At 37.1% G+C, this 72,089-nt stretch overlaps 5 protein-coding genes, 1 long non-coding RNA gene and 1 pseudogene across 6 annotated transcripts; 3 read left to right on the top strand and 4 right to left on the bottom strand.

The window, feature by feature from the left end:
* The first annotated feature begins 24,608 nt into the window (after nucleotides 1-24,608).
* On the top strand, nucleotides 24,609-30,331 carry LOC104100950 (uncharacterized). The gene is made up of 2 exons (XR_011413054.1): nucleotides 24,609-24,752; nucleotides 29,120-30,331. It is a non-coding gene; the product is annotated as an uncharacterized lncRNA (long non-coding RNA).
* A 587-nt stretch (nucleotides 30,332-30,918) lies between these two features.
* On the bottom strand, nucleotides 30,919-35,910 carry LOC104100944 (DAR GTPase 2, mitochondrial). The gene is made up of 9 exons (XM_009608315.4): nucleotides 35,619-35,910; nucleotides 35,159-35,328; nucleotides 34,119-34,223; nucleotides 33,494-33,571; nucleotides 32,491-32,641; nucleotides 32,290-32,360; nucleotides 31,958-32,054; nucleotides 31,672-31,844; nucleotides 30,919-31,414 (listed from the first exon to the last, which is right to left on the bottom strand). The coding sequence occupies exons 2-9, from the start codon at nucleotides 35,324-35,326 to the stop codon at nucleotides 31,172-31,174; spliced, it is 1,086 nt and encodes a 361-aa protein (XP_009606610.1). The 5' UTR covers nucleotides 35,327-35,328; nucleotides 35,619-35,910; the 3' UTR covers nucleotides 30,919-31,171.
* Nucleotides 35,911-36,641: 731 nt separating this feature from the next.
* On the bottom strand, nucleotides 36,642-36,809 carry LOC117277904 (U2 spliceosomal RNA; annotated as a pseudogene).
* A 516-nt stretch (nucleotides 36,810-37,325) lies between these two features.
* LOC104100946 (pentatricopeptide repeat-containing protein At5g27110-like) lies at nucleotides 37,326-40,711 on the top strand. Its single transcript, XM_009608317.4, has one exon. It carries the CDS (start codon nucleotides 37,360-37,362, stop codon nucleotides 39,841-39,843), a length of 2,484 nt encoding a protein of 827 aa, XP_009606612.1. The 5' UTR covers nucleotides 37,326-37,359; the 3' UTR covers nucleotides 39,844-40,711.
* Nucleotides 40,712-40,979: 268 nt separating this feature from the next.
* On the bottom strand, nucleotides 40,980-43,478 carry LOC104100945 (nicotine N-demethylase CYP82E4-like). The gene is made up of 2 exons (XM_009608316.4): nucleotides 42,416-43,478; nucleotides 40,980-41,736 (listed from the first exon to the last, which is right to left on the bottom strand). The coding sequence occupies exons 1-2, from the start codon at nucleotides 43,433-43,435 to the stop codon at nucleotides 41,110-41,112; spliced, it is 1,647 nt and encodes a 548-aa protein (XP_009606611.1). The 5' UTR covers nucleotides 43,436-43,478; the 3' UTR covers nucleotides 40,980-41,109.
* A 2,809-nt stretch (nucleotides 43,479-46,287) lies between these two features.
* On the bottom strand, nucleotides 46,288-48,924 carry LOC104100947 (uncharacterized). The gene has a single exon (XM_070192134.1). The coding sequence runs from the start codon at nucleotides 48,652-48,654 to the stop codon at nucleotides 46,876-46,878; it is 1,779 nt and encodes a 592-aa protein (XP_070048235.1). The 5' UTR covers nucleotides 48,655-48,924; the 3' UTR covers nucleotides 46,288-46,875.
* Nucleotides 48,925-51,138: 2,214 nt separating this feature from the next.
* Nucleotides 51,139-53,574, top strand: LOC138903438 (pentatricopeptide repeat-containing protein At5g12100, mitochondrial). Its single transcript, XM_070191410.1, has one exon. It carries the CDS (start codon nucleotides 51,139-51,141, stop codon nucleotides 53,572-53,574), a length of 2,436 nt encoding a protein of 811 aa, XP_070047511.1.
* Nucleotides 53,575-72,089: the final 18,515 nt, after the last annotated feature.

Genomic DNA, 72,089 nt, shown 5'->3' with positions numbered 1-72,089 from the left:
TTCGAGTCCGGAAGGAACTCGGAGTGAAATGAGACACTTAGTCTCATAATTAAAAATTTTAAGTTAGAAAAGTGGACCGGATATGGACCTATATATAAACGATCTCGGATTTGAATTTTGATGATTTCAATAGCTCCGTATGGTGATTTTGGGCTTAGGACGTATCCAAAATATTATTTGGAAGTCTGTAGAGGAATTATGCTTGAAATGCCGAAAGTTTTATTTTTGAGAAGTTTGACCGGGGGGTTGACTTTTTGATATCGGGGTCGGAATCCGATTCTGAAAATTAAAATACCTTTGTTATGTCATTTAGGACTTGTGTACAAAATTTGAGGTCAATCGGACGTGATTTGATAGGTTCTTGAGTTGTTTGTAGAAATTAGAAATTTCAAAATTCTTTAGGCTTGAATTGGGGCGTAATTCATGGTTTTAGCGTTGTTTGAGGTGATTTGAGGATTCGACTAAGTTTGTATGATGTTTTAGGACTTGTTGGTATATTTGGTTGAGGTCCCGAGGGCCTCGGGTGAGTTTCGGATGGTTAACGGATCAAAAATTAGACTACAACAGCTGCTGCAATTTCCTTCTGTTGGAAATTTCTTTTGCCAGATTCGAGCCCAGAAATATCTCAGAATCGAGCCCATATCGAGCCCAGAGTCGAGGGCCATGATCGAAGCCATGATCGAGCCCAAAGTCGAGGGCCACGATCGAAGCCCAGATCAAGCCCAGGGTCAAGGGCCACGATCGAAGCCATGATCGAGCCCAGGGTCGAGGGTCACGATCGAAGGCCGGGTCGAAGACATGATCGAAGGCCTAGGGTCGAGAACCAGGATCGAGGGCCAGGATCGAGCACCAGGATTGAGGACCTCGATCGAAGGCCAAGATCGAGGCAGAACCGAGGTTGTCTGGGCAGAATTATAAAAATAAGGACTTCGTCTCATTGGTCATTTTTGACAAATTGAAGCTTGAGGAGAGGTGATTTTTGATATATTTTTAAGGAAAACTTGAGGTAAGTCCCTTGTGATCATTTCTACTCCATAATATTGAATTATCATCGAATAATCCGACTAGATTACATGATTTTGAGGTGTAAATCGGATATTGGAACTTAGAAATTTGAAAATAAGATTTGTAGATTTAAGGGTCGAGTTGAGGTCGGATTTTGGTAAAATTAGTATGGGTAGACTCGTGGTTGAATGTGCTTTCGGATTTTATAACTTTCGTTGGGTTCCGAGACATGGGCCCCACGGGCGATTTTTTAGCAAAATTTTGGATTTTTATAAAAACAATTAGTATTTTCTTATGGAATTACTTCCAATAAATTTTATTGACTGAAACAAATTATTTGTGACTAGATTCGAGGCATTCGGAGGCCGATTTGCGAGGCAAAGTCATAGCAGAGTAAAAAGTTTCACGTTTTGAGGTAAGTAACGATTGTAAATCTAGTACTGAGGGTATGAAACCTCGAATTTCATATCATTCTACTATTTTGAAGTGACGCACATGCTAGGTGATGGGCGTATGGGCGTGCACTGTTGGGGTTTTGTGACTTGGTCCATCCCGTAGCAACTGTAAAGTTGCATACTTTGTTGAAACCATTTGATACTTATATGTTTTAGAAAGAATTTCTGTAAATTGGGTTGAATGCCATGTTTGGGCCTTGCGCCAATGCTGTTTCGACCCTTAGGGGTTGTTTCTTACCATCCTCTCATTGTTTTCGATTGAAAATCTATACTCAATCATGTTTATACTTGTTTACCACATAACTCAGTTTTATGACTCTATTTTGATGCATATAAATGTTTTGGGCCGAATGCCTTGTTTTACTAAAATGCCCGAGTAGCTTGAGAGGTTTATGACTGATTGAAGCCGAGGGCCTAATTTGTGAGGATGAGTGTGGATCGGGGCTGCCTGCCTGCAGCATGTTTATGACTGAGTGAGGCCGAGGTCCTGATTTATGAGGATGAGTGTGGATCGGGGATTCCCGCCTGCAGCATACTTTATTATTATAGCACGTGAGTTGTCCGTGCAGCACGTGAGTTGTCCGTGCAGATTATAGCGCTTGGGCTGAAGGAGCCCCTCCGGAGTCTGTCCACACCCCGGAGTCTGTACACACCCCAGTGAGCGCAGGTACCTACTGAGTGCGAGTGCCGAGTGCTGAGTGACTGGGAGGCATGAGCGATTGTGAGGTATGCCCGAGTGGCAAGAGTGATTCTGAGGTATGCCCGAGTGGCACGAGTGACTGTGAGGTTTGCCCGAGGGGCTGTATATGAGTGATATTTTGCCCGAGGGGCTGTTTATGATTTCATCATTTTTGCTCACCTTTGCATTGAGCCTTTGTTTGAAAAACTATTGGAAAAATATCTTTAAATGATTTTTACTGGAACTGGGTTTAAACTAGATAACTTGATTCAAATCCTAATTTTTAAAAGCATGTGGTATTTTACTGAGATTTTCTGATATGAACGTTATATGCTTTATTGCTCGTCACTACTACGCAGTCTTTATTTATTGTTGTTACTTACTGAATTGGCGTACTCACGTTACTCCCTGTACCTTATGTGCAGATTCAGGTGTAGGTGGACACGGTAGTGGTTATTGAGTGTTCTGGTTGCATATTTTCTTGGAGATAGCAAGGTAGTTGTTTGGCGATCGCAGCCCCTACGCTTCTCCCTCTTATCTTTCTCTAGTTGTATTTAGCTATTTTTCAGGCTGAGTTAGCCTTGATATTGTTAGACAGATTGTAGTATATGCTCATGACTAGTGACACCCTGATGTCAGGCTTTTATTTTCCGCACTTCTGTTTTTCTTTGATTTGAACTCTTTTAATGGAGGTTTTATGTCAAATAACCTTGAAATTATCTTTAAAATAAAAATATCGGTTTGTTTTGGAAATGAATCAGCTTGCCTAGTTCCATAGTAGGCGCCATCAGGACAGGGGTTAGTTTTGGGTCGAGACACATCAGCTGCTTTCCTTTTCTTCTTCCTAACCATACATTCATTTTCTTCCTCTAGAAACCCCATTAATGACCTCAAAAAATAAAAATAAAAATGAGTTGAAAATCTACAAAGAGCAACTGAAATTGGCCTCTCTCGTCGGCTTCACTGCCTCAAATTCCAGCTCCAAAAATAACAACAAAACCAGCTGCGAAAAAAGCCAAAAACGCACCCCAAAATAGCCTCGTCTCCAACCCAGGTCCACTGTTGTTTTAGATGCTAACCACCAGCAGAAACGCCCATCCAAAACCACCTTTTTCACCTTTAAACCCAGCCAAAAATTATCACAAAACCCACTTAGAAACACCTCAAAACAGTCTCGTTTTCACAAAAAAAAATAGCAGCATCAAAAGTTGAGATCGAAGGCGCCGTTCGCAAGCTCCGATCACAGTCCAAATTTCTGTCAAAGTTTCGTCGCCAACTTCTCGATCTTTATTCCATTTCTCAGCTGCCTTGTTAAAGATTTGGCTTGGAGATTCTTATTAAATACAAAAGATCCATCCCTTTTCTCCTTACAAAGTTACTCATGCATTTTGAAATGAATTTCCTGATTAGTTCTTATTTGATGTGCTTTATTTATTGATTGTGTTTGTATGCTTTGAGATCTGTTACTTCGCTTCTATTTGATATGGGTTTTCATTCCACTATTCTCATGAATTTGGAATAATTGTCTAATGCTAAAGTATGGGGTAATATGAATTTCTAATTGATTAGTAGCCTTGGACTTTAATAATTGATATGTGAAAATGGGCTGTTGGTTTAGGAATAGGAAGAAACGAAGTCATCAGTTGGTTCCAAATTTAAAGGTTTAGTTCTTTCATATACATATAGTTTTAGTGGCCTTTAGTATAATCTTGACAAGGCCCAAAATAACTCTTTAATAAGTATGTCTCCATAAAATGATCCAAATACGCTAGAATGCTTTAGGCGCACATTTAATTTACTATCGTGAATGTGTACACATTCGTGTGACATAATTATGATTCCCAAAAATAAATCATCAAAGTACGCGTTCGTGGGATTTTGGCCAAAAATAATCTTAAATAATAAAGTGTTATTAATTGTGTACACGTACGCGTGATATGATTTTTAGCATACTAAACAAAACGAATTTAGACACACGTAATCCGTTTCAAAGATTAAATCCATAGCGTCATAATTAAAAGCGGTTAGATAAAATATGGAAACCAATAAATCATAGTTTATTCAAAATTAATTCAAGCCAAGTTGTAGTCATTAAAGCGACCGGGCTAGAACCACGGAACTCGGGGAATGCCTCACACTTTCTCCCCGGTCAACAGAATTCCTTACTCGAACTTTATTTTTGCAGACCAATAATAATAGAGTCAAACCTTCCTTTGACTAGGGATTCAAATAAACGGTGACTTGGAACACCCAAAAACTCAATTCCAAGTGGCGACTTTGTAAATAAAATAATTCCTACTCGAATTTGTCACTTTAATTAGAAAAACTCTTAACCCGCAACAATCCATAACACATATCATTTGGGGATAGAAAAGGGGTATGACAACTCAGGCGACTCTGTGGAGAATCTCAAGAATTCGAGCTTGTACATTGACTTTATTTGGCTTTATTAATATTTGTATATATTTTGATTTATTTTGGCCTAATGTGCTATTTGTCCACTTTTTACCGCTTTGATATTGTTGAACTGTATATATAAATTGTATCCTCTCTCGCACCCCTCTGAGTCTTCTGATAGTTAGTTATGTTGTGTTTGCCTACCAGCATCATAAAATTTCTGTCTTGAGATAAAGCCAGTTAGCCTACCAGCTTCTAGTGAAGGATTTAGTCACACGTGTTTAGGCGAGAGAGCCGTTAGCTAGCCAGTGCTATTCTACTACTGTTGACGCTTGACGCTCCTCGGCTCGAGTTGTCCGCCCGGGTAAGCCAGGTCTAGATACCATCTCCTTTAGGATTTTTAAACCTAGAAGAACAAACTTCATGCTGGATATCCCTAGTAGGTTCGCTTTATTTGTATCACATGCATTTTACTTTGGGGATTCAACACACGGGTTGGGTCCGTCTAGGACAGGTGTAACCGAAATAAAAGACCATCCTGATGCATCTTACATGCTATTTGTGCATTTATTTATTTCGGCTTGCACGTTAATTTGCTAGGGAAAGAAAATCAAAAGAAAAATCAAGAGTGAGGTAGGAAAGAGAAATTTTCTCGGTTTTGAAAACCCCGGTATTTGAAAAAGTCCGAAAACTCTGCCGAAATTTTTGAAAAAAAAAAAAAAAGTCATTTCCAAATGAGTCAATATCTTCAAAGGCATGTTTTCCCGGTTGTGCCAAAACTTACCGAACTACGCGGGTCCGATTCTCATCGGATGTGAGATACGTAGGCAAACCCTATCGGTCCCGGCCCCAATTATTAAAAATCCTAAAATATTGTCCTTTAATTCCTTCTTTAGAAGTCTTTCCTTAGAAAATCCCAAATAAAAAAAAAATTAAAACAAAAAATATTTTCTTTCTTTTTATAAGTCTTTCATTCGAAAAGAAAATCAAATCAAAATCCAAAAATATGTTTTTTTTTCTTTAGAAGCGTTTCTCCAAAAAAAATCGAAATTCAAAAAAAAATCTCTTTTAAAAAATTCTCAAAAGAGAAAAATAAAATCGAAAACCAAAAATATTTTATTTCTTTTTTATAAGTCTTTCTTTCGAAAATTAAAAAATAAAAAAAATCCAAAAAAAATAGTTAGTTTATTTACTTTATTCCTAATCTTACCAAGCTACGCGGGTGTGATTCTCACCGGATGTGAGATACGTAGGCAAACCTCATCGGTTCCGACCCCAATTTTCAAAAAAACAAAATCAAAAAATATTTTCCCTTTCCTTAATTCATTCGTAGAATTCTTTCCTTAAAAAATTCAAAAAAAAAAATCAAATCCAAAAATATTTTTCTTCTTTTCCGAAGTATTTCATTAAAAAAAACAAAAAAAAATATTTTCTTTCTTCTTTAGAAGTCATTCTTTCGAAAATTCCAAAAAACAATATATAAAAAATCAAAATCCAAAAATAATTTTCTTGTTAGGAGCTTTTGTGGTCTGTTTGTATATGAAAAAAAATAAAAGAAAAAAAATTAGTTTATTTACTTTATTCCTGAACTATGTAATGATCTGATTCATGCGGCGTCATGATACGTATGCAATCCCCATCGGATTCGATCATAGCCAGAAACAAACTGAGTGAAAAAATAAACCGAAAAAAAATTGAGTAAAAAAGAAAGAAAAGAGTGACAAAAAAAATAACAGGGAAACACAAAGAGCGAAAAACAACAAAAAGAGAAAGAAAAAGAAATCAAGATATGAAAACAAAATTCAAAAAAAAAAAAGAAAGAAAGCCTCCCCAGAAAGAATCAGTTCACCCCTATTGGTGAATCATACTCGAGCTTGTTTCAAAAGCTAGTCAGGTTAGGTCTGCTGCAGCCAGTGGCCCGGAACTGGCCAAGCCCCGAGTCCCCCTCGCACCGGGCTAATGCTAGATGTGAATATCACTCTGGAGTAGTGGGACATGATACGAAAGACTGTTGAACTCTTAAGAGAGCAGTGGAAGACCTCATCGACGTTAGGACAATAGTGCTTAGGGATGAAGAGGCCCCGAATATGATGAACAATCCTCTGCCTTCTCACATCAATGGGCCAATAGTTGGAATGATTTGTGAAGATGAGGAATTTTATCCGGCACTGAAGGCCATTGCATCCATTGCCGAGACAAAAGAAAAGCCAAAAAACGGTCGCCAAGCCTGAAAGTCCCCCATCAGACGGGAGTTTCGGTATCCAGTCTTGCTATCATTTCTGCGTCTGGATTATTTCAGGGTTTAATCTGGATGTTTTACTTTATTGTCTTACTTTCCAATGTAAACCTTTCTATCTTTAAAAATTAAAAAAAATTAAATTCAAAAAATAAATCAAATTCAAAAAACATCAATTAAATGAAATTAATATTTCATTGTCCAGGAATGTCTATTTTCTTAATTTTATCATTTTTTCTTATTCTCTTTTCAGTTCTGTTAATGAAGATTTTAATAACATTACATGCTTGCGGACTTAATGCCCAGATCCTAAAACGTTGTCAGACCTCAAAATAATGAATCAAGAAGCAGAATGTTTTGAAGACAAGGCTTGTAAGAAAATAAATAGAAAATTGGAACGAAGTTGAGATTCCTTCTCTTCGGATCATTGTTGAAGCCGAGATTGAAGATAAAGATTGGGTCAAGAACCGATTTGAACAATTGACACTGATTGATGAAAAATGATTGGTCGCAGTTTGCCACGGACAGTTGTACCAACAAAGAATGGTTCGTGTCTACAGCAAGAAAGTGTGGCCGAAGAAATTTGAAAAAGGACAACTCATTCTGAGACGTATCCTCCCACCTCATGAAGAAGCTAAAGGAAAATTGGCTCCAAATTAGAAAGTTCCATACATTGTAACGAGAGTACTACAAAAGGGAGCATTGTACCTGGGAAGAATCGAAGGAAATGACCCCTAGATAACTGTCAATGCAGACACGGTCAAAAGGTATTATGTTTGACCCTTTTACACAACTTTAATGCTCTCTAATTGGAATGACAAAGGCTTTCATTCTTGATACCCAAACACTATAAACCCTTTGCAAACCCTTTGATTGGTTACCTTTTATTTGATTACAGAGAAAGAAAAGAAAACAAAAAAAAAGTTTATCGAACTACGTTCGTCTTGATTCCAAAAGGATACGTAGGCAGCCTCTCCCTGGGGTTCAGTCACACCAAAATAAAAATCCACGTTCCCCCAAAAGTTTAAACTGGGGCAGGTGTTACAATGGTTCAACGATGATTTTGCCTGAGAGGTTCCAAAGTTGTAATTAAATCCAAATCCTTTTTACCCAAAATTCTTTTCAAGTCCTTCCGATCAATAAGCAAAGAGGTTCAAAATGGGAGGATACAGTTACTTGTATCTGATGCAATCAAATGAGAAATAAAATGAGAGAGTCTTATTAGTGAAAATCTTCACGGGCACCGTAAAGCGATGGTAAGCAGGGAAATTAAAATGAGAGAGTCTTATTAGTGAAAACTCGCAAAGAGCACTATAAGGCGATGGTAAGAAGAGAGAGGTCAACTGGTAAACACCCACAAAGGGCGCCACTGATCAAAAAAATGGATCCTCACAACCATTGACATCGACACAATCCTGGGCAAGGTTTCTCGATTTCGAGACAAAAGTTGTGATGAATTTCTAAGAGTCGTACGGTTTACACAGATCAGGCATCTAGCCCAAAAGGCATGTCATGTTCATTGAAGTCCGCATGTACTTCAGATAAGTCCTTTCCTTTCCCTGAAAGGGATACCTCTTGTCTATATTCATTGTCCATTCCATTGTTTGTTGTTCTTTGAACGCCTTTTGGTCTAACTCTATTCCAAAAACTAAGGCAAAGAAGGGATGGCAAGACTGATTTACAGGGCTCTCGTTTGATATAAGCCAATATGCAAAAAAGGCACCCAGACTCGGCAGGGGCATCAAGTCGACCCCGACTGGACATGGCGGCCGATGCTTAGAAATCAAAAACTCTTGTAAGGAGAAAATCAAACAGAAAGTGCCTACAAGGCAAAATAAAGTTGAATAGGTTAAGTCCCAAGTGGCTAACCATTTTGGCAAAGTTTGAAAATCCAAAGATTCCCCAATGCTCTGAAATTGAAAGTTTTGGAGGAAAGAAGTCAAAAGTGAAATGCCACAAAGGCAAAAATAAAGTTGAAAAAGTTAAGTCCCACGCGACCAACTATCATGTAAAAGTTTGAAAAGTCAAAGGCTCTCTAATGCCAGAAATGCAAGTGGTATTCACGAAACATCTAGTGGCAGGTTGAAATTATCATCAAAAGAAGATGGGCACAAAGCCAAGCTGCCAAAGACATCAAGGCCACAAACCAACCACCACTTTTTAAAACTGTCACGACCCTAAATCTCACCTGTCGTGATGGCACCTATCTCAATACTAGGCAAGCCAAAAATCCCAATAAACCACCATTCTTTTAAATTTGAAAACAAAATAATTAGCATCTAATGTGAATACAATATTTGACTGATAAAAACCATTGTCTAAAAGTATAGAACAGTACAATAACTGAAGGAAAGAGAGACAAGGTCAGCGGGCGCCAAGCATCTACCTTGATAGTCTCCAACTGATAATACTCTGAAATCTAACAATTTCCGTGTTCGAAAGCACCTGAAACTGCACACGAGGTGCAGAGTGTAGTGTGAATACAACTAACTCAATAAGTAACAAGACTAACCTCTAGGCTGAAAGAAATGATGAGCTCTGCAGGTACAGTCCAGTAAAAATAATGGTATAGAAAGGTAGGCATACTTTCAAGTTCAACAGTTAAACTCAGTACAAGTGAAATAGATCAATATTGTACGATATGCGTAATATGACATCTCAGATGTAACACTGGTCACAAATCATTCGGTCACTCGGTACTGTTTATGGCCAATCCAGCCCAGGGTATTCCAGCTCGTATATAAATATACATCGACTGATAGTCAGTCACCAAGTACCGTATAAGGCCAATCCAGCCCTAGGATAATTTATCCGTAAATATAAATGATACGGACAAGATTTATGTCCAGATAAAGTCGTTATAATACAAATAAGTAAGGCAAGTACATGCCCTAGGAAAATCCGTCCCAAATATATATATAAGCAGTAAGTAAGGTAAGTACATGCCTTGGGAAGTCCATCCCGAATATGTATGGTCATCTACACTCGCTAGGGGTATGTACAGACTCCGTAGGGGCTCCTTTAGCCCAAGCGCTATAAGTCGACCGCGCTCACTGGGGTGTGTGCAGACTCTCGGAGGGGCTCCTTCAGCCCAAGTGTGATATAAAGCCTTTAAGGCCTACTGCAGGCGGGCAGTCCCGATTTGTATAATAATAAAGCCTACAAGGCTTGATGCAGGCGGGTAACCCCGATCCATAAAATAGTAAAGCCAATAAGATCTGCTGCAGGCGGGCAGCCCCGATCCAGAACAATAATAATGTATAAAGCTATTCTGTCCTGCTGCAGGCGAGCAGTCCCGATCCCATAAATATCCTCACAATGGACGTATATGACTAAGTGAGAAATATACATTTTTAAAACAATAAATTCAACAGCGACACGACCCCATGGGTCCCAAAATACCGGCACGTAGCCTACACATGATCTTTAATAAAAGGCTCAGCTCAATTTCTCTAACATGTTCAGATAATAACATGATTCATTAATTTTACAACTTCACAGGATTTATTCAAGCCACAATTTCTATGGTGCACGTCCACACGCTCGTCAATTATCGTGTGCGTCACCTCCAAACAGTTTGTATAACACAAATTCAGGGATTCATTCCCTCAGAACCAAGTTTAGAAATGTTACTTACCTCAACAAGATGAACCCAACGTCGAGCAAGCTAATTAATACTCAGGAAATTCCATTCCGCGTGTATCCACCTCTGAATGCCTTCTTGTCTACTCAATTCAATGCCAATGATCCAAAACTGAAATTCAACCCTTAATGATACTACAACGATCTACTATACTAAGCAACTGCAATCTACAATATCATCATCCAATGGGACCAACATTAGTAACCCATTCCATAGTTTAGGCCATTTAGACAATTTACCAAACACCTAGTGGGAATACATTTATACATTTCTTAACCATAGAATTAGTTTTTTCAACTACCATCATTTACCAACAATTCATCCCATAATCATTCTTTAACAACTTATAATCCTAACATCACATGTGTGACCAACCATTTTCACCTAACCAACAAAATTCCATCAAATAATCACTTTTCAATTTCTATAATGGGTATTGATTTAAATTGAGAATTAATGGCTTTCAATCACTATACCATGAGTTCTAATACTTGATTCATACTCATATTTCCATAATAAATCCATACATAATACTCTCACACCCAAGAATCATACTTCTTATGACCTACTTTTAATCCAAATCTCGAAATTAAAAACTAGGGTATGGAAACTTACCTCTTTGATGAAGATCTTGTGATTAGCTTCCTTGATTCTTGAAGATTGGTGCAAGATTGGATGATTAGAATGCTAGGTTTACTCCATCTCTCTCTAATTCTCTTACATCTCTCTAAAATATCAGGTTTTTACCTCAAAATGACCTAAATCATCTCTCTACCCGGTCTTGGGGTTATTTAATGGATTCCTACATGTGCGGCCGCACAACTGGGCAAGTGGACACGCATCCAACCGGGCACCTGAGGCAGAAAGTCTCAAATATGCGCGGTTGCGCATCTGGGCATGCATATGACACAGGTCCAGTAAAATAGCCATAACATTCTGTATACATATCCAAATGATGAACGGTTTGATGCGTTTGAAACTACACTCAAAGGGATTTAATTTGATATATTATACACCACATAACGCTTCCTATCATGAGAGTTATGCTCGTTTGAAGTTAGGTCTTGTACGAACTCACTTGAAACTTTAGTCTATTGTGAAATTTCCAACTTCTACATTCGATGTCGAAACCTATCGAATCAAGTCCAATTGACCTCAAATTTTTCACATAAGTCATAAATGACATAACGGATTTATTTTGAATTTTCTGAATCGGATTCTGACCCCGATATCAAAAAGTCAACCCCCTGGTCAAACTTTCCAAAAATTCAGCTTTCGCCATTTCAAGCCTAATTATACTACGGACCGACAAAAAAATTTTCGGACAGACTCCTAAGTCTAAAATAACCATACGGAGCTATTGGAATCATCATAATTTAATTTCGAGGTCGTTTTACACATAAGGTGAATATACAGTCAACTTTTTCAACTTAAGTTTCAATTATGAGACTAAGTGTCTCATTTCACTCTGAAATCCTTCCGGACCCGAACCAACTAACCCGATAAGTCATAAATCAACTGTAAGGCATAAATTGAGTAGTAAATGGGAGAACGGGCTTGTGATACTCAAAACGATCATTCGGGTCGGTACATTCTCCCCACTTAAACATATGTTCGTCCTCGAACGTGCCAAGAGTTGTTCTTAACCTTCAAATCTCTATTCCACCTTACCACGCACATACCCGGGAGTGATCTCACGTTACCCTATTCTATATAGGCATGACAACTAGGGGTGGACATCAGTCGGTTTGGTCGTTTATTATGAAAGTATGGTTCGATTTATCGATTTTCGGTTTTGTAATATTAATAACCAAATCAAACCAAAGTATTTACGGTTCGGTGCAGGTTTTTTTCAAAGTTCGGTTCAGTTATTTCCGGTTTAGTTTTTCGGTTATTAACGGTTCAAGATTTTTATATCTTGGATTTACTTCCGGTGGTCTAAACTTCCAGTGGTTTTTGCATAATATAAAAACTGGGCAGTGGTCATAAACTTCTAGTGATTTTTGCATAATATAAAAACTGGGCAGTGGGCAGTGGGCATAACGTTGAGATAATCTTCCAGTGGTTTTTGCATCTTGAGCCACTGGGCAGTGGGCAGTGGGCATAACATTGTAGCATCTAAACATGAACAAAATAACTATTAACCTTTCAAGTCCACTAGCAACATGAACAAAATAACAATTAACTTCTGGTAGCCCACTAGCAGGATTTCACAATATAACAATTAACCTTTCAAATCCAAACAAGCTAGCAATATACGAATTACTGGATTTCACAAACAAGCTAACCTTTCAAGTCCAAATAGAACACAGCAGCTACCGAAGTAGCAAAATACCGCATAGTTCAGCAGTGGCAACTGGCAAAATAGTCCAAAACAGTTTAACACAGCTGGACTCATTCCATTAACACTTCAGAAAAGAAATAGAAAATTGCTCAGAGATTAGTGAAACCCGTCAAGTCCATGTTCCTATTTAACAAAATAACGTAGCATAGAAAGGGATCAATAGAAGAAAGTTACATGCTAACTTTAACTTAGCGAAATAATCAACAGAAGAAATTTTCACCAAAATCGAGTGAGCTGAGGAACAGAGGAAGAAAATTGAAAAGGAACTCAGAACTCAGAAGAAGTCGCACTAACCTGAGGAAGAAGGATGAGCGACGAGCTGAGGAAGAAGGCATCACAATCGAGCTAAGGAAGAAAGGCAGCAGTCGCACAGAGGTGAGAGGACTAGAGGAATCCTAAATCTAATTTTTTATTCAAGTTTGGGAACGTATTAGTAAGACTAAGTCTTAGGTTTGGGTAAATTGGATGGGCTTCAAATGGATATTGGACTATTGGGCTTCAGCCTTCAGATGAGTAATAAGTTTTGGACTCTCAAAAGAACCCATATGTTCAAACCTATTTTTCTCAACTAATACCCAAAATTTCGGTTTTTCGGTTTAACCGAATACCGAAATATCAAAATCGTAAACCGCACCGAAAAATCGAAATTTAATAATTTAAAAATTGTGCACCGACCGAATAACCGATTAAATCGAAACCAAAAAACCAAAATTCACGATTCGGCCGATTTTTTCGGTTCGGCCGGTATTATGCCCACCCCTAATGACAACACAATAAAACTGAAAATCCTTAATTTAACCTTAGCCCAAAAACTTTGGAATTCAATTCCCAACCTCCATAATTTCTTTTCAAGACATGAATATTACGTTTACACGTTGTACGAGTCTGAACAAACTACATCGAGCTATAACTATAATCACGGATATAATTAACCCAGAATATTAGACAACTCGCCTTCTTGTAGCACCATTCCTGATCACAATAACTACTTCAAACCAACCAAGTACTAGCATTAAACCCCATATTGAATAAAACATCATCCCAACACCTTCGTACACTATTAATAATGAAAGAAACACATGAAAATCCCATGACCCCTTATAAGATTAACAAGTCATGGAGCTCTCTCGCCCCAACCAAAACCATAACCCTCTTGAATATACCATAATCAAGCCTGATAGTAACCATTCTAGGTCCAATGACCTTATATTATTCAACACAACTATCCTACAGACACGCCACATCAATATATCTCCAGCGACAATTGCGCAATCTGTGTACTCAAATATGGAGGATGTCTCAAGGAAGAGAACCATGTTGCAAGTTCAACAAGCACCACTACAATTGTAATGCTATAAGCTCATTATATATAGTAGAACCAAGACACACAAATTTAATAATAGTAACCAGCTCTTCTAGAGCTTACATTAACATCACTCGGACAACTCATGTGCTATAATATCAATATCTGGAACCGCACGGACAACTCACGTGCCAATAATATAAATATCTGAACCCGTACGGACAACTCACGTGCCAAAAATATCAGTACATGGATCCGCACAGACGACTCACGTGCCAATAACATAATCTGCCTGGCATGGTCACAGGCCTCTAATCCAAGCATATCATACATGAGCAATCAAATAAGTACACATGAACCATTCAACTTAAATCTCAGATTTTAGCCATAAACAAATCCGCCAAAATTCTCAATTGTTATATATTAATCTCGAATCCATTAGAATTTTCTCGAGAGTCATCCACTCTGCTCAAATCTAATTTATACCGCCCCAAACGGGCCGACAGACATGTGCTCCTTTAGCACAATCAACACTCAAAGAAGTAACCCTGCCTTAACACGACCAATCGAATTCATACTTTGTGTGCACTACATCCTTCAAAATAACAACTTAATCATTCCATAATTTTCATATTTTCATCAAGTTCAATGTAACCCGTATCCAGGAATTTACTTACCCGAGTCACCCTCGATCTCCACCTCTATAAGTCATAACTAACCTACCAGTATGCCTCAAACCAAAACTAAAATTTAACATATATCCATGAAAATGAATTGTCAATATCAGACTCCCCCACTTGGCTCAAAGCCATAGAACAAAACACTCGATAACTCATAATACCCATATTTCATTACTGTCATAATACTGCAGTCAGTTCAACGAAAATTCTTCTCAAGCTTATGCAACACCCACCATAAAATACCTCAATCATCTGCTAAGTTAGCATTTATTCTCGCGACAATCAAGTCAAATTTTCTCAACCCGATTCAAATTCAAATCTCAAAACATACGCCTCGTTGGTAGAAAAGAAACTCTCTATTCACATCATAAGGAACATACCTACATAGATTACTGCGCAGGAGATAACACACCTGCTTAGTCTCAAATTGGCATCTTGTTATACCCTTTAGCAGCCACAATTACTATGAAATCACTTAATCTTTCTGAGTCGAAACTCATTAACCAGACACGAGAATTTAATTTGCCCCAAAATTTAACAACGTGAAAGATCTTTCAAAACATTCACACTCGAGATTGTACGTCACATCAAAATGAAAATAAAGCACCCAATGGCCTTCCTTTACATTTCAAGGAAACATTTCTCGTCATATTCAAATTGTCTTAACACATCCCGCAGTTACATCATACTCATCACGAAGCCATTCCACCACTCATCGAGCCACAAATTCCACTCGTAGGGACATTACCGGACATATGAGTCCAAATATACAGGTTACAACTGAAGCTACCGAGCCTAAGTTGTAGTCTAAGCTTGGCCTCAAGTCCTCCAGACTAGCCCATCACCAAAACACAGAATACACATATTGAACCTCGTTCATAGAATCACAAGCCGGCGATGCACCGTTGATACCGAGCGTTCATGTGCGCATACGAATGCGTGGAAGGAATTCAAAGAGTTATGTTTCAAGCTGAATCAATTCCGCACGATTAAATACAAGAAAGTGAAATTTTCCTAAGGGTTCGGCAACCTCTCGAAGATAAGTACAAACGTCTCCGTACTGATCTGCAAGACTCTACTAAACCTACTCATGACTCGTGAGACCTATGTCACCTAAAGCTCTGATAACAACTTGTCACGACCCTAAATCTCACATGTCGTGATGGAGCCTATCTCAATACTAGGCAAGCCAAAATCCCAATAAACCACCATTCTTTTAAATTTGAAAACAAAATAATTAAATTCAGCGGAAGAAATCTCAAAATTTCAAATATATCACTCCCAAGGAAAGAGAGACCTTGATAGTCTCCAACTGAAGGAAAGAGAGACAAGGTCAGCGGGCGCCAAGCATCTACCTTGATAGTCTCCAACTGATAGTACTCTGAAATCTAACAATCTTCGTGTCCGAAAGTACCTGGATCTGCACACGAGGTGCAAAGTATAATATGAGCACAACTAACTCAATAAGTAACAAGACTAACCTTTAGGCTAAAATAAATGATGAGCTCCATAAGTACAGTCCAGTAACAATAATGGTACATAAAGGTAGGCATGCTTTCAAGTTCAACAGTTAAACTCAGTACAAGTGAAATAGATCAATACTACACGATATGCGGAATATGACATCTCAGAGGAAAGACCTCATGTAATACTGGTCACAAATCATTCGGTCACTCGGTACTGTTTATGGTCAATCCAGCTCAGGGTGTTCCAACCCGTATATAAATATACATCGACTGACAGTCAGTCACCCAGTACCGTATAAGGCCAATCCAGCCCTAGGATAATTTATCCCTAAATATAAATGATACGGAAAAGATTTATGTCCAGATAAAGTCGTTATAATACAAATAAGTAAGGCAAGTACATGCCCTGGGAAATCCGTCCCATATATATATATATATATATATATATATATATATATATATATATATATATATATATATATATATATAGCAGTAAGTAAGGCAAGTCCATGCCCTGGGAAGTCCATCCCAAATATGTATGATCATCTACGCTTACTAGGGGTGTGTACAGACTCCGTATGGGCTCCTTCAGCCCAAGCGCTATAAGTCGACCGCGCTCACTGGGGTGTGTGCAGACTCTCGGAGGGGCTCTTTCAGCCCAAGCGTGATATAAAGCCTTTAAGGCCTACTGCAGGCGGGCAGTCCCGATCCGTATAATAATAAAGCCTACAAGGCTTGATGCAGGCGGGTAACCCCGATCCATAAAATAGTAAAGCCAATAAGATCTGCTGCAGGCGGGCAGCCCCGATCCAGAACAATAATAATGTATAAAGCTATTCTGTCCTGCTGCAGGCGAGCAGTCCCGATCCCATAAATATCCTCACAATGGACGTATATGACTAAGTGAGAAATATACATTTTTAAAACAATAAATTCAACAGCGACACGACCCCATGGGTCCCAAAATACCGGCACGTAGCCTACACATGATCTTTAATAAAAGCCTCAGCTCAATTTCTCTAACATGTTCAGATAATAACATGATTCATTAATTTTACAACTTCACAGGATTTATTCAAGTCACAATTTCTATGGTGCACGTCCACACGCTCGTCAATTATCGTGTGCGTCACCTCCAAATAGTTTGTATAACACAAATTCAGGGATTCATTCCCTCAGAACCAAGTTTAGAAATGTTACTTACCTCAACAAGATAAACCCAACGTCGAGCAAGCTAATCAACACCTAGGAAATTCCATTCCGCGTGTATCCACCTCTGAATGCCTTCTTGTCTCCTAATCCGAAACTGAAATTCACCCCTTAATGATACTACAACGATCTACTATACTAAGCAACTGCAATCTACAATATCATCATCCAATGGGACCAACATTAGTAACTCATTCCATAGTTTAGGCCATTTAGGCAATTTACCAAACACCTAGTAGGCATATATTTATACATTTCTTAACCATAGAATTAGTTCTTCCAACTACCATCATTTACCAACAATTCATCCCACATTCATTCTTTAACAACTTATAATCCTAACATCACATGTGTGATCAACCATTCTCACCCAACCAACAAAATTCCATCAAATAATCACTTTTCAATTTGTACAATGGGTATTCATTTAAACTGAGAATTTATGGCTTTCAATCACTATACCATGAGTTCTAATACTTGATTCATACTCATATTTTCATAATAAATCCATACATGTATACATAATACTCTCATACCCAAGAATCATACTTCTTATGACCTACTTTAAATCCAAATCCTGAAATTAAAAACTAGGGTATGGAATCTTACCTCTTTGATGAAGATCTTGTGACTAGCTTCCTTGATTCTTGAAGATTGGTGTAAGATTGGATGATTAGAATGTTAGGTTGACTCCATTTCTCTCTAAAATGCTCTTACATCTCTCTAAAATATCAGGTTTTTACCTCAAAATAACTTAACCCCTCTCTCTACCCGGTCTTGAGAATATTTAATGGATTCTACATGTGCGGCCGCACACCTGGGCAAGTGGCCGCGTATCTAGCCGCGCACCTGAGGCAGAAAGTCTCAAATATGCGCGGTCGCGTATCTGGGCGCGCATATGACACAGATCCAGCAAAATGGCCATAACTTTCTGTATACATATCCAAATGACAAATGGTTTGATGCGTTGGAAATTACATTCAAAGGGCTTTAATTTGATAGGTGATACACCACATAACTCTTCTTATTTGAGAGTTATGCGCGTTTGAAGTTAGGTCTTGTGCGAACTCACTTGAAACTTTAGTCTATTATGAAATTTCCAACTTCTACATTCGATGCCGAAACCTATCGAATCAAGTGTGATTGACCTCAAACTATTCACACAAGTCATAAATGACATAACGGCCCTATTCTAATTTTCGGAATCGGATTCCGACCTCGATATCAAAAAGTCAACCCCCCCGGTCAAACTTTCCAAAAATTCAACTTTCGCCATTTCAAGCCTAATTCTACTACGGACTTCCAAAATATTTTCCGGACACGCTTATAATCCAAAATAAATATACGGAGCTATTGGAATTATCATAATTCAATTCCGAGGTCATTTACACATAAGTGAATATACGGTCAACTTTTCCAACTTAAGTTTTCCATAATGAGACTAAGTGTCTCATTTCACTCCGAAATTCTTTCTGACCCGAACCAACTAACCCGATAAGTCATAAATCAAGTGTAAGACATAAATTGAGCAGTAAATGGGGAAATGAGGTTGTGATACTCAAAACGACCAGTCGGGTCGTTACAAAAACTCACAATTTTTCTTTATTTGCAGCAGGAACAAAGCTGTGTAGAATGGCGATTCCTAAAGAACAAATGTCACCAAAGGTGAGTTTCGTAAAATGTCTATTTTCTTTTATTTTCAGCATGCATCACTATTAGAGATTATTTTTGTAGCTTAACCCAGGTAGAACCTTTTTGCCTAGGAGGATTCAACTCATAGTTCCGGGTAGAAGTACTCTTCACCCAGGATGTTTTTCGTCGCTTAACCCAGGTAGAACCTTTTCGCCTAGGGGGTCCAGCTCATAGTTTTTGGATAGAAGTACTCTTCGCTCAGGTTGTTTTACGTAGCTTAACCAAGGTAGAACCTTTTCGCCTAGGGGGTCCAGCTCACAGTTCCGAGTAGAAGTATTCTTCGCTCAGGTTGTTTTGTAGCTTAACCCAGGTAGAACCTTTTCGCCTAGGGGGATCTAGCTCATAGTTTCCGGGTAGAAGTACTCTTCGCTCAGGTTGTTTCGTAGCTTAACCCAAGTAGAACCTTTTCACCTAGGGGGATCCAGCTCATAGTTCCGGGTAGAAGTACTCTTCGCCCAGGCTATTTTTCGTAGCTTAACCCAGGTAGAACCTTTTCGCCTAGGGGATCCAGCTCATAGTTTCGGGTAGAAGTACTCTTCACTCAGGTTATTTTACGTAGCTTAACCCAGGTAGAACCTTTTCGCCTAGGGGGATCCAACTCATAGTTCTGGGTAGAAGTACTATTCGCTTAGGTTGTTTTACCTAGCTTAACCCAGGTAGAACCTTTTCGCCAAGGGGATTCAGTATTTTTTTAGTAATACAGGGTGCCATTCCCTGGTTACATTTCCTTTTCAGTAATAAAGGGCACCAACCCCTGGTTACATTTCCTTTTCAATAATATAGGGCACCAACCCCTGGTTACATTTCCTTTTCAGTAATACAGGACACCATCCCCTAGTTACATTTTCTTTTCAGTAATACAGGGCGCCAACCCCTGGTTACATTTCCTTTTCAGTAATACAGGGCACCAATCCCTGGTTACATTTCCCTTTCAGTAATACAGAACGCCAACCCCTGGTTACATTTCCTTTTCAGTAATACAGGGCACCAACCCCTGGTTACATTTTCTTTTCAGTAATACAGGGGACCAACCCCTGGTTGCATTTCCTTTTCAGTAATACAAGGCACCAACCCCTGATTACATTTCCTTTTCAGTAATACAGGGCACCATCCCCTGGTAACATTTTCTCTTTAGTAATACAGGGCACCATCCCCTGCTTACATTTCCTCTTCAGTAATATAGGGCACCTACCCCTGGTTACATTTCCTTTTCAGTAATATAGGGCACTAACCCCTGGTTACATTTTCTTTTCAGTAATATAGGGCGTCAACCCCTGGTTACATTTCTTTTTCAGTAATACAGGGCGCCAACACCTGGTTACATTTCCTTTTCAGTAATACAGGGCGCCAACCCCGGTTACATTTTCTTTTCAATAATACAGGGCACCAACCCCTGGTTACATTTTCCTTTTCAGTAATATAGGGAACCAACCCTTTATTACATTTCCTTACCAGTATAGGGTACCAACCCCTGATTACATTTCCTTACCAATATAGGCTATACCAATCTCTGATCTCCTTACCAGTATATGGTACACCAATTCCTAGCTGTGTTCTCCAACATAGGGTACACCACTCCCTAGTTGATTTGATCTTAAATGCAAGGTACACCACTCCTTGATATCATTGCCAATATAGGTTATTCTATTCCCTAGCCACATTTTCCCAACATAAGGTACACAAATCCTTAGTTGAGACATTCTTTTGGGCAATAAAGGAACACCATTAAAAAAAACAAAAAAATCATCATGATCTTTTAAGGGTATACCATTCCCGATCTTTTATTGCTTTCAATAAAGAAGTAGTTTAGAATTTTGTTACAATAACTCACGAAATTTTTCTAGTGAAAACTGGGGCAGAAAAATTTCGTTCATTTGTTTGTTTTGGTGTCTGAGCAGGTTTTACCTCGAGGCACAGGGTTCGAGATGAACAAAAGAAGAAGTCTCAATCCAAAATAAATGCACAAAAAGAGGGAGAAGTGAATCCAAATGCAGAAGCAAATGGAAAGGATATGGACTGCTCAAGACGACTGAAGTTACGAGCTTTACATTTCTCAATTTGGTCAGAAAAAGCCATAGAAGAATGAACTAGCACCTGCAGCTAGATAGCATCAAGGTTCATATCAGAGTCTACGTAAAGAATCAGTCAAGACTCAAGATCAAGTTTTAGAAGACTTAATAAATCTTGTAACTCATAGTTGATAGGCTTGTTTAGATTCTTTTGATTTTGATGTAATAACAGGACCACAGACCGGAGCCTCGACGGAACCTCACTCGACTCTCCAACTCATCACTCCATCACTCTTCTTAAGCTACCTACGACCTGATTCCCTTATAACCCTGGATATGTAGGTTATCCAAACCAAGACTTGATTGCACCCTTTTCTTTTATCTCTTCCCCTTTGAATAATAGTATGACCAAAAATTAGTCATATCGCTCATCTTTTATTTGCCTGAAAACTCTTCATGTTTCCAAGCAAAGAGGGGCATGCTGTGAGCACCTAATTTTTTACTATGCTTGAATGTTTTCCCACTCATCCCACCAATACCTCACTTCTCACTCCATCTTTCTCGTTCCCATCTTCCCACGCGTGTCCCCACTCCACTTTCTTTTGCTCCCCACTCTTTGTCCCTCCACTCTTTATACTCCACTTTCCCTTGTCCTCCACTCCTTGTCCCTCATACTTGTCCCCCACTCACAAACCCCATACCCCATTTCAGCCATTAAAACACACAAAACTTCCTCCATAAAACGGAACTCTCTTCGACACCAAAAAGCAGCTGCTGCTTTCCTCTTCTTCTTCCTAACCATACACTCATTTTCTTCCTCTAGAAACTCCATTAACGACCTCAAAAAAATAAAAATAAAAATGAGCTAAAAATATGCAAAGAGCAGCTGAAATTGGCCTCTCTCGTCGGCTTCACTGCCTCAAATTCCAGCTCCAAACATAGCAGCAAAACCATCTGCGAAAATAGCCAAAATTGCACCCCAAAACAGCCTCGTCTCCAACCCAGGTCCGCCGTTGTTTTAGATGCTAACCACCAGCAGAAACGCCCATCCAAAACCACCTTTTTTCACCCTTAAACCAAGCCAAAAATCATCACAAACCCCACTAAGAAATACCTCAAAACAGTCCCGTTTTCACACAAAAAATAGCAGCGTCAAAAGTTGAGATCGAAGGCACCGTTTGCAAGCTCCGGTCGCAGTCCAAATTTCTATCAAAGTTTTGTCACCAACTTCTCGATCTTTATTCCATTTCTCAGCTGCCTTGTTAAAGATTTGGCTTGGAGATTCTTATTAAATACAGAAGGTCCACCCCTTTTCTCCTTACAAAGTTACTTATGCATTTTGAAATGAATTTCCTGATTAGTTCTTATTTGATGTCCTTTATTTATTGATTGTGTTTGTATGCTTTGAGATCTGTTACTTCGCTTCTATTTGATGTGGGTTTTCATTCCACTATTCTCATAAATTTGGAATAATTGTCTAATGCTAAAGTATGGGATCATATGAATTTCTAACTGATTAGTAGCGTAGGGCTGTTGGTTTAGGAATAGGAAGAAACGAAGTCATCAATTGGTTCCAAATTTAAAGGTTTAGTTCTTTCATGTACATATAGTTTTAGTGGCCTTTAGTATAATTTTGACAAGGCCCAAAATAACTCTTTAATAAGTATGTCTCCATAAAATGATCCAAATACGCTAGATGCTTTAGGCGCACATTTAATTTACTATCATGACTGGGTACACGTTCGCGTGACATAATTATGATTCTCAAAAATAAATCAAAGTACGCGTTCGTGCGACTTTGGCTAAAAATAATCTTAAAATAATAAAGTGTTATTATTAATTGTGTACATGTATGCGTGACATGATTTTTAGCATACTAAACAAAACGGATTTAGACACACATAATCCGTTTCAAAGATTAAATCCATAGCGTCATAATTAAAAGCGGTTAGATAAAATATGAAAACTAATAAATCATAATTTATATAAATTAATTCAAGCCAAGTTGTAGTCAATAAAGCGACCGTGCTAGAATCACGGGACTCGGGGAATGCCTCACACCTTCTTCACGGTCAACGGAATTCCTTACCCGAACTTTGTTTTCGCAGACCAATAATAATAGAGTCAAACCTTCATTTGACTAAGGATTCAAATAAACGGTGACTTGGAACACCCAAAAACTCAATTCCAAGTGGCGACTTTATAAATAAAATAATCCCTACTCAAGTTTGTCACTTTAATTGGAAAAACTCTTTAACCCGCAACAATCCATAACACATATCTTTTTGGGGTGGAAAAGGGGTGTGACAGTGATTCACAATATCTTGTTCTTCCAAGTCCTTGTATATCATGTATTTTATAATAATTGTTTTGAATTTCCTTTAGAGCATAGTTTATGAAGATTAATTTATTGCTCTGATCATAATGCTTCTAATATTGTTTCCTAATAAAATATATTTTTTAATTGTGGGTGTTTGCTGTAAAAGATTAAGAATTACTCATTCTTAAAGTTAATATTTGCCCTTTAAAAATAATATTTTTAATTGTGGGTATTTTGCAGTAAAGGATTATCAATTACACATTTTTAAGCTTAGGAAATCATCCTCTCCCGCTTTGGCTATGGTTAAAAAAGGGGATGAATATGGCTTGAAGAACAAGGATATTCCAACTTTAGATACAATGAAATAATTCAAATTAACAAAATACCCATATCAGGACTATAGCTATGGCATATAATTTGGCAAGTGTTTCTTTAGAAGCTTGATTGATAATTTATATTTTTTTGGCTATTCTTAATTTTGATTAGGCGAGTATTTCTATAATTTTATTTTCTAGAAATAGTGTCTATTATTAGGTTTAGAAATAATAGTTATTTGAAGTCTTTATTTGAAACAAATATTTTATCACCATTTGTTTAGAAAGAAAGATAAAAAGCCAGAAAACACCAACCATAAATAATGATACTAACACATGATTGATTTGCTTCATTACTTCTGTTGGAAGACTTTTATTGAGTATGGTTTTTCCTTTAATGCATTAGTATTATTTTCATGAACTTAGGTTTTTTTCTTTAATTTTATTTTATAATACAAATATCTATTTTAAATAATTTATCAATGTAATTCTTAAAAGGCTTACATATTAATATGAGTACACGCGTAACGCGCAAACCCAGAGACTATTTAGATAATTAATTAAGCATTGTGCACTTTTTTGATCTTTTCATATTATAAGACTTTATTTTTTAGGTGTTAAGAAACACTGATGCTATCTTAAATTACCACAGAAAAACCACCAAAGAATGTTGTGAGTGGATTCGACTGCTCCTCCATTAACTAGAGGTTTCGGGTTGGAGTATTGGGTATGAAAAAATCTTTGGTTCCCCCCGAATGGGGCCTTACGCGGGGCGAATTCTGATATAGTCGGGCTCCAATGCAGGTACCGGACACCGAGTTGAGAAACAAAAAAAAAAATAGCAGGGCAGAAAGAAAAAAAAAGAAATTACCTACTCTATCATACTATAAAACAGAAACCCTAGCATTCAAATCATAGCAAAGCTCCAAATACACAAAAGGTAAATCTTTTCAAAGGCCAATGAAAGAAGAAATCAGTATCTCCCCTCAAATTCACAAAGGTGTCTGTTTATTTTTGCCGCATCTGATGTGTATTCTCGGTTTGTCTGTGTGTGCGCGTGGTGCCTGAGCAAGCTTAATGCAGTTCTAACTCTACCCACTAACAAGTATGGCTGTCCAACGGGACGGGACGGGACAAAATAAACGGAACGGGACGGGACGATATTTAGCTGGGACGGTGGCGGGACGGGACGAAACGGGACGAGACAAACGGGACGAAACGGTAGGCTCATCCCGTCCCGCTAACAAACGGGATGGGACGGGACGAGACGGACGGTAGGCCCATCCCGTCCCGCTAACAAACGGGACGGGACGGGTTCGCGGGCCTTAAGTGCCTTTTTTTTAAAAAAAAAATTTAAGCATTGAGTTTGGCAACGGATATTATTTTGACAATGACTAAGTTTTTAAAGTTTGCAACATCTAGTTTTTTGACTTATTTAATAAATTTAAAAATTAAACGAAAATTAGGAAACTAAGTAAAGAATTATAAAATATTAAAACAAAATACTTGTAATGAAATATTCTAGTAATTATAAATTTATAATAGAGTTATAATTTATTTAATATAATTTCAAGCCATTAAGTAACTAAGTAAGAGTGTAAGACAATTCATAAAACAAAATGCTTAGAGCCTTTTATTTTATTAATAGAACTTTCAAATCTCACATACAAATATATTTTTTTTTGAAGAGCACCTAATCTACGCAGCCACCTTCTAGGAAGGGTTCTGTTTGAACTAGGCCTCTTAGTAGCCAATTACAAATTATCATACTAATATTTATAAGCTCCTATATAACTTCGTTGTAACTTATCTATAATTTCTCTTGGACATTGTTCTGGAATTGGCAATGTTGATTGATGTTCTATGAGTTCCATACCGCCATCGCTCCCAGTGCTAAGTATCTCATTGTATTCTTCTTCTTCCCTAGTGGTTAATTTTTCAAAAACCAAGATTTCTTCTTTCTGAATTAATCCAATCTCTAAATAATACGGAAATCTCTAGGCTGTCCTCCGCTAATGAATGTCTATGATCTCCGATTTGAAATCTTGCCGCGCTAAAAGCACTCTCCGATGCTACTGATGATGCTTGAATAGCAAGAATATCTCGGGCCATTATTGAAAGTGTTGGAAAAGCCTTGCCACGCTCCCTCCACCATGCCAAAAGTTGTTCGTTGCCTTCTTCGTCTTTAATACTTTCCAATCCTTGATTAAGATAAGAATCAAGTTTATCATCAATAGAGGAATCAAAACCTGTTATATCATCCATATCTTCCCATAAAACTTCTACTCTAGACTTAGAAGTAGAAGGAGCAGTTTCACCAACTGTTGTTTCCATAGATTTATATTTATCAAACATTGATCTAACATAAGAATATATGTTAGCTCGGCATTCTTCGAGAGATGGTTGTTCATTTTCTTGAATTGCTAAATTCTCATAAATTTTACGAACAAGTCCCTTTGCACCTCTTAATTTTAAAGATGGGTTAAGTATAGTAGAAATTAAATAAACTTGGAGAATAGAAAAAAAATACTTTTTAAATTTTGTAATCATTTCATTAATGGCCGGTGTATAAGTTGGATTAGTTTTATACTTACCAAATACAACAGAAATTTCACAAATATACCATAATATTTGTGTAATAGTAGGATAATATATACCAGAAAATTATTTTATAGCATAATAAAAAATTTTCAAAAATTTAGTAAGCTCTTTGATCAGATCCCAATCAGAATCAACAATTTGATCTGCGGGGATATCATTATGCATATTAAATACCTTTTGTATAGGCACCCGATAATCATAAGCAACTTTAAGTATTTCATAAGTAGAATTTCACCTAGTACAAACATCTTTTGGAACTTTTCTATATGGAAGGTTAGCACTAGCACATTGTTGAGCAAATTCACGAATTCTACTCGCTTTATTAGCACGAAAAATATAGCCGCAAGCATGTTGTACTTTGCTACAAGCATCAGAAAATAAATTAATACCATCTTTTACAACCAAGTTAAAAATATGACATGCACATCTAACATGAAAAATTACCGGATTAATTGGACAAAGTCTAGTTCTTAAGCTAGTTGCTGCAGTTGTGTTAGCAGAAGCATTATCTAAGGTGATAGTTAAAACTTTATCAATGAGTCCATAAAAATCAAGCATTTGTAGAACATTAGTTGCAATATATGCTTCGGTGTGTTTTGAATCAACAAATTTATAACCAATAATACGTTTTTGTATGTTCAAGTGATGATCAACCCAATGACATGTAACAGTTAAATAATCACAACTATTAGGACTACGACCTATATCAGATGTGATAGACACTTTACAATCTAAGTGAAAAATACACAACGAATATACTGAAGATATTCGGTTTGAAATTTAAAAACATCATTTCTAACTATAGTCTTAGGAAAACCTTGAAAAGCAGGATTATAAGTTTCTTGTATATAATGCACAAAAGCAGGGTGAGAAGGAAAAGTAAAAGGTAAGCCACAGACAGCCACCATTTTTGTTGAGTTCTCACGATCTCTATCTTTGTTATAGGGGCGTAAAATAGTACCAGAAGAAGGGTCAAGATGCTGTTGTAAAAAATTAGAACCCCCGCCAGATCCACTAGGAGTGCTAGTACCGGTGCTAGGATCCGGTATTTGTCCGGCTTCTATTTTAGCTTGTATCCATAACGCTTTGTGGTCCCTACCTAAGTGCCTAGATAAACCCCTCGTCCCACCACTTTTGGTGTGCGCAAATCATTGCTTACATATTTCATATGTAGCACGTTGATTGACTTTATCATTTTTTAAAAATTTCCATACAAGTGATGTTTTGGGACGTTCACCCTTAGGCTTACCCCTTACAGGAGGTACAGGGGGTAAAGCTCCAGACCGAGATTGACTCTGAGTTGGAACTTATGTTGCGGGACTAGTGGGTGTTTCATCTAATTCCTATTCCTCATTTTCTTCATCCTCATTTTTTTCGTCCTCAATAAAAATATCATTGCCAAATTGTCTTTGTAAAGTTTCATGATCTAGTTGTTCTCCGAAATTAATATTATAACATGCAGGGGGTTGGAAAAATGAAGTTTCATCAACATGAGTCATTTCATCTATATGTTTTCTAATTATAGGATTAGGACTAGGATTAGGACTAGGATTAGGATTACTACTACTTTCACCTTTACTACTTTTTTTACTAGTTTTTTTTAAATACGCCAAATATATTTTTAGGTGCCATAATTTAAATACAAAATTAAATTAAAAAAATTAACACAAAAATTAAAAACACAAATGAAATACGAAAATAGAACACGTAAAGTAAACACAAAAATTAAGTACTAAAATAATGAGCAAAAAATATATATTAAAATTAGGAGATGGAACGAGTGCACCGTGATTAAATATTAAAACTTGAAGAAATTGCCCAAAATATTGCTCCAAATACTTGGCGAATTAATTTGAAGCTTGAAAGTTGCTCCAAAAATTTGTCCAAATACTTAAAACTTTTTGCGAGAAAATTGAGAGAATAATATAGATAGAATGTAAGAGATTTGAGAGAGAATAATTTATTTTTGTGGGAAAAAATGAAGGATGGGGTATTTATAGTAGAAAATAGGGCCAAAGTGTAATTTAATAAACTTAGGGATTATATTAAAAGTTTGGGGGGGTAGGGGTGTTTTGGGGGAGTGGGGGCCAAATATGGCCGTTTTTAGCCATTGGGAACGGCTATTTTTGCAATTATAGTCGTTGCCCAACGGCTATAATTCAAAAAAAAAAAAGGGACGCGGGACGGGACTAAATGGGACGGGATAAACGGGACGAAATGGCCATCCCGTCCCATCCCGTATCCCGTTTAACATGAGCCCATCCCGTTTAAAATTAAGTGGGACGGGACGCGGGACGGGTCGGGACGTTCCGTCCCGTTGGACAGCCTTACTAACAAGGCGGATTTAGAGGGGGTGAGGGGGCGGGGGTGGGGGGAGAGGTTCATCCGAACCCCCTTAGCCCGGAAATTACATAGGCAAAATTCATTTTGTACTTCTATGTTTTGAATTACTTTGACACAAATTAGTGTGTCACTTGCCACAATTGCTTTTAATTTTATAATATTTTTTTTTTTGAACCCTTTAGCGGTAATCCTGCCTCCGTCACTGCCCACTAAGGTTTAGACAGAGGAAAACAAATTATTTTTGGTGCCTCAAGCTGCAACCTCGATTAATTTCACGAGGTATCTGCTACCTCTAATTAGCATAGATATCGTATAACTTTGTACATTAATGCTTGGACAGATAAAAATAAATTAGCTAGTATTTTTTGCCTCCACTAGCATTGTTGCTTGTGTTATGGCGCTAACCACTATTTTTAATTGCAGCTAAGAGAGTTGTGAAGCTTTCAAAGAATACAAAGCACATGGATGTTGATGGGGCTATGGGAATTCACTTACAAGATGAAATAATTATGGACATTCTCTATATATTACCTGTACGGTCTCTTCTTCGATTCAAATGTGTTTCAAAGGTTTGGAAAAGGTTAATCTTATTCGAGACTTACTTTAAGATGAAGCATCTCAATCGCGCCAAAAATGATCAAAATTCCCGAAAGTTTCTTGTTAGCCAAATGTCCCTTGATAGGATAATGTGTTTTCCTTCTATAGTTCTTCTTTGTCTTCGTTTCAACTGGTTAAGGATGTGCAAAAACTTGATTGCCCTTCAAACTGTAGACCAAGTCGTTGCAGAATCTATTGTTGTCGCGATGGCTTGTCTCTTATTGGGGTTTGTAGTTATCCTAACAAACACCTCGTACTTTTGCTATGGAACCCCTCCACAAGAGAATCCGAAGTACTCCACTGTCCTGAATTTCCATCGGAGGAATTTAGTACTTTCGGATTGGGATATGACTCAACTATTGACGACTATAAGATCCTTAAGATTGATCTTAAAGCACCTGGCGAAATTCTCGCGCTGAAAAGTGGTTTTTGGAGAAAAATTGATAAACATCCTACTGGTGTTTACCCTGTGTTGTCTGGTATGGACTCTTTGGCATTTGTAAATGGAGCATTTCATTGGCTTGGTTTGTCGCTCAATGATTTTGCGGTGTCATTTAGTATTTCAAATGAAGTGTATGGACAGATCCCGTTGCCATATGGAATGTGCTTAATAATGGAAACCACTGACCGTGGCGTCTCAGTATTGAACGGAATGCTTTGTGGTTATTGTATTAACAATCGGGGGAAGGACAGTTTTTGCGCATGGGTAATGAAAGACTATGGTATCAAGGAATATTGTTTGTTATACAATGTACCGATCTTTATTCAGCCATACCCGGATATAGGTTTGCAGATGGTGAAGTGTTGCTCTATGCTAGGAATTGGTTTTTTTCTGTAATTAGGACATCCAAAGGACCATTTGGATTATGTCCTCAATCTAATACTTTTCCTGAAGGATTCGTTTGTACAGAGAGTGTGATCTCTCCAAAATTACATTATGAATGATCGAGACACTTGTTTTATTTTTCCCCCGGTAATCATGTTACAACCTCTTAGTCTTATAAGTTTATCTATCGATTGACAATTTTTGGTTCAAAAGTGCATTCATTCACCAAAGCTTTCAGCTTGCTAGTTTCATGTTCTCAGTGGTGTAGTTGATACTTGATAGTTGTTTTGCTCAAGTAGCTAATCTTTATAATATAGTTTGAAGCTTTTGGAAATTATATAACTAAGTTTTAATATCATGAAGTTCAACTTTCTGGTGCAGCGTATTTTGGTGGGGAGCCATACCCACTATTAAGTGGTGTCTAGATTTTTTTTACAAAAAAGTTGAGAGGATAACCCCGGGTAAAAATTTATTCGCTATGACTACGTGACAATTAACGGTTGGAAAATACCCACCTAGAAGGTTATTTTCAACTTTCCTGCACTTTCATGCGTCTAAAATAGTGTATTCATGCTCTTTGTCACATTAGCGTACTAACAAACTTCCAAATTTAGAAAAATATTCAGGATCAACAAGACAAAAATAGCTCGGGGCATCCAATATACGATACCAAGTTTGGATATTATACCTTGCCATATTTGGATAGTACTTGCCCAAAGTGTGTTTTGCGAAAAGAAAGAAAGGGAGAAAGAGGGAATTTTGAAATGAAGTGAAAGGACAAAAAGTAGAGACAATGAAAGAAGAGAAAGCAAAGGTAAATGAACTGTAATAATAGTGCTAGATAAGTAGTATATAAAGTAACAACAATAACAAATCAGTATAATCCCACGTGTGGGGTTTAGGGTAGGGCTGTTCATTTGGATCCGAGATCCGAAATCCGAATCGATCCGCTCAATTTCGGATTTCGGATATTTGGATCGGATGTCATAACAACACTTGCATCATAGTCGACTACATAGACAGCCCCTAAAGTTGGCACGTCTTTTCCTTAGTTATTTACTTGGAACAAGGTCTAGAGTATAATGACCAAGCCTTCCAGTACGATACAGATTAAGCAATTTAGCAGCCACTTTACGAACATAATCATCCGAATCAGGAGGTAAATTAAAAGCATCGCGAAGGACAGCAAATTCTGCTTTGATAAGCTGCAGCATGATCTCCTCATCCTCTAGATTGCAATTGAAAGATGAAACTACTTCGAAGAGCATTCTTCGGACTTTGTTCACAATGAAATCCTGTATGAATAATCTCATATGTCATATCCAACTATTCTAATGGGGAAAGAACAAGGAGTCGATATAAGTTGAGCTAAAAACTGGACTATATTCATGTTGTAAAATTCCCATATTATCAGTAGTGTGCCAAATGACTTGGATGGCTGGCCTCTAATTTTGTAAGAGCAGTTTCATTACAAATGACTAAAGAAACAAAACAAGCATACAGCAAAGAGGAAAGAAGTACGTTATAACCGATTTCCTTTTGAACTGCTAACCTGCGTGTGATCTGTTAAATATTGCCGCTTCTGTCTTCTCTCTAACTCAGAACTATCATCAGCACCTGATAATGACAACTTGGCCCATTTTTTGTATTCATCGCTCAAGTTAAAGATGGATAGAAAATATTCTGCAAGCTCCACTTCCCCAACCAAGCAATCTCTGATTGCACCTGCATTTAGAATAAAGGAAATTGGAGTATCAGATGACAAGTCACTTCTAAACTCACACTATGTTCTGATGAATCCAAAAGGTTAGCAAAAGAAAATGTTTTGGAAATTCTACCTGTTAAAGCTAGATTAGAGCACACCTCTGCATTGAGAATCTCAGTCGGGAAAACACCAGGGGTGTCTAACACATAAATACTAGGATGGCTGGCGATCTGATTTTGTAAAAGTAGTTTCATCAGGAAATGACTACAGAAACAAAAAACGAACAGAAAACAGGAAAGCTAAAACCCATAAGTTGAAAAACAAGCTGCAGGAACTCTGCGAAAAATCCAAAACCCAGATGTACTAACCTTTCTAGATCACAACTTTTCTGGTTGAAGCCAGATTATAATAATACAAAGAAAGAAAAAAGAGCCTCTTTTTTTTTAATAAGTAAGAAATATATACCTTCAAGCCACTAATATTTTTTGTTTCTCCGGGATCAGGACTCACTATGGCATGCTTTAATCTTCCTTTCTCTACAGATCAAAGAATGTTTCAGGATGTTGGATTGGATAAGTTCTTTACACTAATGTCTTTCAGAAAGACGAGAATAAAACAGCTAACAAGAACTTAACAACTAACAGTTTGTACTAAAAGTTGATGTACCCGCTGCACTGATCCTTCCAATTTGATGCAATGAGTTGGCAAGGGCAGACTTCCCAACATTAGGAATGCCAACTAGCATTAATGTTATTGTCTGACCACCATGACCAGTCTTTGGTAATTCTCGAACTCTAGCTCGCAGAAAGTTCAGTAACTGCAAGTCTGCAATATGTCAAGATTTATATCTGACGCAAATGAGCATGACATGCAAAACAAAAGGTTGTCAGATCAACTAGTGATGAATATCAAACCCTACTCCTTTTTCATTAGTACAATATCGATGCCAACCCAACAATAATTAGTCAAATTGATAAACATACTCAAATGGACCAATGTATTTCGGGTGCACACCATTAACCGAAAGGCCACCTGAATTCAAATGAAAGCTAGGGAACTTGGTAACACAATTTATATAATCTTTGAAACATCGCATCACTGCAGTGTTCTACTCTTTATACTACTACAACATAGGGTATTGTCAAAGTACTGCCTCATATATTAAACATTAAAGAATTCCTATTCTGTCTGTACAAAAAGAATGTTACCGAAGTAAACAATCTAGAAAGCTAGCCATCAAATACATCAACATGGAACCTCAGTGGGAGAGTATGTTCTGAATTATGGGGAGTACTAGGCAAGTTCCAGACAGATTGGTGCAGCTAGAACTGAATAATAAATTCAGGAGTATAACTTGAAACAAATAATCGTTACAAAATCCAGATTATGAAAGTAATATTAGCGAAAATATTCTTTCAACTACAAAATTTCATGAAATGCATGTCATTTTTCTTTATAACATTGTAAAATGAGCACTTACACCAGTGACCTCAAATACTGAAGTAAATACTACAACAACAACATACCCGGTGATTTCCCACAAGTGCAGTTTAGGGAGGGTAGTGTGTACGCAGACTTGCCCTATCCTGGGAGGGCAGAGAGGTTGTTTCCGGTAGACCCTCGGCTAAATAAAATAAGAAACAAAGCAGTGACACTTTTATACACGTACCTCTTTGATTTTATCTTTATTATGGGAATTGACTCCAAATACAAGACACTTTTGTTGCTCAAAGTATTTCAGCCATTCCTGCAGGATACAAATGTAAATAAATATCTGCTCATGCAAAAGGAAGCGAGCAAAACGTATCTACAACATAAAATCTGCAATAATTTCGGATCGGAAGTAGCGCCTAACAACAAAAAGCTATAAGGTATGCTGCTTGTGATCATATAGAGGGGTGGGCAGAGCAGGGGGAATCTAGGAATCGGCTAGATGAACAATTGTCTACTGAAACAGCAATGTTTACCACACTAAGCTCCCGTTTGGCCATAAATTTTGGCTTCACTTTTTCAATTTTTTTTTGAAAACATTGTTTGTTTGTGAAATATGATCATGTTTCGGAAAAAAAAATTTCAAAAATTCTCAAGTTTCCAAAAACTGGTTTGACTGTTTTTGGGAAAAAATGTTTCTTCCACTCACAAAACTTCAACTTTTCTTCAAATAAAATGCATGTCCAAACACAACTTCAACTGTCAAAAATTATTTTTCAACACAACTTTAAAAATTCTTTTTTCAAGTTTCAATCAAATCTATGTTCAAATGCTAGCTAAGAAAGTGAAGAAAAAAGTATCACCTTTAGTTGAATGTGATTTGCTAAATCTGTCTTGTTCAGAATTATAATGCGCCTCGAGGAAGGTGACAAATTCTTAATTAGCTCACATTTTGATGATAAAGGAATCTGAAAAAAATCAAAGGGTAAAAAGATTAAAAAATTAGATGACAGATACACAAACATATCCTTGTTAATAAGGGAACTAAAACATGTTTGAACATATGTTGAATTATAATTGAGTCCTTATAAAAAATACCCACCATATATGTCATTGACAACTTTGTCAATTTTTTTATTTTATTCATAATGGTGGTGTCCGCGCCAGTTTGCGCAATCTCGACTAATCCACCAAACAGCCTGCTATAACCCACAAGCACCAGTGTCGAGTAACCCTATCCATTGAGGATGGATTAGACAGGTTCACCACAAGTGTTGTAGCTGGGATTTGAACATAGAACCTCCCGGTTGTCACTCATATGCCTCAATCACTCAGCCAGCCCTTTGGGGACTTGACAACGATGTCAATATATCAAGCTATGTTGTTGCTTTTCCTTTTTATTTTATTATGTTTGTGTTGACACTTGAGATAAAACTTAGAAAAAGGCTCTGGAAGATTGAAAGACTAACTGGTAAGATCATTACCTACCAAAAGAGGCCAAAAATAATGGTCTATCGCTCAATTGCAACATACATCGTGAATTGCTAAACTCCAACCCCCAAACCCCACTACACAAAGCCAAAGTTACCACTTTGTTCCCTTGGCGACTCAAACCCCCCAACTTTATGGTTAGAGATGGAGAGTTTACCACTAGGCTATCCCTCCTGTTTCCATAACTGATACGTAGTCAGAGTAGATCATGCAGGACTTAAGTCGTGCGAGGTCAAAACTTGTTAACAAGAGAACACACATCTAAGAGAATAATGTATTATCCAAAGAACCACATCACAAAACAAAACACTTCCGGAGTAATACTGCCAAACTCATTCAGACATTTAATCAAACGCATGTCAGACAAAAAAGGAAAGGAAAATATCCGTGAAGGCTAAGGATATATACATACCCGCGCATCTCTGACTTCAAGGACAAGATCAACCAATGGGATTCGTTCGGCTATGGCACGAGATGCTGCAGCCATGTGAGGTGTGTACCACCATGTTGAGCCTTTATTCCTGGCCACTTCCTTAATTGCATTACCTATCTTTTGAACTAAACTAGCCGTTAACGTCATTCCTGTACAAAAGAATAGGCTGGGTCAAAGCATAGTTGGATTAGCATTTTCCCTAACAAGTAATAACTTAAGTCAAAGTTTTGTCAAAATTCCCAAATCCAACACTCAAACTGCCCAAGAATTGGAGGAAATAAAGCTAAGTTAACCACTCAGTAGCAATAATTCTATATGCTCTCCCCAAAATGGACAGAAAGAATGAGTTTTTAATAACAAAAGCTGCTAGCTGCAAATGCTAAAGCAAGTGAAAAAGCTCAAAGAAACACATAAAAACGTACAAAGGTTCGATTTTTACCTAATTGGCAATGTAACTCCAGTAAGTAGAAGTAAGCCCAGCTTGTCTTATTCTTGTTGAAAATCTAAAACCCACTTGAAACTGAAGCCATTCAAATCAAAAGTATTGTCAAAAAGTTCCCACATACAGAACCAGTTGTGAAATGATGAAGATATAGATAACCAAGAAAAAGAAGCAATTTTCAAAAGAGATCCTTCTTTGGCAGCGCCTTGCAGTTGCAGATACAGTTCATTCAGTTTTTATACTTGTACCAAGTTACAACTTTTGAAATTATAAATATTTAAATTTTGATGTGACATTTTTATTAAGCTCACTTTTAATAAAGGGAGGCATGATACACTAAGCTACCGTTATTGTGCGGGATCAGAAGAAGAATCGAACCACAGAATTCTATTGTACAGAGTTTTATCTTGTATTTTTACAAAAGACTTTTTATACGGTTAGAACATGTGACCCTCTTGATCACATTATGCCAAGGCTCCCCTTCATTAAGCTAATTTTTAATGATTATTTTAATTTCTTTTACTACTATTACTTACTTAAACATATTAAACCAGATGTAAATTATGTGAACTACTATCAAATATTTTTGTTTACCGTTGGATGTAGTGCAGACGGTTGAAATTCAAAAATAGCCAGATTTACAAATGATAATTAAAAAATAGTCACAGTTTCAAAAATAATTGAAATTTAGTCACTTTTCATGTAAAGATAAATCTGAAAGAAAATACTGTTCAAAATCCGAAAAATATTCCAACATAATATACTGGAGTTCCAGCATAATATACTGGAATATACAGGTCCATCATAATATGCTGGAAGTCCATACACATGTGCTCCAATCTCTAGTATATAATGCTGAAACTTTTTGTGTGTTGGAGTTCCAGCATAATATGGTGGAAGTTCATACACATGTGCACCAATCTCCAGTATATTATGCTAGAACTTTCCGTATTGCAGCAAAATAGTGGCTATTTTTTAATGACTTTGCAAATGCTGACTATTTTTCAGTTACCAGTTCTAACTATTTTCACAGTGCAATGCATGGGCGATGCGCAAAGGCCCGGGTAGCAAGCTATCTCACGGGCCTTCCTTAAAAAATTAAGTTAATATCGTATGAGTCAATGACCCACATATCAAATATCAAACCGAGACTACACTTGATTTTAGCCTAAAGGCCCAGAAAGATATAATAAACTATCAAATATCACTTGTGAATTATGGACATGAATTTTATGAAATGAGTAATAATAAAGAGATTGCTATTCTAAAGATCATGGTATAAATTCAAGAAGTGGCTTTATATTGATGTTGTTAATATACATTTTCTTATTTCACATTTTATTTATATAAAATATTACACAAATTATTGGCATAATACATATGCAAGCCCTCAAACTTAGCTTTAGTTGGCAAGTATGCCCTCCAATTTTTGGTTTGTACAAGTAGGCACCTCAACTTGTCTCCACTTTGTCAGTTGAAAATTCAAATTTACAAAATGATCATCTAAATACGTTCGAAATTTATGTGTCACACTAATGCTACGTCATCATTTGTGTTTACATATTTAATTTTATACTACTTGAGGTGCCTACTTGTGCACACTCAAAATTGGAGGGCATACTTGCCAACTTAAGCCAAGTTTGAGGGCCTGTTTAGATAGGCACAGTTTGGTCAGTCGTATTTATTTTGGCTGTGACACTGTGAATAAGCTGCTTCTATTTTCCTTTGCACTAAATCTATGTTCAACCATGCTCGCATTTCTCGTATAGCTTCTTCCCATCTTCTTCTCACCACAATAAAATCTCTACAAACTCTCACTACTCAATCATCACCCAAATTTTCATTCTCCATTTTACAATCACAACAATGCACTCAACAAAAAAACCCACAAGATTTTCTCTCCTTATGTTCCACTACAAAATCTCTCTTTCAAACCCAACAAGCCCACGCCATATCCATTACTCATGGCCTTCTCCCTATCAGCATTTCAATCTCCGCCGCACTCATTCTCCGTTATGCCGCCTTTTCATCAGACCCAAGAATCATATGGACACTGTTCGATCAAAGTCTTCCTTTTTCGCGTTCTGCGTTTCTTTATAATACGCTTATTCGAGCTCAAGTGATTATGGGTGTAGCGGATTATAGTGGGTTTGAGATTTATAATGGGATGTTGAGAAGTGGCGTAAAGCCGGATGATCATACTTTTCCTTTTGTGATTAAGCTTTGTTCGGATTTTATGGAGGTTAAAAAAGGGTTGGAAGTTCATGGATTGGTGGTGAAATCTGGTTTTGATTATGATGTGTTTGTGAATAATACGCTGATGTTGTTTTATGGGAATTTTGGTGATTTGGTGGGTGCGCGAAAAGTGTTTGAAGAAATGCCTGAAAGGGATTTGATTTCGTGGAACAGTATTATTCGGGTGTTTTCGGATAATGGGTGTTATTTTGAAGCTATTGGGATGTTTAGAAAGATGGGTTTGTGGTCCGAGTTTAAGCCGAATGAGGTAAGCGTTATGAGTGTATTGCCTGTTTGTGCAGTGTTGGAAGATGGGATGGTTGTTAGTGAGATTCATTGTTATGTGATTAAAGTAGGTTTAGATTGTCAAGTGACTGTTGGGAATGCGTTTGTTGATGCATATGGGAAGTGCTTAAATGTTGAGTCGTCAAGACGAGTTTTTGATGAGATGGTTGAAAGGAATGAGGTTTCTTGGAATACAATGATTGGTACTTTTGCTCATAATGTGTTTAATAACCATGCATTGGAAAGTTTCAGGTTTATGATTAATGAAGGTTGGAAAGTAAATTCGACTACAGTTTCAAGTTTGCTACCTGTCTTGGTTGAACTTGGCGAATTTAGTAGGGGAAGAGAAGTTCATGGCTTTTGTCTAAGGACAGGTTTAGAGTGTGATGTCTTTGTTGCGAATGCCTTGATTGATATGTATGCAAAATCGGGGCGTTCAGCTCAAGCATCTGCCATTTTCCACAAAATGGGTATTAGAAATGTTGTGTCGTGGAATACAATGGTAGCAAATTTTGCTCAAAATAAGCTTGAGTTAGAGGCTATAGGACTTTTCGCGGAAATGCAATCTTGTGGTGAAACTCCAACATCTGTCACGCTGACAAATGTTCTTCCTGCATGTGCACGAATTGGTTGTCTTCGTTCAGGAAAGGAGATACATGCCAGTTCAGTAAGAAACGGGTCTGTCACTGATCTCTTCGTCTCAAATGCTATAACCGATATGTATGCAAAATGTGGTTGCCTTAATCTGGCCCAAAATGTGTTTGACATGTCTCTTAGAGATGAGGTATCTTACAATATACTCATTGTTGGTTATTCACAGACAAGTTATTGCTCCAAGTCTCTTGTACTGTTCTCTGAAATGGTGACGACAGGGTTGAAGCATGACACTGTTTCCTTTGTTGGAGTTCTCTCAGCATGTGCAACTATTTCCGCGATTAAACAAGGAAAGGAAATTCATTCATTTGCAGTGAGAAGATTGTTTCATGAACATCTCTTCGTTTCAAATTCTCTTTTGGATTTTTATACCAAATGTGGACGGATTGATCTTTCCCAGAAGATATTTGACAGGATTGAGAACAGGGATGTAGCATCATGGAATACTATGATTTTAGGGTATGGGATGCTTGGCGATTTACATACTGCAGTTTTTATGTTTGAAGCCATGCGAGAGGATGGTGTTGAACACGATTCAGTCTCCTATATTGCAGTTCTATCAGCATGTAGTCACGGAGGACTAGTTGATAGGGGGAAGAAATACTTTAATGACATGCTTGCTCATAACATTGAACCATCACAGATGCACTATGCTTGCATGGTTGATCTTCTTGGTCGTTCAGGGCTTATGGAGGAGGCCATTAACCGTATTACTGGTCTACCATATAAACCAGATGCCAATATTTGGGCTGCGCTCCTTGGAGCATGCCGACTCCACGGAAATGTGGACTTGGGTTCTTGGGCAGCTGAGCACTTACTTGAGCTGCAGCCAGAGCATCCTGGGTACTATGCTCTGCTCTCAAATATGTATGCTGAAGCAGGCCGGTGGGGTGAAGCTGATAGGATCAGAGAATTGATGAAGTTGAGGGGTGTGAAGAAAAACCCTGGATGCAGTTGGGTTCAAATTCAAGACAAAGTGCATGCTTTTATTGTTGGACAAAGACTGGAAAGACTGGATCCGTGTTTGTCGCTTGAAAGCGTTGGTTGAGGTGGGTTGTTTTGTTGAGCCTTCAGAGTATGATCACTACTTGAACTAGATGGTTTTATTTTTCCTGATGGCCCAGACTTTTGTCTTTGGCAATTGTGATTTGTGAGTGTGAGATGTGATACACCTAGTTGAAACCAATATTTTTCATCCTGAAGTAGTGTGGATCAAATTCTGATTCCTTTGGAGACCCATTTGCTGCATGACGAAAAATCTTTCTTCTTTTTCGTGTGTGAGGGAAGTGGGGACATGTAAAGGAGTATTCAGCTGGCAGTGTACCTCAAAATCATGGCCAAGTGCAAGCTTAGTCGAGGACAAGAACTGAAAGGATATATCAAGAGCTCTCGTGATCTGCTTTGCTTAAGGTCTGCTGTTACTGGAGCAATTTCCAGCCAAATGTAAAGCAATCATGGATATGTGTTGACTATGCTCTTAGATTGATAAGTATTCATGGCTGGTCAATGAACTATTTGTCTTTGAGCTTCTGGCCTGCATCATGGAAATGCCAAAACCATATGAAGCACTCAAGCAGTTCGTCTTCTCGGAGAAGAGTAGCAGAACAAGGCTGCTTTATAAATCTACTTCTGCTCTAATTGCTGATTCGACTGAGACAAGCTAAATGGAACAGCATTGACAACGAAGATTCATATAGCTGATCCGACTTGTTCAGGATTGAGTCATAGTTTTTGTAAGGTGTTCTTGACCCACAACTCAATATATTTGCCATTTGACAACCATGCCTGTTACCATCATAAAAAATTCAGAATCACAATGATGGTCCCCCCGAGTCCAATATTATTGGCTTTTCATGTACTTGTAACTTCAATCTTGATTCAGCTTTTCGTATTGCTTATGAGGTCTTTCAGTGTCAGGTGACAGATTATGTTAAATTCGTTGTTTTCATTTACATGAGGAAGTACAAGTATATAATTCAGCATAAGTTCAACCGAGAAAAATTCTTACTTGCCTTAAGATGAAGGACAGGAGAAATTTTGTGTGAAAAGGGAATTGTAGAAAATATCTAGAATAAGATATGTTTGAACTTTTGAGCTTTGACATCTTTTCCATGAGCTGAAAGCTCAATTATAAAGCTTGATCGTTTCCATTGTATGGCTCTTTGACACTTAAAGAAGTTACTCTGCCATAAAGGTGCTTATATTTATTGTTTACTGCTAGTAATTGGAAGTTGACACTCAAATTGTTCTCAAGATACATACCTATACATCCAAAGAAGTACATATATAACCAAAAAAGACAATGACTTTCATCTTAGAACTTATAAAGCACAGAAGGCAAGCGAGGCGTTATTAGCACCTCTATAGGATTTACTTTGCGCATTGTCATCCCTAACCCTTCTTTCATCTCCAACGGTTCGTTAAATGGTGTAGTAAAATCAAAACCTTGGAGTAAATGAGCTATTGCAAGGTGTGTCACTTGACTTGCATATGTAATCCCTGGACAAGATCGTCTTCCAGAGCCAAATGGGATGAACTCATATTGTTGACCGCGAACATCAAATCCTGCTTGACAAGTCAAGAATCTCTCCGGATCAAATGTATCAGGATCTGACCAAATCTCGGGATCTCGTTGCAGTTTCATAGTATTGACCCACAATCTTGTTCCCTTGGGAATGTGGTATCCATGTACAATGCAGTCCTCAACAGATTCATGGGGTACTAACAAAGGTGCTGGTGGATATAATCGCAGTGTCTCTTTAATAACAGCTTGGAAATATACCAAATTCTTGATATCACTCTCTTCTACCCATCTATTTCTGCCAACTTTTGTGTCTAGCTCTTCTTGGACTTTCTTCATGACATCCCTATGGTTTAATAATGTTGCCATTACCCAATTCAAGTGAATAGCAGTTGTGTCTGAAGCATCCAATACCATACTCTGGTAGAAACAACAATTTAAGAAAAACAAAGATCAGAAAAGCAACAAAAAAACAATCTTTTCATCAAAGCAATAGATAGCTTCTTGTTACCATCAAAGCAATATACTGGTATCCTGCTATATTGTTGCACAATTCAATTCATAACATAGAGTCTCTTGAAGTGATCAAAAGGCCACCATTAGATTTGTTGTATCACGGTGGATAATGGGCCCGCCCCTCTAGCCTTCTCCACTTAAATACCAGGTCTTGTCTATCGTAGGGTTCGAACCCATGACGTGCACCTAACCCACACGTCACCGGTTGTGCTCTTACGATAAGACCACACATCACAAATCATAGCACGTTATTACTCTATTTTCTATGTTACCATACATATCATATTTGATATCGATTCGAGCCGTGAAAATAGCCTCTTGCAGAAATGTGTAGGGTAAGGCTGCGTACGATAGACCCTTGTGGTCTGGCCCTTCCCCGGACACCGTGCATAGCGGGAGTTTAGTGCACCGAGCTGCCCTTTATTGAACCTATCATACTTGATATGACGATTAACCGTTGTTGTCAGTAAATTTGATAGTATAAACTTTCTATAATGTCAGTGCATACAACATAAATTCGCAGGAGTATAAAATAAGCAAATTTCAAGAAAAGCAATATATAGCAGCAAGAAACAGTACTCACCAGAGCAGTAGCTTTAATGGTAGTTTCTCTAGTATAACTATCAGCAAAATCTTCATTGCTCATCATAGAAAGCATCACATCAATAAAATCCTGTTCATTTCCAGCAACAACATCAACTTCTTCTCTCTTCTTCATATGTTCATCCAACCAATTTTGCAAAACACAATCAATATCTTTAAAAGTCCTTTTCATGAACTTAACATGCCCTTGAAAATCAATCCATTTGAACAAAGGAATAGGAAATGCATCCCATAACACAAACTCCATTGAAATATACATAAAATCTTTTAAAGCTTTCTTAAATCTTTCAGCTTCTTCTTCATCTTCTCCTTTCTCATTAAGCCTTCCATAGCTTTTCCCAGCTATCATTTTCACTATCAAGCTCAATGTCAACTTTTCTATCCAATTTGTAAGATTTAGTTTCACCGGCACATAATCTCCGGTCACCGGAAAATTATCTCCGGTGATCGAGGAATGATCTCCGGTGACTGGAAATAAAGAGAAAAGCTCTTTAATACTCGTTTGAACTTCAGAAACCCTAACAATTTTCAATTTTTCTAATCTACTACTCGAGAGAACTTCCTGAAGAACAATTTTTCGAATTTTTCTCCAATAAGGACCATAACTGGCGAGAAAAAGCATAGCGTTATTATAACCGATGTACTCGCCGGCTAAAGACGCCGGCCGGGCGGCGAACGCTTTATCGTTAGTATTCAAGCAATCTCTAACGGCCTCGTAACTGCTAACGACCAATATACGAGGTAACCCTAACCGGAAAGTGAAAACAGGACCGTATTTCTCAGCTAAAGTTGCTAGTTTTCGAGATAATGGAATGTCGTCGGCGCCAAAAAATTGTAGGAGATGGCCGATCACCGGCCAGCCACCGGAGATTTCTGGCGGTAAGGGGTTTAGAGGTTTTGAACGATTGAAATATTTTAATTTCCATATGAAAATGGAGAAAAATGCAAAAACTATGAGAACTGAAATTGCATAAAAATGAGAAAAAAGATAATCTTCCATTTTTCCCGACTAATTTTCAAGAAACTAAGGTTTATTAGATGTGTTTTTGAGATACTACAAGGATGTATTTTTATATCATTGAGACTCTAATAATTTAATTTTTTACATATATAATATAAAATTTTAGTTTGACTTTATACTATTCGAAATTGCTCAATATGCTGTTTGTTTGATTTTTGGTCATCACGCCCTTGCATTCAACAAAACGTCTTTCTATTTATTCTTATCATTAACGAAGTTTCATAAAATGGACGAGTTGCATGTTTTTGAATTCTTCAAGAAAAAAATTTAAATCTATCTATCAATCTTTGATTATTGTTTAAGTTTACCTTTATTTTGGAGTTCTGTTGAGCAAACATAAGACTTTTATATATTTATTTTGATGGTAATATTAGAACAATAGTCTTACCTATAATAAAATTATTTAATTAACAGAGTTGGTGATAAAAAAATTCCGTTAGATTCGGTCAAGAGTAACCTTGAAAAACTTTTGCTTTACGAAGAAAGATGGAGAATAAATTTTGAATAGTATAAGTATAAATTTGATCCTTTACCTTCTTAAATATGGAAGGAGTTGGATATACTAATAATTCATATAAGACTTTCAAGAATCGTAAGTAGTAAATTAATTGATCGATATATAAAAGTATAGAACTATTAAACTAATAGGAGAATAAGATTGATAAATTATCCCTTTGGGAACAAGATCCAAAAGTAAAAAGGAGACAAAAATGCAATATTTTTGGTCATTCAAGACCCTAATAGTATTATTTTTTTAATGTAGAAGAGATACCAATAATTGAAAAAGGACAAATGTGCTGAACTTATTTTTGTAAGCTGTAACTACTTCATTAATTAGGATGAGTTCACTCTAATATGAAAATAGGTAGCACAATACTAGGAGCATTGAGTCATATAATGAGAGTGACGAGAAAAAATAAGATTTATCAGTCGCTTATAATATGGTTAGATATTTGAAATTCCAAATAAGGAGTAGTAATTTAATATAAAGGCAACTTAATCATGCTTACTCAGACAGAGTCAATAACGATTAAAAAATACCGATGGTCTGTTTAAGCTGATGATTATATTTGACTTTCCTTTTTTTGGATTTCTATCGATTAATCGGTATTCGTTTTGCAGCTCCGATTAATTTTAGATTTGTATCCCATAAGGTTCATAAAAGAGGAAAGCGTTTCATACAAAAAGAAATTTCATTCCCAAGATTCGAGTACGAGATCTTTGATTAATAATAGAGAGGTCTTATTTATCTCACCACAACCCACGATAGTACTCGTTACAGGACTTAAAAAGGAATGCTCGCTTAAAAGTCTAAACGCAAATGGTTTAAACTAATAATAATTTGTGAATTGGTGCAGGCCTTATTTTGTAAAACAATTTATAATATATACATAAATGAAATTCAATGCACTTATGGTGCAAAAATATATGCGCAATTATATTTTTAAATAGTCTTGCAGGTAATTATGTTTAATCAATAATGATTGATAAGTAATTAAATTATCTTAATAGTGTAAAAATTATATAGTAGCCACACCAAATGCGCACATCGAATTTGACCCGAGACAATGGAAAAAAAACACAAGTTGGATTCAAATGCTCACGCATTTTTTCAAAGTGATGACTTTAGATTTATTTATTTTTTGTTTCTTACTCGTGTACGATCTCTGTATGGAAGCTCCTATTAATTTGAATTCACGGCACATATGTATGGAAACTCCTATTAATTTGAATTCACGACACATACATCGATTAAAGTGGTGAAACGCCCTGACACCCTGTACAAGAATTTTTTTAACGTGACACTACTGATTAATGGGAGAAGGATCGTATTTATTTTGCTACAACTCTAGGTGGTTAGACTTTAGAATCAACTACTCTGTCGTTTTATTTTGTTTTATCCAAATCAAATTTATGGGTGAAGCACTAACGTTGATTATCTAAAACCAATTTGGAAGTCCAAAGAATTATAGAAGACTAATTGGCGTTTTCTTCGGGTATATATTTTAAAAATCTTGCAAATTGTTTTCTCCTAAAACGTTTGTTTAAGTTCTCTGTTTAAAAAAAAAAAAAAACTCGCAACAAGTTTTTTTTTTTCCAGAAAAAGTTCATTTTTCATAAAGTTTTAAGGTGCTTTTCAAAGAATGTATGGCAAAGCACTTCAACTCCAAGACTATTGATACCACCAAGTGTTGTAACGGGATGCCTCCACCTTTATCAGAAGTCTCGAGTTCGAGCCTTGAGAATGAAAAAAATCCTAGTAAGGAGCGGTTTCCTCTTCAATGGGTCTTACGCGGCGCAAATCCGAATTTGTCAGGGTCCCAAACAGTGGCGGGGCTACATTGAAGCAAGGGGTGTCAAGCTATACCCCTTTGCCGGAAAATTACACTATTTTGCTGATATTTTATTTTATTTTATGTATGTTTACTATACGTTGATTCCCCTTGAATTTTCGATATATCTAATTATTTATATTTTGACACCCCTTAATGAAAATTCTGAATCCGCCACTGGTCCCAAAGTAAATATCTACTGGACAACGAGTGAGATATAAAAAATAAAAATAAAAAAAAAAACTAAGACAGTTGACAATTCTATTAGTAGAAACTGATTAAGTCAAGAACTCCTGTAACTCCAAATCCTTGTAAAAGATAAATATATCTACTAGGCAATAACTTATCTTTTGTATATCAATTCTTTATACTTGTATAAAAGTATGAACAAAAGGAACTCTGATTGCCAAAAAACCTTGCAATAGGGAGAAATGTACTTAGGACATTAGACAGCGGCTATGACAAAGGAAGCTCAAGCAACTAGCTTTAAACACTACAACCCAATAATCTGTAACTAATCTAATGTAGAAAAAGAACAATTAAGATAATTGAAAATATTAATATGGTTTATCATATAATATGCCAGTTTCATCAATGGTTAAAAGGGCAGCCCGATGTATTAAACTCCCGCTATGCACGAGGTCCGGGGAAGGGCCGGACCACAAGGGTGTATTGTACGCAGTCTTACCCTGCATTTCTACAAGAGGTTGTTTCCACGGCTTGAACCCGTGACCTCCAGGTCATATGGCATCAACTTTACCAGTTTCATCAATGGTTAAGTCACAAAATCCCAGTGCAACAAACTTTCTTGCTATCGTTGGAGTCTACTTCTTCAATGCTCTTTGTATTTGACTGTTCGAACTCCATCAAAAGATTCATATGCAAAAGATTCACTTATGCAAACGAGGCAGTTACAGAGAAGTTTGACTGTATATTGACATTTAAAAGATACTAAGCAAGTTGTTCCCTGACTTCAGGATAGACTAAACCTCAATCTATTGACAGAATGACAATCTGAAACAACTAAAATGCTTCTCATTATAACTATTTACCTGTTATACAGAGCTGCTCCTCATTAACTGCCTGCTAATTCTTTTTTCTCTTTGACTCTGATATGTTACCTGAATATGCCTTAAGCCTTGCTGCAGATAGCTTATACTCAGCTTTTTTCTTCCGCCACCTACTTCGCCTCGATTGTTTGCTTGTACCATCTGTCTCACCAGCAAAATTTTCCTTGTTATCAAACTTAGGCTTTTTTTCAGCTTCTAGAACATCTGATATTTCTCCTTTAAGTGTCTTTTTCGCTTGATGAGCTTTACAAAGGGGTAGTTTCCATTCTTTTTCTCTATAAGGTGCTAACTTCTTCAAAGAGACATACTGGTTTAAATTTTTATCCTCAATTGTTAATATCTCCTCTGGTGTTAGCCCAAATCTCTTCGCCTTAACCGGCCTATACTTGAATCTTGTCTTCAACTCCCCAATTGTATCCTCATAGTCCAACTTGTAATACTCTTCCATTAGATGTTCTTTAACTGTATTCGTTCCTTTACTCGTCCGCTTCCTCTTCTTCTTCTTCTTATGTTTATCTTCTTCAGCCACATCATTATCATCGCGAGGTTCGCCCACATTGTATCCAAGTAATTCATCTTCCTTGTCAAATTCTGGCTTCTCAAGTTCGGCATCATATTCATCCTTATCACTTCCAAATTCAGGATCCATATCATTTGCCTCATAGTAGGCATCGTCGAAAGCCTTTTTCATCTTTCTATCATGGTCATTCGGATCAAATTCCTCCTCCAAATCAGCGACATCCAACAAGCAAACCTCGTCCTCTCCTATCCCCGCGGTCTCTTTGATCTTCTCAAGCTTCTCCCTCATCTCCTTCTTCTTCAAATTCTTTAACCGTTTCAACTCCTCTTTTCTTTCCTCCTCCGCTTGAACCATCCTCTCTTCTTTTCTCTCCCTCTGCAACTTCCTCGCGTTCGCCTTCTTTCTCACTGATCCCTCCACTTTCCTTGAATGTCCCCACACTCGATCACCCCCATTTTCCTCAAATCTAAAATTAAAATCTCTCTCGTAATCCTCTTGCCTCTCAATTTCCTCCTCATCCTCCGAAAACTCCACCTCCTCCACATCTTCTCTCTTTCGTTTCTTATCATCCTTCCACATCTCTTTCCCAAAATAATCCTTTAAAAACTTGTCATCCTCTCCAAAAGCCTCATCCAACTTCTTAGCAAACTCCGTAGAAACCTCCTCGTCATCTCCTAACTCATCCCCTCTTTTCCCATTCACCTTCACCTTAAACAAGTCCTCTGCATCCTCATCCTCCTTATCAGCATTCAAAAATTCCTTTCTCAAATCCTCTTGCTCCTCAAAATATGTCTTCACTTTCTTCTCTTCTTCTTCTTCGTCGTCTTTTTTATCTCCAAACTCCGGACCCCCCTCAATCAAATGCTTAAAAACTACATCCTTCAAGTACTTTGGCTTATTCTTTTTCTTTTTCTTCTCGTCCTTAGACTTCTCCTTCAACTCGGAATTTGATTCAGATTCAGATTCAGAAACGAATAACGTAGCATCTTTATTATTCAAAATTGGATCACCTTTCTTTATCTTAAGCAAAACATCAATGAACTTTAAATTACTCGAAGGGTTCAAATCCTCCTCCTCTTCTTCTTCTTCGTCGTCTTCAGAGGAGTCTTCGTTGTCAGAGTCATCGATGAGGCCTTTCTTCTTCAGCTCTTCCAGCCTTTGTAAGTCCTCTCTCTTCTTGTTATGCTCGTATCGACGGGCAAATTCCTCATTGATCTCAATCTTGTCCAGCTTCTCAACGTCATCATTATCACCCTCGAATAGCTTCAACCCCATATTTCATTAGTGTTTACAAAGAGCATCAAAATAACAACCTTCATCAAACACAAGAAAACTACAGAAACTGAAAGTTCACTATTTTGCCTGCATTTCAACATATAAACAGAAAGCTAACATTAACATATAATGAAACCTATCATGTGTTGCATAAAGAAAAACAAAAATACTAAAAAAATGCCAATTTGAATCAACAATATAGTTTAAAAGCTCACATTTTTATTCAGATTAAACTCATAACCATCAAGTCTTTGGACCATATGAGAAATATAAGGGGGGCATGTGAGAAAAACCAAAGCCCAAAAAAAGAAAAAAAAAAGAATTTGGAGAGGATAAATTCAAAAAGCCATGTGCTTATTCAAGTATCCTAATTCCTTACTAATTTCAAAGTAGTATCTTCTCAGACTCTTCTCAAAGATATTCAAAAATGCTAAATGGAATCAACAATACAGTAAAAGATCACTTTTTATTCAGATTAATGTCATAACTAAAGCCAAGTCTTTGGACCATATGAGAAATAATAGTGAAGAACATGTGAGAGCAAACCCCAAAGAGAAAAAAAAAATCAGATTTTTATTCAGTTTAATCACATTTCTCTCTTTTCACCCTTTATATATAATTGAATTCTATGTTGCTCGGACTCTTCAAATATACTAACGGATGCGTGTCGGATCCTCCAAAAGTGGTGCATTTTTTGGGGATCCGATACGGATGCGACAACATATTTGGAGAGTCCGCACAACATAGACTGATTTTTTTTTTTTTTTATGTGTGTGTGTTTTGGAGGGGTAGATTCTACTGTCTTCTCAGATACTTTTTTGTTGCAAGTTTCTGAAATTCAGACTGTCATGTTTTGCATAAAAATCAACAAACATACTAAAGAATGCTAAATGGAATCAATAATATAGTAAAGCAAATCACATTTTTATTCAGTTTAATCTTATAACCAAATCCAAGTCTTTGAACCATATGAAAAAATGATCACATTTTTATTCAGTTATAATCACAATTCTCTCTTTTCAACCTTTTTATGACTCTACGAGTGTGTGTGTGTGTTTTGGAGGGGTAGATTCATAATAATGTCTTGTCAGATTCTTTTTTATAGCTATGGAAACACATATATATTCGAATGAAATTGAGAGAATACATTGTAGGGATCCATAGCGAAAGAAGAAGAGAAACTGGATTTAGAGAGAGAGCCTGTGTATATTTTACCTGTGTAGTTGAATTGCGCAGTCGACAGTGTTGTGGTAGGAGTAGGACACATATATAATATCTCTCGGGTTAAGGGCAACCTAGTACACGAGGCATCTACATTTATGTAAGGTACGAGTAAAAGGCCGCACTCCAATTTAAATAGCCTAAGCATCAGTGATTGCTTCCACGGTTCGAAATCGTGACCGATAGGTCACACGAAGACAACTTTACCATTGCTCTCGGGTTTCCGCTCTAAAAATAAAAATAAAAAAGCAAAATATATACGGAGATATCTAAAGTTATCACTATTTTTCAGTTAGACACATTAACTAGGCTTTGTTCTGATTGAGCATCTATAGTAGATTCAAAGTGTATCAATTAAACACATTCCGCACTACTTAAAAATACCCAAGCTCGTGTCTATTAGTGTGAAAGATTAACCTAAGAAAGAAGTATGAAAAAGTGTCCAGGAGAAGTGTGAAAATGACATGTTCCAAGTGTAATCAATGATTTAATTTGCTAACTATTACACAAATGTATGTAGGAGGCGTAACCAAAGGCGCAAATACCAAATATGGGGCGAGAAACCAAAAAGAATGTGTATTATCATTAATAGCCATGCCATATTGAATATATAATCAAAATTGTTATGTAATAATTAATTCTAAAATTACACTTAGATGAAATACTTCAATCAAACACAAAATAGCAAAACTTCATTATCTCACATTGTATCTTGAAATTATTTTCTTTATTCTAAAATTCCAAACAACAGCTAAAAGCAGTAAAGATATTAGCCTTTTCATTTATATTTAAACAACTAAAATTAACACTAGTATTATTTTTTTTTATAATAGATGTATATTTTGTAATATATTTTGTACTCAATATTTGTGTGAATTATAAAAAAACCAATACGAACTAAAACATCAAAAACAGAAATTTAAATATCCAAAAAATATATTTGGTTTGATATTTAATTTTTTAAGCGCAATGTTTAACATGTTTTAAAAGAAATAAAGTTTAGTTATATTTGACAAAATTATATTTTGAATTATTGAATGAACTGCCAAAGTTTAATTTCAAACGCGAAAATATGAAATTTAAACAACCAAATTTAAACTTCAGCCCTTTTGAAACTTGGGACAAAATGACTAAAGTTTAAACACTCCACAAATTTATGCCATGCTTTAAATATCTGTCCTAAAAGTGGCTACTTTGTCAATCGCCCCTAATCAACTGTCTACTAATTAGAGACAGCCGACGATCATTGTTTAGCACAGCAATATGCCTAAGCTTTTCCCCGTTCGTCGTCCTTTAAAACTAGTTTCTGCTACTTCTTTCAAATCCTTCAATTCAACTCCATTTCTACACAAAGAAGAACAAATCACTACTACTACTATTACAACCAATGAAAATCTCACAAATTCCTCATCCCAAAACCTCGAAGAACAACTTCGTAAACTCCGAATTTTACTCCAACAACATCGTACTGAAACTGCAAAGCAATTCTTGGGTACCCTTATTCAAAAGAACTCAGTTTCACAACTCTATACTCTTTTTTCACCTTCCCCTACAAAATCCATTTTTTCTAACTTGTTATTATCACTTTATTCAGAGTCAAAACTTATCAATGAAGCTAAAGAACTTTACTTTATGATAAGGAATGATAAAAAGTTTCCATCTTTATCAGCTTTTAATGTGTTTCTTGAATCTTTGAATAGTTTGAGAAATTACAAAGTGACCCTTGAAGTATTTGATGATGTAGTGAGTTGGGGTATAAGAGTTGATAGGTTTAGTTATGGTAAAGCTATACAATCAGCTGTGAAAATTGGGGATTTAGGTAAAGCTTTGGAGTTGTTGAATTGTATGAGAAAGGATAAGTTGAGTTTAAATGAGTTTGTGTATAATGTAGTGATGGGTGGGTTGTGTAAAGAGAGGAGAGTTGGGGAAGCGCGGAAACTGTTTGATGAAATGCTTGAGAGAAAAGTGGCGCCGAGTAAGGTGACTTATAATATTCTAATGGATGGGTATTGTAAAACGGGGAAGTTGGAAGAGGCTTTTAAGTTGAGAGAAAAGATGAAGAGTGATAATGTGGAGCCGAATATTGTGACGTTTAATACATTGCTTAGTGGACTTTGTAAGTTGGGGAAGATGGAGGAGGCTAATTGTGTTGTGGAGGAAATGAAGGGTTATGGGTTTGTACCTGATGGGTTTACTTATAGTATACTTTTCGATGGGCATTCACGACGTGATGATGTTAGTTCTTCGTTGGCATTGTATGAAGAAGCGGTTAAAAAAGGAGTGCAGATGAATGAGTACACGACTAGCGTTTTGTTGAATGGCTTGTGCAAGAAAGGGAAGACGGATAAGGCTGCAGAGATCTTGAAAAAGTTGATGGAAAATGGGCTTACTCCTACTGAGGTGTTGTTTAATACCATTTTAAGTGGCTATTGCAAAGAAGGCTGTATGGAGAAGGCTTATTCAACTATTGACGAAATGGAAATTTCCGGGGTAAAGCCAAGCTGCGTCACATTTAATACTCTGATCACGAAATTTTGTGATTTGGGTATGATGGAAGAGGCAAAAGAATGGTTAAGGAAAATGCTTGAGAAGCCAGTTCCCCCTAACGTGCAAACATATAACATCTTAATTGATGGATTCGGGCGCAAGCGGGAATTCACGAGGTGTTTTGAGATTCTTGAGGAGATGGAAGATAATGGATTGAAGCCTAATGTAATTACATATGGTTCACTAATCAATTCTTTGTGCAAGGATGGTAGGCTTCTTGAAGCTGATGTAGTCCTAAATGATATGATCAGTAGAGGGGTTAAACCAAATGCACATGTCTATAATATGCTTATAGATGGACATTGTATGAGAGGAAAAATGAGTAATGCTTTTGAATGTTTCGAGAAGATGGTAGAAAGTGATATAGAAACAACACTGGTTACATACAATACTCTATTAAATGGGCTGTGCAAAAAGGGTATGATCAAAGAAGCCGAGGATTTGGTTGTGCATATTCTACTCAAGGGTTTAAATCCAGATGTTATCACGTACAATTCTTTAATGTCTGCGTATTCAGATGCAGGGGACACTGGAAAGTGTTTCCAAATGTATGAGAAAATGAAAACCTCTGGCATAAAACCTACTATGAACACAATTCATCCTCTAATTAGAGTGTGCAAAAAGGAAAAGAATGAACTGGTGCTAATCGACAAAATTGTTCAAGAAATGGCCGAGATGGATCTTTCTCCGGACCGAGTGGTATATAATGAGCTCATCCATTGCTATGCGCTGCATGGAGAGGTTCAGAAGGCACTTTCCATGCACGTAGAGATGGTGGAACGAGGAATTCCTTCTGACAAGAAGGCGTACAATAGCTTGGTTATGGTGCATTTGAAAGAGGGAAAATGTGAAGAAGCCAAGAATCTTGTCGATCAGATGAAGGCTAACAATATTGTTCCCAATGATGAAACTTATAATATTCTGATTGAAGGGCATTGCAAACTTAAAGATTTTCTTGGTGCATACATGTGCTACAGAGAGATGCTTGACAATGGTCTTCTCCCGGTAGCCAATATCTGTAATGAGCTAGTATCTGGCCTTAGAGAGGAAGGAAGATTGCAAGAGGCACAAATTATATGCTCAGAAATGAGTTCTAAAGGAATTGAAGAGTGCAATACAAATGAGGATCTTTCTGCTGTTGGGAGAGCGTAGGTCAAAGAGGACATTGTACTCCAGCTCTTCGGTTAAAAATGTCAGGCAGCAAATGAAAAGCTTGTAATATATTCAAGAATCTGTGTATTCTTGTTAATTTATTTCCTCATTGATACTCGTTAACATATGTATTCTAGATACTGGATGAGATGAATTTGACAGTTGTATAAGTTATTCCTGTCAAATTCAACCTTATCTTTGTCTTCTTTGAGATATCTCTATTTTTGGCTCCCATTCATTGTTTTCCGAAATTACTTTTGGATCTTGTGGAAATTAATTGAAGTTGTATACTAGATGTTTTACATAACAATAAGAGAGAATCTCTTATTGGAAGGTGAAAGTTAGTTTCAGAAGTTATACTAAATCAAAAGTTTATTTGGTATAGCAGGATGACTCAAAAACCAAGTGGCCAAATAAGGAGGTTAAAAATATTGTAGCGTGTATAAAGCCTACCAGTTGATGAGCTCGCGGATAAGGTTAAGCAGCTCACGCTCAATATGTTTGCTTGTTGTCATTTAAATTAAAATGAGAGTATTTTCATTGTCTGGTTCCACGATGTGTCCATGTATCAGGGAAATTTTCTTCTGATGTTGTGTTGACAGCAATAGTGGCCAAATAACTAGAAGCTGAAGAGATCTGTATTCAGGTAATATGCAAATTTTGCTATACCTTTTTTGCAAAATCATATATTTTGTTATATGGAGTCTTAATCAAGTTTATGCATTGAACAGACAATTGGCTCCATCCCCATTGATTCCCATAGAATAAAAAAAGGAATTTACCGAAGGCTATTGCAGTATTTCCTGAGCCATTGGTCTTTAGTTAACTGATTCTGCACATGCATGTACTCATTGACTATTTTTTGTCAATTTCGTAGTAGGTAATGGTTTTAAGAACTCAATGAGAATAGAGAAAGGCTGTCTGAACAAAATTCTTCAAGGTAAATAATGCATTTATGTTCTGAAAAAATTAATGATGTTTTCCACAACGTTAGATGGATTTTAATATATTGTGTTTTATCTTTTCATGTGTTATGTTATTAATGTTACTCATCTATATATAGCTGAAGGTATAAAACGGAGAACCTAAAGAGCCCATTTTTTCGACCATTACACTAATTTTAACAATGAATAGTTCCTTTTACCCATTTGTATTGCTTTCAATTCTCTTATAGAACCACTGTTATTTACTTACAACAACAACAACAACAACCCAGTGAAATCTCGCAAGTGGGGTTTGTGGAGGGTAGTGAGTACGCAGACCTTACCCTTACCCCGAAGGAGTAGAGAGGTTGTTTCCGAAAGACCCTCGGCTCAAGAAAACGACCAGAGATAATAAATCAGTACCATCAACAAAAATCACAGTAATAATAACAACAACATAAGGACCAGAAAATAGATGAAAAACAATACAATAACAAGTAAATAAGGCTAGGTAGTATGAAAAACGGAAAAATAGTATGAACACAACATTAACCACTAGCAGTCTAACACAAAACCCTATTAGACAAGTCTCGCACCGGAACGATGTAGAAAAATGCTCAACTACCTCTTAACCCACAGCCCTAATGCTCGACCTCCACACTTTTCTATCAAGGGCCATGTCCTCGGAAATCTGAAGACACGTCATATCCTGCCTGATCACCTCTTCCCAATACTTCTTTGGCCGCCCTCTACCTCTCCTCGTACCAGCCAAAGCCAACCGCTCACACCTCCTTACCGGGGCTTCTCCTCCGCATGTGCCCGAACCATCTGAGCCTCGCATCTCGCATCTTGTCATCCATAGGAGCTATGTCGACCTTCTCCCAAATATCTTCATAATTAATCTTATCCATCCTAGTGTGCCCGCACATTCACCTCAACATCCTCATCTCTGCAACTTTCATCTTCCGGATATGTGAGCTCTTAACTGGTCATCACTCTGCCCCATACAACATGGCTGGTCTAACCACCGCTCTATAAAACTTACCTTTGAGCATCAATGGCACTTTCTTATTATACAGGACTCCAGATGCTAACCTCCATTTCATCCACCCACCCCTGTACGGTGTGCGACATCTTCGTCGATCTCCCCATCCCCCTGGATAATCGACCCAAGGTACTTGAAGCCTGTGAATCATGCCTCACGTTTATGTCCCCTGCACTCGACTCAGCGCTGAACTTGCACTTCAAGTATTCTGACTTCGTCCTGCTCAACATGGGCAGTTCCACGGTGTAAATCGTGGTTCACGTGAACCCGTGGTCCTCCGACGATATCAAATATATTATGTACATAATTTGCGAAAAATGACTTATTATTACTTGATGGCACCTATGGTCAAAAGAGGCAAAGTGGTTCACTGGTTTTAGCCCTTTATTTCTTGCTAACTTAATGGGATCGAATCCCTTCAAAATTACTGCATTAATTTCTTTTTCTTAAGCCTTTCTTTTCCTTTTTTTTTTTGACAGCAATACATCCTTTTGTATTATTTTTCCTGAAGTATCAATGGTGCACCCATGTTCTCGAAATCCTGGATCCGCCTCTGTTGCTCAACTTGAAACCCTTAGACTGAAGGGTCTGTCTCCAAACCTCCAGCCTCTCGTTAACGCCGCCTCGCGCCTCATCAATCAGAACTATGTCATCAGTGAATAACATACACTATGACACCTCCCATTGAATATGGTGTGTCAGTGTATCCATCACCAGGGCAAATAAGAACGGATTGAGCGCAGATCCTTGGTACAACTCCATAACTACCGGAAAATGCTTAGAGTCGCCTCCCATAGTCTTAACCCGCGTCTTAGCTCCATCATACATGTCCTTAATCGCCATGATGTAAGCGACCGGTACACCTTTTGCCCACTGTTATTTACTTATAAAAGATTAAGTTAATATTTGACATGCTTAGGTTTTTCTATTCTTCCCTTTTCGTTGGACTTTAGTCTTTTGAAGTTGAATGAAGGGCTCATTATGTTGTTAATGTATTTCCAATACATTGTTTATATTTCTATTACGACTTTTCTAGTGCAGTTGTTAGATCAATTTGTTTACATGATTATGGGATGCTAGTGCAGATGTTTTCTTATTCACAATTGCAGAATGGCTTGAGCTAAGTGCAACTCACAAGGTTTGACGACCCTCATTCCTTCTGTCTCAATTCCGCCACAGAACCTCCTATGCATGATGTGGAAATGCCAAAATTTATTTCACAATATAATTATAGGAATAACAAAAGTCAATATTTTTGTTTGTTGTGTTTCGATATTGCAAAGACCTTATGTGCTGATCTTTGCAAAATGACTCCTCAGTATGCTGCTTTATAGTACCATTGGCGCTTTGCTCTAATCTTATTCTTCTTTCGATGGTTTAATTGGACTTTGCCAGTCTTTCCAAGTATGATCGAAACAGTGTCCATTTTAAGACCTTTATCTTTATAACCAATTGTTAGTACTACCTTTTATATTTCCAAACCGCCCAGCTTGGTTTTTGGGTGGGAAATGTTATATATGCTTAAACATGATTACATAAGGAAGAGGACTGGTTGTGTATTAATACCTCATGTAGCACTGGTTCTTAGGAGGTCAAAAGTTGATAAAATTCCTTCCTTTTACATTCATGAATTCAAGAAACTCATTAGCACGGTGACCATGGTAAAAGAAATTGAAATGGCCAATTGAATTCTTATTTACTTATCTAAATTTTGTTTAACAATCAAACTTTTGTATCTCAATAATTCCGAACTAGTCATGAGAATGGTGACAATGGTAACAAATGGGATTTTGGAAGAAAGTATCATCATCTGTAACTTTTCACATATACTTCAGGAATGTGTGTGCTATAGGCAAGGAGTGCAAGGGTAAACCTTGTTAATGTTTTTTGACTCAATATTTGTATACTTTTTAAATATGTCGTCTGGACTTCTTTTGTGCTTAATAATACTGGATTTCAATTGTTTCATTCCATTCAACTTTGAATTCTTGAATTGCATTAGCAAACTACTCTTTGGCTTCTTTAGCTGATACTTTGAATGAGAAGAAGGGTATGCAAGCAGAATTTTGCAGGTGACTTTCTATTCCACCCAAAGTCTGTGGAACGAAGCTCTGTAAACGTTCTCGGGAGGTTCAGGCTCCCAAAATGGCGTGGTTGACCAAGTGAAATCTCCCGCGAGAAATGTTGTTCTTGCTTTGATTGTTCGAAATGAGATTATTTATTTAATTAGAGTCGCCACTTGGAATATTTGTTATGGTGTCCCAAGTCACCGGTTTATTTTAAAATCTCAAATCGAGGAAATTGACTCTTATTTATGGTCTGAGAATATAGAAGACCAGGTAAGGAATTCTGTTAACCCGGGAGAAGGTGTTAGACATTCCCGAATTTCGTAGTTTTAGCACGGTCGCTTCAATCATTACGTATTTAAGAACCTATGTGCGTCTTGTCTTTTACCGCTTTTAAATTATGGCGTTATGGATTTATCTTTGAAACGGATCACGTGTGCGTGAATCCATTTTATTTGGGGCGTTAAAATCATGTCACGCGTACGTGTACACGATTAATCACGCTTTATTATTCTTAAGGATTGTTTGGCCAAAGTCGTGTGAACGCGTACCTTGATTTATTTTGGGAATCATAATTATGTCACTCGAACGTGTACACAATTACGATAGTAAATTAAAAGCCTACCTAAGTATTCTACGAATGTTTCATGAGTTGATTATTTTCCTAAGATTTTAGATTATTGGGAAAGTCCAAGAATTATGGAATTATTGATGGAAAATGTAGTAAATTAGCTATGGAAAGGCGGGTTAGCTTATTCAATTATTTAAGAAAAAGGGCTAGAATTGTTATACTGGGTTGGATGAAGTTCAGTTTATTGAGGCCCAAATTTTTCTCTTTCATTATAGTCCTAAACTAAACTATCATATGTCAATCAATCCCAACTAATTGTCAAATCTTCACGACCCAAGACACATTTACAAACAAATCATATGGCCTAATTTATTAACTAATTAACCAAATATAAAGTCTAAAATTTAATCAGCAAAACAATCAAAATTAATGGCAAGTCAGGATATGAACCAATGAAAATTTTTCAACAAATACCACAAGCAAACACATAAACAGAGATTCATGAACAAACATAATGAAAAGATCGACAAAAAAAAAATATAAATCGAAAGAGGCAAGAACGGACCTCAATCAGCCGCAACTTTCATTTAAAATGGGAGCTCTCAAATCCAAGTACAATGAAGAGATTCGACTTAATACTTCTGCTAGAGATCTGAACCAAGATCGGAGGCTTCTAAAGGCCACATCGCCGGAACCTCGAACCGGCGAACTCGAACATCACCTCACTTTAACGATGGTTTTGGATGATTTTGAAGCTGTTTTCAAGCTATTTCACAGTTGGTTTTGCTGCTCCTTTTTGGCTGGATTTTTCGAAAGAAAGAGGAAAAAAGAATGACACGAGTAGAAATTTCCTTAGCGTAGAAGAAGAAAAAAATAATTCTCTCAATCCCCTCCTCTCCTTTTTTTTCCTGCTTCTCCTCACATTTTCTCTTCTATTTATAGAAAATATTTCGGAATTTTTTTAGATTTGTTTTAATAATTTGATTATTTTTTTAATTAAACAATTCCCACTTCCTATTTTTCTTCTGTTTTAAAAAAATAATAAATTCTCCACTTTTCTTTACTTTTATTTTTTAATTTATCACTTTTTTACTTTTATTATATTTAAATTTTCACTTATTTTACTTTTTTTTTTTTAATTTCCACTTTCTTATACATTTTTTTAAAAATAATTTCACCTACATTTACTTTTATTTTTTAATTCCATACTTTTACTTTTCCAATTTTTTAATTTCCATTCGAAAATTTAAAAAAAATATTTAATTTTTTTTTGATTTTTTTAATTTATTTTATTTTTAAAATAAAGATAAAAATAAAAATAATATTAATAGTAATAATTGACCTTTTAAATTATTTTTTAATTTTTACCCTATATAAAAAAAGTGTAACAAAGCTAAAAATATATATTAAATTTCTAAAACTATTTACATAATAGAAGGTGATAAAAATTCAAATATAGTAAAAAATTAGGTACTCACAACTACCCCTCTTTGCTTGGAAACATGAAGAGTTTTCAAGAAAAGACTAGGTGAGCCATGTGACTAATTGTTGACCAACCCGTTATTCAAAAGGAAAAGAAATAAAAGATAGGTTGCAATTGAGTCCTTGTTTTGGACAGCCTATATTCCTGGGTTATAGGGGAATCAGGTCGTGTGTGGTTCAAGGAGAATGGTGGAATGATGAGTTGAGGAGTCGAGTGAGGTTCCGTCGAGGCTCCGGTCCGCGGTCCTGCTATTATATCAAAATAAAAAAATAAAAAAAAGAAACTAAACAAGCCTATCAACTATGAGTTACAAGATTCATATCTATAAGTTTTCTGAAACTTGATGCTCGCTAGTCGTAGGTGCTAGTTCATTGTTCTATAGCCTCTTCTAATCAAAACGGGACTCCAATGCTCTTGACTTCGGTCATGTCTTGAGCATTCCATATCTTTTTAATTGTTTTTGCATTTTTGATTCACTTATTTTTTCTTTTCTTTTATTTTGAATTGAGACTTCTTCTTTTGGTCATCTCGAACCTTATGTCTCGAGGTAAAACCTACCCAGACACCAAAACGAACAAACAAACAAAATATTTCTGCCCCAATTTGCACTAGAAAAATTTCGTAAGTTATTGTAAAAAAATTCTTCTTACCCTGAAAAAGTAGGGACACCTTACGTTCTTGAACCGATAAACTACTTCTTTATTGAAAGCAATAAAGAGTCAGGAATGGTGTACCCCGAAAAGATCATGCTATTTTTTTTTTTGTATTCTTTTATTGTCAAAAAAATGACTCAATTAAGGATTGGTGTACCTTATGTTGGGAAAATATGGGCAGGGAATGGTATATCCTATATTGGCAATGATATCAGGGTGTGGTGTACTATGTATTTAAGATCAAATCAACTAGGGAGTGATGTACCCTATGTTGGAAAAAACACATCTAGGGATTGGTGTACCCTATACCGGTAAGATCAAATAGTGGTGTACCCAGCATTCACATTAACTAAGGAGTGGAGACCCTATATTGGAAAAAAAGACTAGGGAGTGGAGACCCTATGTCTAAAATAACATCAACTATGGAGTGAAGACCTTATGTTAGAAAAGAATACTAGGGGGTGGAGACCCTATGGCTAAAATAATATCAACTAGGGAGTGGAGGCCCTATGTTGGAAAAGAAGATTAGGGAGTAGAGACCCTATGTTGAAAAATAAAACTAGGGAGTGGAAACTGTATGTCTAAAATAAAATCAACTAGGGAGTGGAGAACCTATGTTGGAAAAGAGACTAGGGAGTAGAGATCACTATGTCTAAAATAACATCAACTAGGGAGTAGAGATCCTATGTTGGAAAGGAGACGAGGGAGTGGAGACTCTATGTCTAAAATAACATCAACTAGGGAGTGGAGACCCTATGTTGGAAAAGTGACTAGGGAGTGGAGACCCTATGTCTAAAATAAAATCAACTAGCGAGTGGAGATCCTATGTTGGAAAGGAGACTAGGGAGTAGAGACCTTATGTCTAAAATAAAATCAACTAGGGAGTGAAAACCCTAATGTTAGAAAAGAGACTAGGGAGTGGAGACCCTATGCCTAAAATAGCATTAACTAGGGAGTGGAGACCCTATGTTGGAAAGGAGACTAGGGAGTGCAGACCCTATGTCTAAAATAAAATCAACTAGGGAGTGTAGACCCTATGTTGGAAAAGAGACTAGGGAGTAGAGACCCTATGTCTAATATAACATCAACTAGGGAGTGGAGACCCTATGTTGGAAAAGAGACTAAGGAGTGGAGACCATATGTTTAAAATAATATCAACTAGTGGGTGGAGACCCTATGTTAGAAAAAAAACTAGGGAGTGGAGACCCTATGTCTAAAATAACATCAATTACGGAGTGAAGACCATATGTTGGAAAAGCGACTAGGGAGTGGAGACCCTATGTCTAAAGTAAAATCAACTAGGGAGTGGAGACCCTATGTTGGAAAAGAAAACTAGGGAATAGAGACCCTATGTCTAAAATAAAATTAATTAGGCAGTGGAGACCCTATGTTGAAAAAGAGACTAGGGAGTGAAGACCCTATGTCTAAAATAAAAATCAACTAGGGAGTGGAGACCCTATATTGAAAAAGATACTAGGGAGTAGATACCCTATGTCTAAAAATAAAATCAACTAGGGGGTGGAGACCCTATGTTGGAAAAACGCCTAAGAAGTGAAGACCCTATATCTAAAATAAAATCAACCAGGGTATAAAGACCCTGTGTTGGAAAAACGACTAGGGAATGGAGACCCTATGTCTAAAATAAAATCAACTAGGGTGTGTAGACCCTATGTTGGAAAAGCGACTAGAGAGTGGAGACCCTATGTCTAAAATAAAATTAACTAGGAAGTGGAGACCCTATGTCTAAAATAAAATCAACTAAGGAATAGAGACCTTATGTTGGAAAAGAGACTAGGGAGTGGAGATCATATGTCTAAAATATCATCAACTAGGGAGTGGATACTCTATGTTGCAAAAGAGACTATGGAGTGGAGACCTTATGTCTAAAATATCATCAACTAGGGAGTGGAGACCCTATGTTGGAAAGGCGACTAGGGAGTGAAGATCCTATGTCTAAAATAAAATTAACTAGGGAGTAAAGACCATATGTTGGAAAAGTGATTTTAGAGTAAAGACCATATATCTAAATTAAAATCAACTAGGGAGTAGAGACCCTATGTTGGAAAAACAACTAGGGAGTCGAGACCATATGTCTAAAATAAAATAAACTAGGGCGTGGATACCCTATGTTGGAAAAGCGACTTGGGAGTGGAGACCATAAGTCTAAAATAAATTCAACTAGGGAATGGAGATCCTATGTTGGAAAAGCGACTAGGGAGTGGAGACCCTATGTCTAAAATAAAATCAACTAGGGAGTGAAGACCCTATGTTGAAAAAGAGACCAGGGAGTGGAGACCCTATGTCTAAAATATCATCAACTAGGGAGTGGATACCCTATGTCTAAAATATCATCAACTAGGGAGTGAAGATCCTATGTTGGAAAAGAGACTAGGGAGTGGAGACCCTATGTCTAAAATATCATCAAGTAGGGAGTGGAAACCATATGTTAAAAACGCGATTAGGGAGTGGAAACCCTATGTCGAAAATAAAATCAACTAGGGTGTAGAGACCCTATGTTGGAAAAGCGACTAGGGAGTGGAGACCTTATGTCTAAAATAAAATCAACTAGGGAGTGGAGACCCTATGTTGGTATAGTGACTAGGGAGTGGAGACTCTATGTCTAAAATAAAATCAACTAGGGAGTGGAGACCCTATATGGAAAAGCGACTAGAGAGTGGAGGCCCAATGTCTAAAATAAAATCAACTAGGGAGTGAAGACCTTATGTTCAAAAAGAGACTATGGAGTGGAGATCTTATGTCTAAAATAAAATCAACTAGGGTGTAGAGATCCTATGTTTAAAAAGTGACTAGGGAGTGAAGAACCTATATGTAAAATATCATCAACTAGGGAGTGGAGACCCTATGTCTAAAATATCATCGACTAGGGAGTGGAGACCATATGTTGGAAAATCGACTAGGGAGTGGAGACCCTATGTCTAAAATAAAATCAATTAGGTAGTGTAGACCTATGTTGGAAAAGCGACTAGGGAGTACAGACCCTATGTCTAAAATAAACTCAACTAGGGAGTGGAGACCCTATGTTGGAAAAGCGACCAGGGAGTGGAGACCCTATGTCTAAAATAAAATCGACTAGGGAGTGTAGACCCTATGTTGGAAAATCGACTAGGGAGTGGAGACCTTATGTCTAAAATAAAATCATCTAGGAAGTGGAGACCCTGTGTTGGAAAATCGACTAGGGAGTGGAGACCCTATGTCTAAAATAAAATCAACTAGGGGGTGGAGACGCTATGTTGAAAAAGCGACTAGGGAGTAGAGACCCTATGTCTAATATAAAATCAACTAGGGAGTGAAGACATTATATTGGAAAAGATACTAGGGAGTGGAGACCCTATGTCTAAAATATCATCAACTAGGGAGTGGAGACCCTATATTGAAAAATCGACTAGAGAGAGAAGACCTTATGTATAAAATAAAATCAACTAGGGAGTGTAAAAGAGACTAGGAAGTGGAGACCCTATGTCTAAAATAAAATCAACTAGGGAGTGAAGACCGTATGTTGGAAAAGCGTATAAGTAGTGGAGACCCTATGTCTAAATTAAAATCAATTAGGGAGTGGAGTCCCTATGTTAGAAAAGAGACCAGGGAGTGGAGACCCTATGTCTAAAATAACATCAATTAGGGAGTAGAGACCCTATGCTGGAAAAGAGACTAGGGAGTGGAGACCCTATGTTGGAGAAGAGACTAGGGAGTGGAGACCCTATATCTAAAATAACATCAACTAGGCAGTGGAGACCCTATGTTGGAAAAGCGACTAGGGAGTGGAGACCCTATGTCTAAAATAACATCAACTAGGGAGTAGAGACCTTATGTTAGAAAAGAGACTAGGGAGTGGAGACCGTATGTCTAAAATAACATCAACTAGGGAGTGGAGATCCTATGTTGGAAAATACAGCTAGGGATTTGAGACCCTATACTACTATTATTTGGAACTTTCTTTCTTTTCTTTTCTTTTTTTTATTATTAAGAGAATGAGTAAAATGTAGGAAATTATTTGGCAAAGACTTCCTTTTTTGGAGTTATTGCCACTACAGAGCTATCTTAGTCTCCACGCAGTTGTTTTTTGGGTGCACCTGCTTCTTGCAAGGTCGTTTTTTGATTGCACCTATTTCCTATTTTTTTTTTCAAACAAAGAACAATTTGTTAGTTTTAAACGATGTTTGGTTTTGTGCCCTTGAGTGTTTCAGTCACTTGATCTCGGCCGATTTTCTTAATGATACTTTCAACTGCAACTGATTGTTTCCTGAAGACCAATTTCATTTCTGGCCTCGGAGAACCTTTGGCTTTTCAAGACTCTACCATGACGGTTAGTCGCGTGGGACTTTATCTTTTTCAACTTTATTTTGCCTTTGTGGGCATTTGACTTTATTTTTTCTAATTTTAACTTCAAAACATTGGGGAATCCTTGGCTTTTCAAACCTTGCCAAGACGGTTAGTCACGTGGGACTCAACCCTTTCAACTTCGTTCCTCCCTTATATGCATTTTAGTTTGATTTCCTTCTTTCGAGAGTTTTTGATTTCAAAGCATCTGCCGTCATGGCCAGTCGGGGTCGACTTGATTCCCCTATTGAAGCTGGGTGACTCTTTTGCATATTAGCTCGTATCAAGCGAGAACCCTGTAAATCATTCTTGTCATCCCTTCTTTGCCTTAGTTTCGGAACAGAGTTAGACCGAAAAGGATTCAAAGAAAGACAGACAATGGAATGGATAATGAATTAGACAAGAGGTGACCCTTTCGGGGAAAGTAATGAAGGACTTATCTGGAGTGCATGCGGAATTCAATGAACATGATATACCTTTTGGACTGGAAGCTTGATCTGTGCAAACCGTCCGACTCTCAGAAATTCATCACAACTTTTGCCTTGAAACCGAGAAACCATGCCTAAGACTGTGTTGAAGCCGATGGTTGTGAAGATACTCTTTTCGATCAGTGGCGCCCTTTGCGGGTTTTCACCAGCTGACCTCTGTCATTTCTCTTCTCACCATTGCCTTATAGTGCTCTTTGCGAGTTTTCACTAACAAGACTCTCTCATTTTTGATTTCTCTGTTTATATCGCCTTACGGTGCCCGTGAGGGTTTTCACCAGCAAGACTCTATCATTTCATTTCTCTTATTTTGATCGTCTCAGATCCAAGTAATTGTATTCTCCAATTTGAACCTCTTTGCCGATCGGTCGGAAGGACTTAAAAAGGATTTGGGTAAAAAGAATTTGGATTGAATTACAACTTTGGTACCTTTCAGGCTAAACCATCGCCAAACCATTAAAACATCTGGCCCAATTTCAACTTTTGGGGGAACGTGGATTCTTGTTTTGGTGTGACTGAACCCTAGAGAGATGTTATCTACGTATCATTTAGGAATCAAGTCGAACGTAGTTCAAGGAACTTTGTTTTTGATTTTCTTTTGTTTTCTTTTTCTTATGTTTTTTTTTTTTCAATTTCTATTTCCTTTCTTTTTTCCTCTTTTTTTCATTATTCATTTCTTTTACTTTTTTTCTTCTTCTTATTTTTTTTAAAAATTTTGTTTTTTCAATAACACTTTCAGGTTCCAAAGAGGGTAATCAAAGAAAGTGATCCGGCTCAAAGGGTTTGCAAAAGGTGGATAGTATTTGGATTGTGAGAAAGAAAGTCTTTTTCATCCCAATCGGAGAATATTAATGTTATATCGTAGATCAAACAATAGTACCTTTTGACTGTACCTGCGTTGACTGCTATTTTAGGGATATTTCCTTTAATGTTTTCCAGGTACAATACTCTCTTTTGGTAGTACTTTGGTTACCATGTATGGATCTTTCCAGTCTGGAGTCAATTTTCCTTTTACTGTTCTGATTCTTTGTTTTATTTCCTTAAACCTATCTTCATTGCATTCTGATTTTTGATTCATTATTTTGAAGTCTGACAGCGTTTTAGGATCTGGGCATGAAGTCTGCAAGTATGTCATGTTATTGAAATCTGCATTTAACATAACTGAAAAGAGAATAAGAAAAGTGACAAGATTAAGAAAAAAGACATTCCTGGACAATGAAATATTAATTTCATTTGATTTTTTTAAATTTTTTTAAATTTAGAAGGATTTACATCAGAAAGTAAGACAATAAAAGTAAAACATCCGGATTACACCCTGAAATAAATCCAGACGTAGAAAGGATAGCAAGACTGGCTACCAAGACTCACATATGATGGGGAACTTTCATGCTTGTCGACCATTTTTTTGGCTTTTCTTCTTTCTCGGCAATGGCTGCAATGGACTTCAGTGCCGGATCAAATTCCTCATCTTCACAAATCATTCTGACTAATGGCCCATAGGTGTGAGTAGGCAGATGATTGTTCATCATATTAAGATCTTCTTCATCCCTAAGCATTATCGCCTAAACCTCAATGAGGTCTTCTACTACTCTTTTAAAAGTCCAACAGTCTTTAGTATTATATCCCACTACTCCAGAGTGGTATTCAAATTTAGCATCAACCCGGTGCAAGGGGAACTCAGGGTTTGGCCGGTTCTTGTCTACTAACTGTAGCAGACCTAGCTTGACTAGCTTTTGGAGCAAGCCCGAGTATGATTCACCAATAGGGGTGAATTGATTCCTTCTGAGGGGCTCACTCGGGAGAGGATTGTATTAGGGAACATTTGGTCGAGGATTATAAGGAGCTTGGTAGGGACAGGCATTTCTAGGAGGTGGAGCTCGATTTTGTGTATAATATTGTGGCTGCGTGTAAGGTTGCACGTTCATCACTGCATAGTGAGGCGGTGCCACGGCGTATGCAGCATCATGATGAGGGTAACAATGTTGCGGGGTTCTTGGCGACACATATGATTGGTTGAATGACCTGCGGGCCCTCTCGAGCTTGAAGTCATCGTGGCTCCCTCTTCTCTCATGTTTCTGTTTATCAAACTCTCTGAACCATTCTGAACGTCATGTGATGTGGCCTTAAAGGCAGCATGGATCAAGATTCGACCCATTTTAAAACCATTTTCGACCATTTCCCCAATTTTGATAGCCTCGGCAAACAGATTACCCTTAGCGAACATCATGTTCTGGAAGTAGTCTGCCTCTTGGGCCTGTAGGAGGCTTTACCCTGGCAGCTTGCTTGCGCCATTTGGCAGCATATCCATGGAAACTTTTCGCACAAAGAGTTCTCTTTTTGAATTTTTTCACTCTTGCTTTCTTTTTTTTGGGTTTGTTTTTCGCTCTTTATTTTTCTTTGTTATTTTTTGTCACTCTTTTCTTTCTTTCTCTATCTTTTTTTTCACTCAATTTATTTGATAGCAATGATCGAACCCGATGGGGATTGACTACGTATCATGACGCCGCATGAATCAGATCTTGCGTAGTTCGGGAATACCAGGAATAAAGTACATAAGCTAGCTCTTTTTTGATTTGTTATTCGGGAATTTTTTGAAAAGAAGACTTCTTAAAGAAGAAAGAAAATATTCTTGAATTTCGACTTGTTCTTTGGGGAATTTTGACAAAAAAATCTTCTAAAGAAAAAAGAAAATATTTTTGGATTTTGATCTTTTTGCCTTTTAATTTCCAAAAGAACGACTTCTAAAGAAGAAATAAAATATTTTGGATTTTGATTTGAATTATTTTTTTGAATTTTTGGGAGAAAGACTTCTAAAGAAGGGAACAACATATTTTTGGATTTTGATTTGATTTGTTTATTTTTTTCTCGAATGAAAAACTTCCAAAAAGAAAGAAAAATATTTTTGGGTTTAAAACTTTTTATTTGGGATTTTCTAAGAAAAGACTTCTAAAGAAAGACTTAAAGGAAAATATTTTTGGATTTTTGTTAAAAATTGGGGCCGAAACCGATGAGGTTTACCTACGTATCTCACATCCAATGAGAATCAAACCCGCGTAGTTCGGGCAGTTTTGACACAATCGGGAAAATATATTTTTGAAGATATTGACTCATTTTGAAATGACTCTTTTGTTTCTTTTTCGAAAATTTTGGCAGTGTTTCGGTACTTTTCCAAATATCAGAGTTTTTCAGAACCGGGCAAATTTTTCGCTCCTACCTCACTCTTGATTTTTCTTTTGATTTTCTTTCCCTAGCCGATCAACATACAAGCCGAAATAAATAAATGCACAAATAGCATATAAGATGCATCACGATAGTCTTTTATTTTGGGTACACGTGTCCTAGACGGACCCAACCTCTATGTTGAGTCCCCAAAGTCAAATGCACGTGATGCAAACAAACGTTCATACTAGGGATCCGGCATGAGGCTATGTTATTCTAGGTTTAAAAACCTAGGGGTGTGATTTAGACATGGCTTACCCAAACGGACAGCTCGAGCCGAGGTGGGGGCAATGTACCAGGAGCACGAAAGTCTGCCCGGCCTAGTTGCTGATCCAGCCTCGTTCTATTTGGTATGACCTCTAACAGAAAAGTAGGACACGCACACGTGTACACCGTAGTTTTAGAAGACTCAAAAGGGAGGCGTAAGAATACAGTTTATACAGTTCAAATAATATCAAAGCGGTAAATGAGCGGCAATTAGCACATTAGGCCCACAAATACGGTAATATCAACAATAAAGAAAGACAAGTATAGATTACATTACAAGCTCGAATTCTGAACCCTGAACCAGAAGTTCTAGGTTATTTTCCCAGCAGAGTCGTCAAAGCTGTCACACATCCTTTTTCCCAAGGGATAGGAAATTTTTTCAATTAAAGTGACATTATTCGAAATGGTATTATTTCTTTAATTAGAGTCGCCACTTGAAATATTTGTTATGGTGTCCCAAGTCACCGGTTTATTTTAAAATCTTAAATCGAGGAAATTGACTCTTATTTATGGTCTACGAACACAGAAGACCAGGTAAGGAATTCTGCTAACACGGGAGAAGATATTAAGCATTCACAGATTCCGTGATTTTAGCACGGTCGCTTCAATCATACCTGGCTTAATTGTCAATTACGTGTTTTTAAGAACCTCGGTGCGTTTTATCTTTTACCGTTTTTAAATTATGGCGTTATGGATTTATCTTTGAAACGGATCACGTGTGCATGAATCCATTTTATTTGGGGTGTTAAAATCATGTCACGCGTACGTGTACGCGATTAATCACACTTTATTATTCTTATGGATTGTTTGGTCAAAGTCGCGCTAACGCGTACCTTGATTTATTTTGGGAATCATAATTATATCACGCGAACATGTACACAATCACGATAGTAAATTAAAAGCCCGCCTAAGTATTCTACGAATGTTTCATGAGTTGATTATTTTCCTAAGATTTTAGACTATTGGGAAAGTCCAAGAATTATGGAATTATTGATGAAAAATGTAGTAAATTAGTTATGGAAAGGCAGGCTAGCTTATTCAATTATTTAAGGAAAAGGGCTAGAATTGTTATACTGGATCGGATGAAGTTGAGCTTATTGGGGCCCAAATTCTTCTCGTTCATTATAGTCCAAAATTAAACTATCATATGTCAACCAATCCCAACTAATTGCACTATTTATCATTCCTCGACTTGCGTGAACAGTCTGTATAATTTTTTGAAAAGTTTTTATATGACAAATTGATTAAAATATGAAATAGAGTCTTAAAACTCAACTAACTTGACTTTGGTCAACATTTTGAGAAAACGAATCTGAATTAGTGTTTTGACAATTCCGGTAGGTCCGTATCATGATTTGGGACTTGGGCGTATGCCTGGAATTTAATTTGGAGGTCCCTAGCTCAAGTTATGATCATTTAACGAAAACTAGAAATTTAAAGGCTAAAGATTTCCAGGTTTGATCACGTAGTTGACTTTTTGATATCGGGGCCGGAATCCGATTCTGGAAAGTTGAATAGCTCTGTTACGTCATTTATGACTTGTGTGCCAAATTTGAAGTCATTCCGGATTCATTTAACATGTTTCAGCACAAGATTTGTAAATTGAAAAGTTTGAAAACTTAAAAGTTCGAATCGAGGTGTGTATTATAATTTCGATGTTGTTTGATGTGATTTGAGACCTCGAGTAAGTCCGTGTTATGTTTTCGAATTTGTTGGTATATTTGGTTGTCGTCCCGGGGGCCTCGGGAGTATTCAAGATGGTTAACGGATCAAAATTTGAACTTAAGGAAAAATATGAAATTTTGGCCTTCTGGTGTAATCGCACCTGCGTATTTTGGACCGCAGATGCGAGCTCGCAGAAGCGAAAGGGAACGGGTTGGGCAGTGTGCGCATGTGCGGAACTTTTGCCAAGCCGCTTCTTATCCGCAAAAGCACCCCATCCCGCAAAAGCGGCCCCATTTCCGTAAAAGCGGAAACCGCAGATGCGGTCAAGCGTCCGCAGATGCGAAAAGGCCTGGAGATAACCCATAAAATCGGAAGTTAGCCATTTTTACTCATTTTTGAGTTTTGAGTCTCGGATATAGGCGATTCCAAGGGGATTTTTTACGACTTTGAATTGGGTAAGTGTTCTATAACCAAAAGTGATTATATTTCATAAATCCATGTCTATATTCATCATTTATTTCAGATTTAGTTGGAAGAAATTGGAACCTTTGTAAAACTTTCTAAAAATGAAACATTAAGATTTGAAAGTCCATTTGACTTCGAAATTTGGTAATTTTTGTAAGGTTGGACTCGTTTCGAAACGGATGTTCGGATTTCGTAAGTGTTTTCGAGATTCGAGACGTGGGCCCCACCGATGATTTTTAGGTGAATTTTGAATTTTAATCCCGAAAATTAGTAAATTCATATGGAATTAATTCCTACGATTTGTATTGAGTATAGTGAATTGTTTATGACTAGATTTGAAGATTTCGGACACGAATTCGCGAGGCAAAGGTTTATTGGATTCTTGAATTTTGTTGCAAGCGAGGTAAGTGTTGTGGTTAACCTTGACTTGAGGGGGTAGGACTTATTTGTCTATTTGCTACATGATTTAATGTGCGGGTACAACGTATATGTGAGGTGACGAGTACTTGTGCGTTGTAGTTGAGTCAAAGCATGTAGGTGAAATTTGTTTATTGTGAATAATTGTCTATTTAATTAAGATATTCATGCTTAAGTTTATTATTGATTATTTGATCATTACTCATGAAATTATTATTATTCATTTAACTATTGTTGAATATTTTGGAAGGTGAATTCGGTATTCTGGTATTGAATTGATTGATAAGTGTATATCCCCGCATTTAAATACTCTTCCGAATTTATATTATTATTTTCATGGTAAGGAAGAGTGTAAAAGCACGAAGGGTGATGCCGTGCCATTTTAATTATTTATAATAAAATTGTCATAGTAAGGAAGAGTGTAAAAGCACGAATGGTATTGCCATACCATTTGTGAGTGTAAAAGCACGAAGGGTGTTGATGTGCCATTTATGAGTGTAAAAGCACGAAGGGTGATGCCGTGTCATTTTCAGAGAGTGTAAAATCACGAAGGGTGATGCCGTGCCAAATGAGAGTAAAAGCACGAAGGCCACTTTCATATTATCATTTGCTCATTTTATTGTTGATGAATTAATTGGCTGCTAAGTGACACTTCTCCTACTGAAATGATTATATCATTTCCCTTAGCATGTTCCCTCCCAATTGATAAATTGTTATTTATTGTATTATTGCTACTTTGTATTTGTATATACTTGTACAAGTTGATTATGTACGTGTCTTGTCATAACCTCGTCACTACTTCATCGAGGTTAGGCTCGGCACTTACCAGTACATGGGGTCGGCTGTACTGACACTACACTCTGCACTTCTTGTGCAGATTTTGGAGTTGGTCCCAGTAGCGTACCATAGACATGCTCG

Source organism: Nicotiana tomentosiformis, chromosome 12 (assembly GCF_000390325.3).
Source record: "Nicotiana tomentosiformis chromosome 12, ASM39032v3, whole genome shotgun sequence".
In the NCBI taxonomy this organism is placed as follows: Eukaryota; Viridiplantae; Streptophyta; class Magnoliopsida; order Solanales; family Solanaceae; genus Nicotiana; species Nicotiana tomentosiformis.
This window is presented reverse-complemented; position numbering and strand designations above follow the sequence as displayed.

Excerpts from the sequence above, each read along its gene's own strand:
- LOC104100946 (XM_009608317.4), top strand. The coding sequence starts at position 37,360 with ATGTTCAACCATGCTCGCATTTCTCGTATAGCTTCTTCCCATCTTCTT.
- LOC104100944 (XM_009608315.4), bottom strand. The coding sequence starts at position 35,326 with ATGACGTTAACGGCTAGTTTAGTTCAAAAGATAGGTAATGCAATTAAG. Across the intron at positions 34,224-35,158 it reads TTGAAGTCAGAGATGCGCGG|ATTCCTTTATCATCAAAATG; the intron begins GTATGTATATAT and ends GATTTTTTTCAG. Across the intron at positions 32,055-32,289 it reads AAAATATTAGTGGCTTGAAG|ATCGCCAGCCATCCTAGTAT; the intron begins GTATATATTTCT and ends TTACAAAATCAG.
- LOC138903438 (XM_070191410.1), top strand. The coding sequence starts at position 51,139 with ATGCCTAAGCTTTTCCCCGTTCGTCGTCCTTTAAAACTAGTTTCTGCT.
- LOC104100947 (XM_070192134.1), bottom strand. The coding sequence starts at position 48,654 with ATGGGGTTGAAGCTATTCGAGGGTGATAATGATGACGTTGAGAAGCTG.
- LOC104100945 (XM_009608316.4), bottom strand. The coding sequence starts at position 43,435 with ATGGAAGATTATCTTTTTTCTCATTTTTATGCAATTTCAGTTCTCATA. Across the intron at positions 41,737-42,415 it reads CCATTAAAGCTACTGCTCTG|AGTATGGTATTGGATGCTTC; the intron begins GTGAGTACTGTT and ends TGTTTCTACCAG.